At 35.0% G+C, this 59,681-nt stretch overlaps 2 protein-coding genes and 1 pseudogene across 2 annotated transcripts; 2 read left to right on the top strand and 1 right to left on the bottom strand.

Moving 5' to 3' along the window:
- Nucleotides 1-11,234: 11,234 nt before the first annotated feature.
- On the top strand, nt 11,235-20,853 carry LOC113773761. Its single transcript, XM_027318378.1, has 11 exons — nt 11,235-11,544; nt 12,721-13,245; nt 14,381-14,479; nt 15,733-15,833; nt 15,926-15,997; nt 16,219-16,309; nt 16,791-16,871; nt 19,516-19,575; nt 19,697-19,819; nt 19,995-20,033; nt 20,117-20,853. The coding sequence occupies exons 2-11, from the start codon at nt 12,862-12,864 to the stop codon at nt 20,243-20,245; spliced, it is 1,179 nt and encodes a 392-aa protein (XP_027174179.1). The 5' UTR covers nt 11,235-11,544; nt 12,721-12,861; the 3' UTR covers nt 20,246-20,853.
- A 6,001-nt stretch (nt 20,854-26,854) lies between these two features.
- On the top strand, nt 26,855-28,315 carry LOC113774265 (annotated as a pseudogene).
- Nucleotides 28,316-31,391: 3,076 nt separating this feature from the next.
- Nucleotides 31,392-48,014, bottom strand: LOC113773299 (pentatricopeptide repeat-containing protein At5g57250, mitochondrial). Its single transcript, XM_027317914.1, has 5 exons — nt 44,664-48,014; nt 41,063-41,128; nt 39,633-39,701; nt 36,550-36,685; nt 31,392-31,606 (listed from the first exon to the last, which is right to left on the bottom strand). The coding sequence occupies exon 1, from the start codon at nt 47,951-47,953 to the stop codon at nt 44,756-44,758; it is 3,198 nt and encodes a 1,065-aa protein (XP_027173715.1). The 5' UTR covers nt 47,954-48,014; the 3' UTR covers nt 31,392-31,606; nt 36,550-36,685; nt 39,633-39,701; nt 41,063-41,128; nt 44,664-44,755.
- Nucleotides 48,015-59,681: the final 11,667 nt, after the last annotated feature.

The raw sequence follows: 59,681 nt of genomic DNA, 5'->3' as shown, positions 1-59,681 counted from the left end.
TGATGAATAAGTCAACAAAAGCTATTTATGATTAAGACACAAGGAGGAAACAAATTTAAATGACGTTTTGAACGATGTCCTCTATGAATATTATATAAAAAATTTTGATACTCATTCATATCCTTCCTATCCAATTATAAAACATCAGCTTATATAATAATCTATTATGTACTTTTTAGTTATAAAAAGGAACACAAAAAAAAAAGACGACTTTCGAATTGGTATGTACGTTATGTACGACATGATAATGCAAACATCACCACTCATACGTACCAAATTGTTCCATGATTAAATTGGGTAATGGGAACTCCATTTAGTTTTTGGTTTGCTCCTAAATGTGCCTAATTCATCCCTTTAAATACTTTTTATATGACTAATTGTGGTCAGCAAAGTGTAACTAAAACTTGGAAGTAGTCAATACTTGCCCAAATGTGTTTGGTCTAAGTCAACAAAAAGATATATAGGACAAAGAGGAACAGTGCCTAGAGTACTTGGTTAATGAGAAAGGGCCTAGAGTTTCCCTAGTAGTAGGACAGCCGACAACTTTCATTGAAGGAAAAAATAATGTACAAACAGAAAAATGGGAAAAAAAACTAATTAATTAATTCCAGGCTAACTTGGCCTCCTATGTTTCCTTGGATTTATTATTTCAATAATACATTTTCTGATGCAACTAGTAACTCTCTTAGATTAATCATCTCATATTTGGTCTGCTGGCATTGATTAATAGGACACCTTGAAAAATAATCATGTCCAGTGTTTGGATGGAGATGATGAATAAGAGGAGGAAAAATCTTTAATGACTAATATAATATGGCCAATCCATTATTGACCTTACAATTTTTTTTTACAAAAAAAAAAATTTAGCGGGAATAGGGTGGAATTTAAAAAGAAAGCAAGTAGAAAGGGAGATTGAAATCTAGGACCTCTAAATCTTGAGGTTTCAACTTTAACGACTAGACCAAAGACTTACCGGCATTTTGCCCATACACTTGGCTCACTTCTAAGCAAAGTTACTTGTACACTAGTCCTTGAATTACGGGGTAAACAAAAGACAAATCTAAACAGCATTGAAAAAATATATATTGATCAGCAAAGATTATCTTAGTCATTGACTTCTTTTTTGAGTAAATCTTATATACACTAACGGTATATAAACTATCACGGTTGGATATACGATACATATGCAAACTTTGAGTTCCAAAATCAAATTCGAATTATGTGTCATGTATCTAATGATGAAAGTGAATATATTATTAGTGTATAGAAGATTAATCCTTTTTTTTTTACAGGTTACAATTGAAATCAATATTTTGGCAATAAAAAAATAAGTAACATAAAATAAAGATCATCTCCCAAAAGTTTAATTAAAAAAAGGTATTTTAATGCTACCCCTTTTAATGCTACCCCTTTTTTTTTTTTGGGTCGAAGATAGATGGGTGGTGATTCACGCGTCCTCTTTTAAGTTCTTGCACATCTCTATCATGTTTGGTGCCTACTATACTTCATACATGATACTCATTTGGTTTAAAAAACAAAATTTGGAATGCCATTTTCCATTAAAAAAAATTTTTACATTTTACATAAACACATTTTTCAATCATATTTTTATTTCACATATATTAAATCGCTACAATATATATTCTATAAGAACTCCAGAAAATTCCAATCCAAACAGTGAAAAGGGGTGTGGAACACGCTTTCTGTAATTTCATTTTTGATACACTAAGCCCCTTGCCTCCAAATTTTTCACCCTTTGCAGTTCTATAAAATTCATTCACGAAATCCAAAAAATAAAGATGAAGATGTACATATAATTAGAAGCGTCAAAATGGGTGATTTGGGCGGGTTTGGGTTGGATAAAATGGGTAATGGGTATAAGTGAGTCGACCCATTTATACCCATATAATTAGATGGGTATAAATGGGTAAGTCAAAAAATGAATTGGGTAACCCAATTATCCATTTATAACTCATTTATTTTAAATTTTTGTAAATTCATTTAAATTCATTTTTGCAAACTAAGTTATTAATTTATACCATCATTTGCACCCATCATTAGTTTTAAATATTTACTTATAATGCTCAATAAGCCTAATTATCAATTTTTCCCATCCGTACTCTATGTCGCAAAATTACATACTATTTAATAATTAAACAATAAGAATATATAAATTTGAACTAAATACTATAAAAATCAACATAAAAACTTAATCCAAAAATTTTGAATCTCTAGCATTTTTCCGTGTGTAAATTTAAAATTTAATTTTGGAAAAGTAAGAAAAGAGGCTAAAATTTGTCATAAATTGGTAATGTTGAAAAATGAACAAGTTAACAAACTAAGAGAAAATAAAATGATAAGATAAAACCAACAAATAATAATAATAATGAAACAAAAGTAGTTAACATCATGATAAAATGAAAATTTTGAAAAAAAAAATGGGTGGGGGAGAGAGAGGAGGTTTAGGGGAAGACAATTTTAAATGAATTAATTGGGTTAATAAATGGGTATTATTGGGTAACCCATTTATACCCATATGCAAAATTTAAGATACTCATATCCATCTATTCATGGGCGGATATGGATAAATTTATTTAAATGGATTTGTTTGACAGCTATACATATAATATAATATAAAACACCAAAGCTGGACGATTATTCTTTTTTCTTTTTGCATTAGGCTTTAACTCTTCTTATTCAGACCCAAAAAAAAAAGAAAAAAAGGTTTGGACTTCTATTTGTTAACCCACAATTTTGAGGACCAACATGCAATGTTCAAGGCCATGGAATGAAATTGTCTCATAGGTAACAAAACGTACTTATAGTAGTCGCCATTGGTGTGCTGGCTCTGCTTTAATTAGCTTCTGCAAATCTCTGCATTGGAGAGAATGTAGGTCCATATTTTATTGGGACTTGGGAAAGATGGGGTCTAAGGTTTAGAGAAAACAAACAGCTTCCTTGGCATTCCTTCCAAGTGAAGGTAAAAAAGATAAAGAAACACTTCAAGCACAATTTTCATGCATGCCTGCAGTAAATCTGTAATTTTATTTTAAAAAAAAAATTGTGAAGAACCTTAATTAGTGCACAAAATGAATGAACTCGTTTATAGTCGAAAATCTCTCTTGATTTGCACTTTTCTCAATGAAAACATTTGATTGTTCTCGAGATCTAGATGTGTGGAAATTAACTGACGAATTATGCATGAGATATCTGCTTCAAATCTCTTATTGCCCTACCTCTTTCTCATGTAAGAACTGTTGGGCTCTGAGAGAGTCAAACTCGGGGGTAATTTAACCATGAGTTAGAATAGGAACCACAACCATGGGTTTGACACCATATCCAACCCAAAGCCTTAAGGCATTGGGTCTATGGATCATTCCCACTTATATGTTCCTCATTCTACTCATCTTTTTCCGATGTGGGATATTGATTCACACTTGATATCCCAACAAGAACTAAAAATAAACATTTGTTACACAAATACAACAAAAAATTTCACACATTGGACAATGAAGTCGGACAAAAATATGGGAACAAATCTTTTTTTTTTTCTTTTTTTGGTACAAAGGGGGAGGCGGAAATAGGGATAGGGGAATTTGAGACTCGTCTATAATAGTCACGAAGGTCTGTATCGGTGACCAATGGACCAATCCTAATGATTAATGTTCTTCTAATGTTATTTGGTTTCTAAGATTTTTTTTTTCCTGTCCCTGTGCTCGTTGGCACCTATTAGAACGTATGATTTAATCGCTACAGACCAGACACAATGGCAAAAAAAAGAGAGAGAGAGAGTAGGTCTTACCTAAAACCCTGTTTATCCCCTTCTAATCACTTTCTTCCTTTTTTTTTTTTCAAAACAATAGATGATTTCTATTGATTTCAAAGACTGCACAATTATCAGGAAAGACTTGATAAAGCTATACAATCTTTTTTTTTTGTCAATTGTCATCTTTACTTCTACTCCTACTCTAACTAGGGGGAGGCTCAACTGAGCCTACGGGGGACCGATGGGGACAGAACCACCATCGGACCATACGGGTGCACAATGCACCCGTCTGGATTTGAAGAAGAGCCACAATAGTGGCATTTTGGTGAGAGGCAAGGGTTCACCAAAGTCTTAAGGACTTGGTGGTGGCCACCAGCCCAAGAGCTGGTGGTTGATAAAGCTATACAATCAGTGTATTTGGATACTGAGGAATCAAAAGTTCCTCATCTGTATCATCTTGTTTTTCTTACTAGCTAAACAAAATGAGCATATTTTATGCACACCTGTATTTTAACTTGTCATGGTTTGACGGTTCCTCCGTATTGGTTATTAAGCCATTAGTCATTCATGCCTAGTTGGATTGCATTTGGTTCTTGCTGATAGTTGAGATTTCACAAAAATATGTATAAATAAAAAAAAAGAAATTGTACTATCAAAGGCATTTTATTTTAAATTTCAAGTACTTTGTTTACATCACAATAAATTGTTGACAATTAAGCTTTTGTGGGACTACAAATAAGCGGTTGTAGACATAAGAATCAAATAAAGAAATTAAAAAATTTGATCCAAACTTCCTAGAGATATCAACTGTTCAAACCATTTTATGATTTTATCCTTTGTTGGCCTGTTTTTGTCAAAAGGTAATGAAGGGTGCATAAATTCATGGGATTGAAAAATCTTGCCCATATATGTATGTACCACACACAACATGCCATGAATATGCTCTTTGTCACGGTCATTTTCTTCTAATTCAATCTTTTGGAATTTCTTTGATTTATGAAAACAGTAACAAGGTGCCGTTTTCACATAAACTAATTGCCCATTATGTTTTTGTTTGTAGATTAAACATAACTTTTCATAATTGGTTAAGAAAAATAGTCAAATCAAAACCAGGCCTAATCCCAATACTTGTTAAATAATCTGACTTAGCCAAACCTTCAAGAATTGTCAAGAGTTTAGAAATGTCCGTGCCAATAAATAAAGTGTGCAATTTTCCATGCCATTCTAACTTTTCCATGGAGTTGGTGCCAATAAATTAAGGCCCTGATTGATAATTCAATTCAGCACTTAAATTTAATGGATTTAGATCTTAACATATTCAAACTGTTTAATAACAAAAAAGTTGAACATATGAATTAATCAAGTGACACTGAATTTTCTAGACAAAACTTGCTCCTAAAATTAAGTGATAAACTATTCACTTATCACTGAATGTGATATGCACTCCAATATATTATATTTAATATTTAATAATTCAATAATTTAATAAATTTAGATTTTAGATTTCAGATTTCAATTATTTTATCAAATGCAAACTAAGTTTGGAATTCTTTATTCTAATCTTGGCTTCCATTCAGTTGGTGGAAAATTCAAGAATGAGCCTAGTGGATATGAAGAAGTCGTTAGACCCATCATGACAGGAAGTTCTTAGCTGCAACTCTCTGGTGTGGAGCCCAAGGTGTAAACCATAGAATGTCCCTCCATTACTAAAGGGCCTATTTTGGAGGAGACACTTAACGTCCAGCCACAAGCTGTGGGGGTGCAGATTCGGAGTCTCACAAGTTCTATTCCGTTCCGTTGAAGGTAAAGGGGTAATTTTTATTTTATTACATTATTTTTCAACTTAGTTACGTCACACTTAAATCTTTATTGTACTATTTTGCAATTCAATCACACCAAACTACCAAAGGGTAATTTTGAGGCATTGATGGTGGATCTGTGGAAGAACTTTCTTGTCTTGCCACCATGATCTGGACTTTGAAGGTGATATGAGAAGACAGCAAATGAGGTGAAGGGCATGTGACCAGAGATACGCGTTACTATTGTATTTGTACGACCGATGTGGCTGGTACAAGTCGTGATCGTGGATTTGAACCCCATCAGGGACCTCCGCTATCACAATATAGACTGCAAACTGCAAAGAGCAATTTATGCGTAGAGATTAGCTACACTGAAATTGGTGGATTGGGATTGAAATTGATTACGTTATTACTCTAATATCTACATTTATTTTTTTTTACGGCAACGTTAACATTTCTATAATCTAATAGTTATAAAAACCTGATTAGATCAAAAAAGGTGTTCTGATACATTTTTTGAATTTTTTTTCACTATAGGTTGGATTCGAACCCCCAGTCTGCAGTTGTATCAGTACTTACATTTGTTGTATCAGTACTTACATTACACCATGCAATTACTACTAGTAACTGCAGAGGCTTTGATCCAGTTGGAGAGACATTCAACTGTTTTTCTGACTATAGGGTTTGATAAGGTTTAAATTGTATATGAATAATAGAAAGACAGGCCATCATTAAATTGGTCTCCGGCTTTAGGGTTCAAATTAGTAGGATAGAATTTTTCAGGTTGTTTGCAAAAACAGAAGTCACAGAAATTGTTAGTAAATTTAAGTTGTTAGTAAATTTGGCGATCATTGTTTGATCCATCTCTTATAAATCGGATGGCAGCCCTTACTGTATCCACCCCAAACCTTCGTCCCCATATGTTGGAGTCCATACATGGTGCTAATTTGTCTATGTCCTAATATTATTTTTAGTAAAAGAGAAAATGAAAAGAAAAATAGCTTACATCACATGTGCGCCTAATATTCCACACAAGAAAAAATCATACATTTTAAAATATCCTAATTTTTTTTCATAATAATAAAAGTAATAAATGGTAAAAATGATCATTGTCGTCACCAAACCTTTTTTTAATTAAAAATGTCACTGAATTTCTTAAAACAAGCTGTTTGGGTCATATCGTCCAATTTAGCCAGCAAACCAATCGAATATAAGTATATTTGACCTGCGATTGTAGATTTTCGAAGGGGGAAAATGTCCTAAATTGATTGGCATAAACTTTTTCAAGAATCACCCAAAACTTTAGGGGCTAATCCATATTTATGCCAAAACCTCAATGAAGGTAAATGTAATTAACCCCAAAAAAAAAAAACACACCATCATCCTCTTCCTCTTGCTCGACCACCACCCACCCAACCCCATTGTTGCACCTTCCAGGACATGAGTAACCCTTTCTATATGTTTCTTCTGTTTGGTCTGTGTTGATGAAGTCACTACTTACTATCTTGCCTCCTAAGAGAAGAAACACAAGACTAAATAAAATAAGAAAATTGCTATTGGTGCTCTTAATTAATTTAGAGTTCGGAAATATGGCCATTGGTGTTGTATATAGTCAATAATTAGTGCATGTTTAGCCAAACGGCCGTCCCATATTTGTTTTATTTTTCTAATTGAATGCAGCTTCTTCGAAACTACACTAAAATGTTATTCTAGCTAAAAGTAAAGTTTCTATTGTTGTTACTTGGTAGCATGATATTTACAAAGTTGAAAAGTACTAATTGTCCTTACGTTTACACGTTTATCGTCCAAAACAATCAGTATTGACATTTTTGCGCGCAAAAATCAGATGTAGAATTTTTTTTTTTTCATTTTTTGGGTACTTTTGGGTACTCTTGCTCGATCTTTGAGGCCTAACAACAAAAGACTCCAACAATATTAAGCTCATTTGGTGTGAGGTTATTCAGTCTAAATATGCGTTATTCCTCGAAAGTATAATAAGTTTCAAAGATTTTTATGGAACGGTTATTATCTATTTGTTTTAAAAAAAAGTGTCTTGTGGCAAATTTAATATACAGAAAAACCCTCCATAATTTCAAAACGTACAAAACGGCACCTCATACTTTGAAATAAATTGTAAATGTGACGGATACAGTTAAAATTAACAGAAATGACGTACTGGAATCTAAAAACAAATTTTTTATACCTAATTTTTAACAAATATATTTGTTTTACCCCTTAGCCCCCAATTATCTCTCTAGAAAATGAAACAAATGATTTTGTTAAACTGCCTTTTACTTAGTTATATCAGAGCATTTTTATCATTTTGTCCTTTCCCGTTAATTTTATTAGATTTCATCACCTTTATAATTTAGTTCAAAATATGAAATGTTATGTTTTGAAATCATGGGAGATTTCTATATATTAGATTTATCACATAGATTTTTTTTTATTTTTTACCCTTATTTTTGTGGCTAGAGTTTATAACAAGTATTATCGCTTATTGAAAACTGTATTTATAATCAATCATATCCTTTTAAATTCAAATCAAACCTACCTGGACCATAAATTATACTGTGCAATTTGCAAGAATCCACACTTCAAGAAACCACAGATGCTAACAGGTTTGAGTGCAATGGCAAAGGATGGTTGACACTTTCAATGGTCGAGATCGGCTCCGTTGATCTTGGATAGACCTCAGTCGTTGATTTCAATTTCATTTTTAAGTTAACGGTTGAGATCAGTTCGAAGTTGATTGAGTTCATCTCGGTGGTTAAAAGTCCTCAGCTGTGCAACTGCGCTGAGGATACGCATCCATGGTGACATTTGTGTCCTTCCTGGAAAATCCTAACGCTCAGTGGAATATTCTATTCTTTCTTGTGGATTTTTGGCGTCAACGGTCAACGTTCCAACAAGGCCAGTGGACCATGACAAAGTCTACAGACTAGAATAAGCAAAGGGCATAATAGTCATTCAGGTACGGAGCGGGTCAAACACTGTACCGGTGCAAACGTTGGACACGTTGAGCCACGCGCCAATGCAAACACCACGCGGGTATCAATTTTCGATTTCCTAGGTGTCCACAGCCAATCACAATCCATCAGCTGATATTTTATTCATCGTATTTTAGCTTTCTTTTTCTTTTTGAATCTTTTGTTACCCACAGACCAATACCTCCCGCACTCACGCGCCGCAGGTACACTTCGTTTTTACCGTCACTCTAGCCCTTTTCTTTCTTGTAGTATTTTTTTTTTCTTTTTAATAAAAATTAATATTTCATTTGAAATTTTGAGAAATTTATGAATGTAAAATTATGTAGATGTGTTGGTTTTTGGTAATTGTCTATAACTATGGATAGTTACTAACATGACTAAATTTCTAATAAAACTAAAATAAAAAATATTTTAAAAATGTGATGTATTAAATTTTCACTTCCAATATGATCGTTTTTTGACTACATCTTTACTTTCCTTACATAGTATATGGAAAGAGATATCAGTACTGTCATAGCAATCTTCCATAATACCTTTGGCTAAAAATAGTAATAAGATTTTTACCAAAGCCACGATTCAATGAGCAGGTAATAATACTCTACAATTGAATATAAAGTTGTTGCTATCTATTAAAAGCAAAGTTAATGTTACAAGGAAACACACACATCCTCTACTGAATATGGAAAAGGAAATGAAAATTCTTTTGGTTAATGCATAAATAATATTGTTTTAGCCAAGAAAAAAGTTGGGTGTAGTAGTAAGAAAAAAGTTTAATATGAATTATGAGAAAATACATTAATACTGTTGCATTTATTGAACTATTATCTTTTCTATATAAAATTTTAGCATTTTTAAGTAAATCAGTAATACAGAAAACTTCTAATAATCAGATCAATTTATCAAAAAAAATTGACAATGTTGTCACTTTCCTTATTGCTCTATGTGTTTGTGTGTGTGTGTGTATATATATATATATATATATATAATTCCTATAATCTTATAAGTGAAGAAGTTTAGGCTCCTTGTAATAATTGTGGTAATAATAAGATTTACTATAAGCAAAAATATGAACAATCAACAGTTGTACACCATTGTCAAGATAGTACTACAAGTGGGAACATGTGGAATTCTCATCAGTTGAATAGTCTATATTCCACATGATTCCACTCGTAGACCAACAACTCTGTTTGGATTGTAAATTATTTGAGATATTTTTACTGTAGCACTTTTTGTGATGTGATGTATGTGAGATAAAAAGGTAATTGGGAAAGTAAAAAGGTGTATTGGAAATTGTAATGATGATGTAAGCAAATATATTTGGCCAAATAAATTGCTGTCCAAACAAAAAAGTGTATCTCCTCATGCCCCTCCAACACCAAATACTCATAAAAACCAAAGAAAGCGAAAACTGAAATTGAAACTTCCATCAACAGGCCTTAACGACTCTCTTCACGCGCTTCCTTATGCACTTGGATCACGCTCCTCCCATTCGTCTAATTTCTATTCATTAATTATTTGAAGTAATCCCAGTGTTCAAGCCTTGTAACCAAAATAGAGAATAATCCAACAATTCGAATAAGGGTTGGGGTCTGAAGTAGGGCTAAGTCCTTTTTTTTGATAAAAAAAAAAATTTATTCGAAGTAATCGTAACTCATAAATAGTAGTAAATTCCTTTTTTTTTTTTACATGTTGGACAAGTGGAATTGCTAAAAAAAAAAAATTGTAGGATTGTAAAGGCATCGGTCCTCTAATAGTTATTTTTGGCCTCTAATAGTTAATCATATTTTAGAATAATGACACTTCCTTTTTATTGATAAACTCAACTTAGGTGAACGTTTTTCATTGATGAATTTAATTTAGGTGAATAAGTGTTACTTTTAAAAACATAATATATAACAGCAGTATATGCAATGCCAGAAAATATAACTAAAGACCTTTTGCACTTTACTAGTTGCTAAACTTATTGTCATTGTATCGTGTCTTTAAACCAAAACGGACAAAATGTTGAATAACATCCATAATCTTTTTTTTTTTCAGAAACGATAGAAATTCAATAACATCCATAATCAAAATTATGTTATTAGGAAAAATTTAGATAACTACATATTTTTAAATGATGTCATTAGGAAAAATTAGATGACTACGATAAGAAAAAAATAAATTCTATTTAGTAAATGCTGAATCAATTCTCCATCTAGTACCATATTAAGAAAGTGATTAAGAGAAAGTACTTTAATCTCTTTCCCGCAATCACATTGGGGGATCGAGCTCATGATCGGGGTAGATTAGGGATTGGAAGGGAATTAGGGCGGGGAAGGGAGCAAGAGAGGAATAATAGAAGTATTTTTAGAAAATAATACAACGTTAAAAAAGTATTCATTTTTGTAAAATTCAACTCAACTGATTGTAACATTAATCAACTAACTATAACACAATAACATTTCTCGCTATAATCAAATTTAAAATTAATTATTTTCTACTCGTACTATATAGAGTTTTTTGTTTCAACCAAAAAATAAAAAATTTCAAAATTTAATGCTTAAAAATAGTGCACCTAAAATAGATCGCCGGCTAATATGTTCCATTGTCCTTGGACTCGAACGACACCATCACCCATATAACGTTCAATTCCTGCTCCAAAATTTTCCCCATCCAAATACCTCATCTCTCCCCACACCTCCTTCCCACACTCTCTCTTTCTATTCTCTCCAAATTAAGACCCAAAAAAAAAAAAAAGAAAAAAACACGCAGAACACACACTGCCCAATTAACCAATCATCTCTCAGCAAATTATACATCATCCCCATCTTCAAATATTATACTGATATAAATACGTAAAAAAAGAAAAAAGGGTGCAAAAAATAAGCCAAATATATTCGTTAAATTGGCTCTAACTCGTCCCTTCATTTTGCCCTAGATCTCACACTCCCTCGTTGAGAGATCTAAACTTCTTCAGCTATTTGACGTTTTTTTTGTTCCCCTCGATCAGGTATTTTCTCCAATTCTCCTACTGTTTTTTTTTTCTTGATTTAATTTTACTTGAGTGGAAGTGTTGGATGTTTCCGAATTTTCCGTCAATTTTGAAGGGGAAAGTGTGGATGTGATTTGAATTTCATTTGGTTTTTGTGATTTTGTGGAAATTGGTGCTTGGTCGGAGTTTACATTGTGAGATCACGTATACGTGCGTATCGTATATGAGGGATACGTATACGTACTCGAGTATGAGTGGAAAAGTATGAGCAATTGAGCGTGTGTATCTAGGAATTGGGAGAGCAGGGATTGGGTGGATTTGATTTTGGATGGGGCAGGTTTGACTCTTTTTTTTCGTTTTTTTTTTTTTTAAATTCTTTTGGTTCTAGAATGTTGGGAATTGGTAAATCTGTTTATCTGAGAATGGGATTTAAATCATAAGTGGGGGAATTTCGGGGCAGCTTCAAAGGTTGAATCTGTTGAATTTTGTTTGGTTTGACTTTTCAGTTCTTAGTTTTTTCTTTTTCCCTTTCCTTTTTTTCTTTCTACCTGTCTTTCTCTCATTTCTTGTGAGGATTCTTGACTTTTCCTGAGCTCGAAGTTGGATGTGATTTGGATTTGATTTTGCCGGTTTGGTATCAAAATTAGTGGAAGCAGTCAGAATTGGTTGTTATGAAGTAAGAGATTGAATTCGAAGAGTAATTTTAGATTTGGTATGTTCCGCAATTTTAGATGAGGATGAGCATTTTCAAAGGTTTATGGCATAATTAGCCTGTGCTGTCTGTGTATCTCTGCAGTTAGATCCTAATCTTATCATTTTGTTCTTTAATTTTTTGTGAATTGGTGAGGGAGGGAGTGGTTTAACTCCTACACTGGAAAATTTTTTCGATTCCCCAAAATCTAAATGACAGATTTGAGAATTGGGTTTGCCTTTTGCGTACATGATGTTAACACCTTGAACTGGTAGTGTTGAATGTTAGAATTTCAAGTATATAAGTAAACCAAGTCAAAATTTGGATCATCCCTTTTCTGGTTTTGCTCCAGTGTTCAATTTTTGCAGATCTATAATTTTTTTTTATGTACAACCAATTATTATGGCATACTTAATCTTGGTGTAATCAATTTGAACTGAATTCTATTGCTGTAAGATTGCATAAAGTTTCTTGAGCTTTATTAGATTCTCTTCACTTTGCAGGTTCAGTCTTGTCCTGTATCACAGTTGTCAAAGGACCCCTTAGGTTGCTAGGTAGGTAATCAAAGGGTGCCGTAGATTGGACGCTGTTTTAGGATTAAAGAACTATTTTTGGAAGATAGACTTGTGATGCATTATTTCTAGATGAAGTCAGCTCAGGCGTGGCGTGGGGGCATGAAGGACATGCAGATATTGCCAGCGCCTCGCCACCGTGCCCACTTGAAGAAGCCAACATGGATAATAGTGTTGGTTTCTTTAGTCAGTATGTTCTTAGTTTGCGCTTATGTTTATCCACCTCACAACTCTGCAGCATGCTATGTATTTTCATCTCATGGTTGCAAGGGGATTTCAAATTGGCTTCCACCTGCTCCTGCTAGAGAACTGACAGATGACGAGATTGCTTCTCGTGTTGTAATTAAAGACATTCTTAATACACCTCGTACTGTATCCAAGAGCCCTAAAATTGCATTCTTGTTCCTGACCCCTGGTCCATTACCCTTTGAGAGACTGTGGGATAAATTTTTTCAGGTATCTGCATAACCTCTACAATTACTCATATTTTTCTGTAGAGTATTTACTGTTCTGTTTACCCATTCAAATTATTTCCTTTACTTTGCAATTATGTCTTTTTTGTCTTTCAGAAACTGACATCAAAGCTTATATTTTTCTCAAAATTTTACTTTGCTTTATGTTTATGTACATGATAGAGTCCCATCTACTTGAGGGGTTGTAATATTTTAGTTGGTCTTTAGTTGAAGGATTGTCCAAGTTTTAGTTTGTAAGCTTAATGCTTTCCTTAACTGTTAGCATAATGCAGTAGAACATGTTCAAAAGTGGTTCACTCTGTGTGAAGGATAGAGACGTTTCCCCAAGTTTTATGTTAACACCCCAAGAGTGGTAAAAATGAAAGCCAAAAGTTAGCCTACATCAGTTTATGCTTCGTAATTTTGGCTGGAAAAGTTGGCAAAAATCAGAAGTACCTATAGAATAAAGGCTTATGTGGCTTTGAGATATAGGGATTTTCTTTTGTGCAACATGTAAATGAATCTGAATATTCTTCGCAGTTTTGCTTCACATTTGGAAAGATAGAATACCACATGATTGTTTGATTGCGGTTTTTATTGACTTGTGTGTCTGGTCTGCTTCATACCTTTTTTGGTATTTTGTTGAGCATAGTGGCTTTGTGGTGTTGGGAGGTATGAACTCTTGAAGTTAGGATATAGAAATGGTTTTGTGTTTCTTATTTTTGACATTTATGGTATTTCTTTATACTTCAAACATGTTGATAGGTTATAAAATTAGGTCATTAATGCACCAATGTTGACTTTACAAAAGTACATAGCCTTTCTGAAAGGTTGAATGCACAGAAATTCAAGAATGAGGCATCTTTTGGTCAAAATGTAAAACTGAAGACTTGCTAAGTAACCAAAGCATTGCACAAAAACTTTGAGAACTAAAACTTTTAGCTTGGTTTAGACCAATTATTGTTGCTCTTTTGAAGCAAGATGAATTTGGTTCTTTGGTGGATACCAAGAAGTTTACTTCTTAGTTTTAATCCTTCATGTCATGAAGAATGTTTTGCAATGTTGAATCAAAAAATATATATATATATATATATATTCATACAAGGTATGTGATGAAATTCCTGTACTTCTTTTGCCAGGGCAATGAAGGTAGATTCTCTGTCTATGTGCATGCTTCCAAGGACAAACCACTACATTTCAGCCGTTACTTTATTAACCGTGAAATCCGAAGTGATAAGGTCATATATTCTGTGCCAAATCTTAATTTAGCAATATTCTTTTGCAGCATGGGTCAATCATTCCTGCTTTGAAGTTTATCTTCAATTCTTCACTAAATTACATTTCTTCAATGTACTTCTTCCAGTCAGCTAATTGTTATGAACATGATTGTTGACATCCATTTGTGGTTTTACATTCGTAAATGATGAGTACCTTCGTAAATGATGAGTTTGCTTAGGATGAATAGCAATTTTGTTTGTGGTGAATAACTGTTTAATGTGTTGCTAGCTAAATTGTGTATGAAACAATCCTTTTGACAGACCAAATAAGAAAGGAAAGCGGGGGCAGGGACAAATTTGTCAATTTTAGTTTCCTTCTGCTTGTAATAATTTTAATCATCTGTTGGGGCTGGCAGATGGATTACTATGTTAATCATAGTGTATTAATTCACCATGAAGCCTCTGGTTTTGTTCTTATATGTCAAGAAGAAAAAGGAAAATAAGGAAAGAGGAAGGAAGAAGACATGAATGATGGTGAGATGGTATGGACTATTTAATGGCTCAATGACATTGTAGGAAAAATTTCTTTCGGATTATGAAAAAGAGAGACTGACTAAGGGGAGCACTTTATTGTTGAAATATACATGCAGTCTGGAGGTTAAAACTGGAATATTGACAATAAGTCATTCATATTCTGACTCAAACAGTTTATTGAGTCTTTTTTTTAATTCTTTTTCTTTTTCTTTTGGCTGGGAGTGAGGTGGGAGAAGGGGGAATGATGGTGGACTCTGGAATCTAGGTTGAATGATGCACTATTTTATTTGTTTATACTTATACTTCCCGCTTTCTATTAGTGAAAGAAACACTGAAATGAGTTTATGAATCTTCAAATTAGTTGTAGTCAATTTAAGCATGTACATGCAGAATGAAGAATCTGATTGAATTGGTCATCATCCATGTAAATAAAATTTTAATTCTCCCATGACTTGAAAGGAATTGTTGTCCATGCCAGAAGCCAAAACTACCGAGTCTGTGGTTGGTCTTTCTTGTGCCTCTTGTATCTAACTTGCCAAAGAAAGTTCTGTTGTGCTGTTTTAAGCTAGCGTGCAGTATGCATTTCTAGTATCTTTTATTTTTCTGATACTATTATTATGAATTGTCATTTTATTCTTGTTGTGTGAAGAAGCAAATTTCAAGTATATTTATCATTATAGAAACCGTATCATGCCTTTTCTTGAGGAGCTAAGTTAGGGAATTGGTGGATTTTTCTGCAGGTTGTTTGGGGAAAAATCTCCATGGTGGATGCAGAGAGACGTCTTTTGTCAAATGCACTTCAAGATCCCGATAACCACCATTTTGTGTTGCTGTCAGAGAGGTGGCTTGATGATAAAATACTACTTTTCTTGCTGAATTTTGAGTACCAACCTCTTATTTTCATTTGCTGACCAAGACTTATCCTGAATGCAGTTGTATACCATTGCGGAATTTTGATTTTGTGTACAACTATCTGATGTACACAAATGTCAGTTTCGTTGACTGGTAAGCCTAAGTTCGTGCACAGTGGCATCCTATGAATTAGTATCTTGGTTATATGATTTCTTTTTGCATTTTTCTTCTCCTGGAGTGGAACTGAACTGTGCTTAAAGCTTTCTTTTCAATTGTCTTTGTTCTAAAGCAAAGGATATTAAGTTATCTAATACTGAGAGTAATTTCCATCTGTCTGTCTTCAGTTCTGAGAGTAAGTTATCATTTTTTTTCAGCTTTGAGGATCCTGGACCGCATGGAAGTGGCAGGTACTCTCAGCATATGTTACCAGAAGTTGAGAAAAAAGACTTCAGAAAGGGTGCACAGGTATAACAATTGAGTAAGAAGGTTCTTTGTTTTCTAAAAAAGTGTGCAAGGATGGAAGGACATTAAACTGTGTAGAATTTTGTCTTCACTGCTGGAAGAACTCTGTGAAGCAGAATGAACCAGTGCACTTTACGCTTGTATTTTGTTCCTTAAGCCTATATGCCAAATCCTTTGAATCCAAAGAATACCATAGAAGAAAGTAACACATCCCATCTTCCACATCTGAGAGTGTTATGGAATAAATCTTTACCACAAATTAGGAAAAATACATTAAGCTAAAAAAATATACTCCTGAATGTTCTGCTCTGCATGAACTAATTGTGTTGGAAAAGATGCTCTCTAGTCATGCTTTGAATCTGTATAGAGTCCTAGAGGTTTAATTTTGAGGAGTTGGTGATGTGACATTAGACGTACTGAGCTGTTTCTGTCTATTTGAAGCTATTCAATATCTTTTAATGTGTATCATTTCCGATATTTGCAGTGGTTCACAATGAAGCGACAGCATGCTGTGATAATTATGGCTGACAGTCTATACTACACAAAGTTCCGGGATTACTGTAAGGTAGTTTTATTTTTAATCCTGATCATTGGAGAATTGGAATTTATATGCTTTGTCATCAGATTTACAGTTTATTCTATGGCATTTGCTTCCAATTTTTTTGTTATTCTGAACAATTTCTTTAACTCTTTTTGGGGTAAAATCTTTTCTAGTTACCAATAGTTTTGTTGTCCGGTTACCGTGAATGCTTGTTGGCTATTTGATGTGATGTATTATAGTGTATTAGCTGCAATGTTTATGTAGCATGGTGCTATATTGATCATCATATGATTGCCCAAAAATGAATTATTAGTGGTATCAGCAGAGCCCAATAAATGCAGTGTTATATAAGACGTCTCACCTGAGATTTGAACCAGTACATATGCATCTGCTGAAATTTTCATACAGTTTTCTTTGCGTCTCCAATATCAAGCTTGATTTACTCTAAAAGTTAGGTGGTGTGATCAAAACTCCGCCAGTGTTATGGTAACATTGCCGGTCCCAAGCCCGGATAAAGGAGGAGGGGTTTAGGTTCCTTATCGGGTCCTAATGTTTTCTCTAATGTTTTATGTCATAATTGTATATCATCCACTGCCTTAAGAACATACTTGCATAGGATCTGCCAAGAGTGTAAAACTGCAGATTTATTTTTGATGCATGTTTGTGGACTGGTTGTTGATTTACTAGAATAACAAGAGGATAGAATTGCATGTGACATTTTATACTTAGTCCTTTGCCATTGAATTCTAAACTTTCTTCCTTAATTGCTTTCTGCTGGTTCATATTTTTGTGCAGCCACCGTGGTGGTGGTGGGTATTCTCATTTTGCTCTTTGAGTTTACAATAGAGTGGCAAAATAACACGTCTCCACTGTTGTTTAATTAATAGTAAACATAGTTGGGCAGCTTTTCTTTTTTTCCCCCCTTTGGATGTTAGTGATCCAAGTGACGCTTTGTCTAAATTCTCCCAAGTTTAAAGGAACTTTGATGTGGCTGAATGGTTACAACAGAAAATTTTAAAGTTCTCCAATGTCTCATTACTTATCATCTAAGAGAATATGTATTTTTAATGTTTTAAAATTGTTCACCACCCACTTCCCTCTTCTTGTGCATAGTGATCATGGATAAGATCAAAGTGAAATTTGGAACCACGGTTCATAATTTAGCATACGAATAGAGGATGCCAAGTGTGATTTGAAACCTTTGGATAGTGGGGCAAATGGCTATCATAAATGAAGTCAACAATTTGTAGCTTAAGTTTTGATGGTTGTATGGAAAAGCAAAAAATGAGTTTATTTTCCTAGTGGTACTTTTTGTTATCCTAATAGAACAGGGGTACAATCTTTATCCTTCCCCTTTTGTGGGTGGCTTTGGTGGGGTGTGGGGAAAAGAGTAGTGGGAATCTTACAAAGTTTAGAGGGTGCAAATGTGAGCCATATTCAAGAAGTTGGGAGGTTCATGAGCTAAGTCATAATTTCTTCGAAGTTGTTCACCTTCAACATAATGTGGCTCTGCCAGTTATGAAAATAGACATTGCTATTATCATGATGGGTTTTACCATTGATATATTCTTTTGCAGTGTTTTTGTTCTCTCATGTGTAGTATCTCTCGTGTCATTTGGTTGCTGAGAAGATGAATATCTCATTAATTTTCAACAAATTGAGCCCAAATTTGTGTTTGTCATGCCCTTGGCTGGTACTGGAATCCTGTTGGTGGACCTCGATTTAGCAACCAATGTAGTTAGGGCAATTGTCCAAAATTGACTTCATATTAAATTTGCATGTATAGAAGCTCACTCTCCCCCCATCTTGTATTATTCTGTTAAAACTAGGTTGTAGACATGAAATATCATATTCCTCACCGCTTTTCCATCTTGTATCATTCTGTTAGAACTAGGTTGTAGACATTAAATATCATATTCCTTGCCCCTTTTCCAATACCATACTAAACTGTTTCCTCCCCAAATTTTCCAATTTAGTATGTGCTTATATTTTTACCTACTACCACTACGTTATTTCTACCATATTTAGAGATTATTTGAAGAAGTTTAATGTGTAATATTTTCTATTAGGAAAACTTTAATGCCATAGAAATCTAACTGGGGAAAAGATGCATTTGACATTTTTTTGTTGTTGGGATTTGCAATTGTCTACGCCTTGCTAAGAATATTAGGTACATCTGGTGTATATGCATCTCGTAGCTAAAACTGATGCTTTAATTATCACTTCTAAATTTAAATGAGTTTAAATTCAGTTCTGACTTGAGGATGGGCTGCTAAAAGGAAGTAGTGTTGCATCCTCTCTACTGTATAGTACCACAGCATCCTCTGATGAGAAAATAATTTGTTATATGGTTAGTAAAACCTTGTACTAGACAGGTTTTCTATGTATTACACTAAATATAATCTGCTTCAACTAGACTTGAGAGATTATTGAAGTGTTGATGAAAATAAGTCACTGTCTTGCTTGTGGTCTTCTGGTCAGGCATTTGCACAAAGAAGTCTATGTTTCTTAAATTCTTCATATCCTGCCTTGGAGCTGGCCCATTTATAAAAACACAGTGATGATCAGAGTTGTTTTCAATGAGCTGAAATGTTCAGTGAAACTGGATTTTACTTTTGAACTTGGTTCACTGCACTGGGTTTTAACATTTGTTTTTCTGGTTTAACAGCCAGGCATGGATGGGAAGAACTGCTATTCGGATGAACACTATCTACCAACATTCTTCCATGTATGAATATTTATGTCGTCGTTTAACTGATTTTACCTTGTGTGATTTTTCTGCAATTCCAGCCTCCTCTTTTTGTGTAATAAGTTAATGTTCTCTTTTTTATCTTGTCTTGGAAATTCAGATGCTTGATCCAGCTGGAATAGCAAATTGGTCTGTAACACATGTTGACTGGTCTGAGGGGAAGTGGCATCCCAAGTCATACAGGGCTCGGGATGTTACATATGAGCTTATAAAAAATATCACGGTATTCTTGGATTCCTATTGCTTTGCACCATCTGGACATTTTTCTGTGAGGATACTTGTTTTGAAAATGTTTTCTTTGAAAGGGTGGCTATTATAAATTTTCATTGCTTGTTAGTAGCTAATTCATTTCAATGACTCATCAATGTGTAGTGACACAGCTTCTTATTCTGTTGCAGTCTATTACAGAAAGTATCCATGTCACAAGCGAAGAAAGGGTATGTATTTACTTGTCAATCTATGCTCTAATGCTTTCTGGTTTGGTTAGCTATTCATTCTTTCCTTTCTTTGATATTTGCAGAAGGCAATTCAGATTCAACAATGCTTGTGGAATGGAAATGAAAAACCGTGCTACTTATTTGCAAGGAAATTCTTACCAGATACGCTAGATAAATTGCTGCATCTTTTTCCAAACTATACAAGGATTTGAGAGGGTTGATACGGCTATCTTAATTCTTTGGTCGATCCAACAGTTGCATCCGACCCCCCTGTCTCCATTTATCCTGTGGCTTTCGGTGTTGTAAAGTGCATCTCATTGTACAAGAACTGAATGCTCCCCAACCTGGCTTCTTTTTGTGGGCAAGGGCGACTGGCACAGCAGTTAAAGACTGATCTCTAATCAGTACGTGGAAGGTAATGCCTTGCTGCTAGTGTTACTTTCTTGGGGATGGATGACCCACTGTTTATTCTTTTGTCAATTTTGGGCTATTTACAGTAGATTTGGGACGACAAATTTTGGGGATATATTGCAACACTTGTATGTTTTGACCTTTGTAGAAGTAGCAAATGTTAAAGTTGCAATTACGGTCCCAGTAGTAGTACATTTTGATAAATTTTCCTTGGTATCTGTTTTAGTTGTTTCCTACTTTCTCAACAAAGTTCCCAGAAGCAGGAATATGGTACTTCGAACAGAGTTGATGCATGTAACAGGATCTCTAAGTTCGTAAAATTTCTTTCTTTTTTTCTCTTTTTTGTTGTTACATATTACATTTTAGAAAATTGATCAAGTGTATCTCTAGTCCACTTGCTTTTTGTACATTATTTTCCTTTCTATTTAAGCATCTGCTGGTTCGATACTAATATCTATGCATTGATATTCTCTATTCATTTTTAATTTTCATCTTTTGGTCGGTTTTTAATAGTTTTTTTGCTGCTCGTAATTCTTGGCATTAGCTAGACGGTTTGCTTTCATACATGTATTCTCTATATTTTAGTATTATTTTTCGCACGTAATATGCTGCCAAATGGTTTCAAATTGTTCACAGCAGCAACTTAAAACACCACTATAAGCTCTCAATGCGGTAAGCGTCCAAGAAGATTTCATGCTCGTTTACTTAACAGTAAATCTTATATATATTGATAATATATACATTATCACTGAAATATATGTAAAAGTTATATTTTAAATTCAAAATTTGTATAGTTGTCATGTAAGCAAAGATGGTATTGATGAAAGAATTCCTATTGTACATGCATTACACTCAATAAAACTAAGCTTTAATTGCATTGGAATTGAAAGTTAATTACACCCTATATTTGTGAAAATTACAAGCTGTCCGATGACTAAGAAGTCAAATATGCATGAGTAGCTAAAAGACAATTATGACCCTCATTGTAGGAAAAAATGTACTATGTATAAAGATTTCTATGGTAATGTACTGTTTCTTCCGTCCCAGTTTTATGATGTTTGTGCTTTTCTTTTCAATCTTACTTTCACAAATTCAAAAATTGAATTTGAATGGTAGTAACATATATATGATTAAAAAGAGGGACTCTATTGGAAGAGGAGATTAAAATGTGCTTTAACGTTCTCAATATGACAAACATTTTGAAATATTTTAAAATAAAAATAATGATACTTTCAATGGGATGGAGAAAGTATCTTTTTATGATTATATATATATTCTTATGAAAAATATTTAATTATCCTAAATCATCACAAGAAGCTAAATGTAGTATACATTTATTAAAAATAATTTAAGTAATTTCAATTTTTCTTAACAATTGAACTTAAATATGGAACTTGCAGATTTAGTACACTTCACTTCTTTTTTGTCTTCTTTATCCTTGTCAACAAATTCTTTTGGTTCTTAAATAATAATAATTATTTTGTTATGTGATATATGTAATTATCATAAACTATAATCATTGTAAGATATGTTTAGTAAAAATGATCTATATAATTTTTGTTACTATTAACAATTGATGCATTGTAAATAAGAAATTCTTTGATATGAATAGAAGTTACTTTATATTTTTTTAATATATATGTGTTTTGATTTCTTAAGATAACTTATGATAATCCAATATTTTAGTAAGAAAACAATTGAATGTATTTAACCATTAATGAAATTCTTTTGCATATTATTGTCGAAATTTGTATCTAATAATAAGAATGGAGGAGGTGGAAAAAGAAATCTAAACTTATTAAAGAAAAGAAGAAGAGGAGGCGAATGCAGGATTCGATTGGGTAGCAAGGTGAGAGGGATTATAAATAGAAGATGCTAAATTCAAAACCTCTCACTTAAAGAAAAAACATAACAAAAAAAAGGAGAAGATCAAGAAAGAGAAAATGAAAAAGGGTATTCAGACAATTTGCCTATCACTTTGGCATTATTGTCTTTTTGTCGTCCGCATAAATTTGATTTTTAGTCATTAGGGGCAATTAGTAGGATTTATGAACACTTCATCCATTAAACTTAATTTGTGAAGGGCTGGGATGGTTCGATGCATTGACTTATTGTACTTTTTTTATATATTAATTATATGTTTCAGGTTCATTAAATTTATCATGATGCCATGAGTATTAAATAAATATTGAGTAATTAAAGCCCTTACTTGATTTAGAAATTCTTCCTCCTATAACTGTTGGAGTGACGAAAAGGATTCTTGTAAATATTCCTTCCTCCCTTTGTTGGCTAGATTATACCTTGTCCTTTTTGGCGTTTGGAATCAATAATTAGTGACAGAAATGTCACCAGTCTCGAATTATTGTGGGTTCTAATGCAATATACCACAAGTTTGGAGCCTCCAATTTTAATATCTAATTTAAAAAGAAACCCACAAAAAATGCTAAATCATATTCCTAGCAAGAAGTCAATGGTGTGGATGATTTAGAGAATGATGAACGCTCCGTCACATTAACGAGAAGTCAATGGTTTGGACGATTTAGAAGCATGAACATACCCATCACATTGAATAATTTAGCCAGAGGTCCTTGAACTATTGCTGCAGTCTCAGAACTTCATAGAATAATCTCTTTAGCCCCCCTTCAAGTCCGCATTTGAAAAACAAAGTTAATTATCTCGGACAACGTCAATTAGTACACACGTTGTAGGGAATATTTGAGGTACTACCTCTTTGTTTCTAAGATATATCTCAAAATGTTAAGAGACATTAGATATGTAATAGTGAGATTCTTGATTCGGCTTTTAATTACAGTTTATGTTCTTTTTTCATGTAATGCTCATATGTCTCGTGAATCGTAAAAAAAATAGAAAAGAACATAAATAAAAGAAAAAGTTATTATCTCTTTTTACATTGGATAGAACAAAAAGCATGTTTAAGCGTAACTAATATAGTGATTGAATGAAAATAGTTGAATAATAATTAATGTGAATTAATAGGCTTATGCAGATGATATGGTATAGTTGATGCCATAAGATAAATAGTTCCATTTTTTTTTCATTTTCACTCGATGTCCTTCTGATACACTTCTCACCCAATATGGTATACTATTTTTTTTTTATAACAAAACATATTTTATTAACGGATTGGTGGAAATCGTCTAGTACGATAGATATACATAGTTGTCCTAATGGCAGATAAAACATGCACTAAAATTGTAGATTTACAATTTAACAGATACAAAAGACTTGAGAAATTAAAAATAGATCTAAAAAGTACCATAAATTTTAAAATCATCTTCTCATAGAATAAATCGTTGCATCGCACTCTGTGCATGTTGCAATCGTCAGATTTGCTAATCAACAGTTGTAAGTTCCAATAAAGATGATGAGATTTGCTGACATAGACCCAAATCTAAAATAAATTCAGATTTGACAACTAGATCTGAAGTAAATTCAAATTTAAACAATAAAATAAGGAAAAATAACACAAAATCTCACTAGGAACTTCGAGAGGAACAAAAATTCTCACTAGGAACTCTAGGAGAAACAAAGATCTCCCACTAAGAAAATTTAGGAGAGACTTTATTAGGAAAATAACAAAAACAAAACCTATGGGAGAGAGACCAGTGAAACCATGGTGGTCTCCCTACCAAAGAGGAAGGGATTTAGAGAAAAGGAACAGCAGGGAGAAGTTGGACAAGAATAGCAGTAGAGAGAAGTTGTCTTAAAAAAAGAGATCTTTTTAGACCCCTAGTATACCATTTTGTAAAGTTCTAATTGGTCAAGAAGAAATAATTCTGCTATAATTTATTTAGGAAATTAGAAATAGACATATCAAGAACATGGGAACTGGGAACTTTATCATCAGAAAGATAGATGTTTTCATTAATCATACACTGCTATTTTGAAGTATGTTTTCAAATTAAACTTACTCTTTACAACCTGCTCTTAATGCTTGCTTTTTTCAATAGTAATTATAAAAAGAAAAGATGATAAAAATTTGCAGGAATTGCACTCTCTTTCAAGCTTTTATTTTTTATTTTAAAAAAAACTAACCACAGTTGACATGAGAGAATCATTCTCATTTTTCTAAATTGTTGAGACCTGCGAGCTTATGTCGACCTGCACGAAGACTTGTCTTTGCAAATGAGTATATATATATGATGCCATAGTTGGTTAGACCAATGTTTTTAAACTCAAACCGGCCAGGGAACCGGAGAGGGGGCCGGTTCGCGGTCAGACCAGTCCAACCGGCCGGTTCACCGGTTTTCTGCTCTCTTTTTTTTGCAACTTTAGTGTTGAGTACTTCACAGGTCTTCATTCTACACTTGAATTTGATGGTTAATGTACAATTTAAGATGGTTATTGATAACTTAAGTTTCTAAAATGCATTCACCAATATAACTAAATTTAAATTGAGATAATAACAAATTTCCTAAAAGTTATACATAAAACCTGGAATGATAAACATAATTAAAATATCATAATTCACCACAAGTTTTCATAAATTCATTACAAACATAAATAGATACAATCCAAATGTTCACCAATTATCACAAATAAAAACACAAAAATAAATAAACTAAATATTGAAATTCTTTTACAATCCTTGAAAAAGTCCATAAAAGAGTCCAACTCATATTCAAGACAAACCATTTGAATAACATACTTCCATCAGTGGCATGATAAGCAACAACACCACCTTCACAATTTCATCAACTTAACCTGAAAAAGTTAAAATTTTATAGCTCAATACTTGCTTGTAATATAACAATAAGAAAATAAAATTAACAAATTTTCAGTAATATAAGAAGATGTCACATTAATAGCTCAATACTTTTTTGTGCTGTTTATTAATTGCCATCAATTGACTTTTTGCATACCTAGTATTTTTTTTCCACAAGTTGTTGACTGGTTACATATTTTAAGTGCGCTCTTGTTACATAATGCAATGTGCTATATATACATTGTAAGGACGTTGACTTTGTAACGTGGTAGTAAAATAAGAAAAGCTGTGAGCTAAAAAAGAAAAAAAAATCTAATATACAGAATAAATGAAACTTTCGAGTAAGAATAACTCTAACCAGCTTTAAATGAAACAAACATCAATTGAGATACATTCAATTTTGTGCCAATAAATTTCATGGTTCTAACGACCCTATCGGCAAGTGTAAATAAATGGTCAATTGATGGGATCCTGAGGTTACCATTTACGGATTCACCAAGACATACAAACATGTGGTCCGATTTGGCACTGTTTTTTTTTTAAGCTTTTGTTTGACAACTTTCACAAATCACCTTTAACATGTCTTTAATTTTGTTGCTTCAGTGAAACCTATAAAATTCAAGATGAATGAGCATTCGGTAGACTAATTACTTCAGCATGGAATAAGCAATAAAAACACAATAAACAGCATAGAAAAAACAGAACAATCATTGATACAAATTTTATTAATTTGATACTTCATCCATGTCTAATTTTATTAATTTGATACTTCATCCAAAAAATAGCTTCTCCAAATATGATTGCAAAATAATTAATGATTCATAATTTCATCCTTAATTAATCAAATAAAAATAAAATAAAAATTAGGGGAAATGGATGAAAATTGGGGGGAAAAAGAAGAAAATGCAAAAAAATCGGCTAAAGATAATAATATAGAAAACAAAAACCTTGAAAAGGGAAAAATTAAACTTACCAAGATGATGGAAAAAAGGAAAAGCTCTTGAGTCTCAAATATCTTGTGAAAGTTGAAATTTCCAACTTGTTCTGCTAAAGATGATAGCCTGATGATAATGGTGAAGGCTTGAGAAAATCTTGTTGTGGATATTTGGGTTTGAAAGGGTTAAGAAGAAAAAATTGAAAAAAAAATTCAAGAGGAGAACTGGAGGAGCCATTGGCCGCCTGAAGCCGAGAAAGTGATGGATTGAAAGAAAAGTGTGTCTACTGTTTCTTTTTTTAATGTTAGGGTTTCATTTTTTTAATCTATTTTTTAGTCAAGTTAAGTAGAATTCTCAACAAATTGAACTTGTCCTATGACTGTGGTCTAGTGGTAAGATTATCTTACGTGAACATGGAGACCCAGTTCAAATTTGAGTAGCTTCATTCTTGACATTTTGTTTGAAAATTTAAAAATCGCTGGGTTACGATTTGCACGATTTTTAACGGTTCATATGGTTCGATCGATTTCTAGCAGTTTTTCATTAACTTCCGAGTTTGATACTAGACCGGACCGGTGGCATGTCCGATTCGCGATCCAACCGGCCGGTCCGGTCCAGTTCTAAAAAACATTGGGTTAGACAGGACCAATGTATTTTAAGGCACATAATATTAATTGGCAGTACACTAGTTTTAGCAATTAATTTGTGTTTCTCCATTTATTCTCTCTCCCGCTTATTCCAAGCAACATTGCTATATAACGCCAGCAAAGGCAAGAATATGAACACCAACAATTCTGAAGTCAAAATCATACAAGGCTTTCGCAATGATTTCTCCAAAATTTGAAATAATTTCTGAACAAAAATAAAACACTTTTCGGAAACCCCTTCTTTACTTCGATTCTTCAAGCTTTCGTCCATGGATCAGTGTACATATTGCAGTTTCTTTCCTTTTCTCCAGCCAGCAGAATACTAGCCTAAGTAGTGTCTCTGAAACTTAAAGATTCCTTATCAAAGACACAGTCTTATTACTTCCCATTTGCTGGAAAATTGACTGATAAGGATTTCATCGAATGCAATAATGAAGGATTTCTGTTTCTTGAAGTTCAATTGAATACCCGAATGAATAATATTGTGGATTATCCTGATGCTGAAGATCTTGTGTCTCCCCAAGGTTTACCTTGGGGTAAGTCCAGCAAAGGTCATCTAGCAGTTCTTCAGCTCAGCTATTTCAAGTAAAGTGGAATGGCGATAAGTGCTTGCATATCGCACAAGGTTGCGGATGCATCCACAGCAGCCACTTTCTTCGATGTTTGGGCTTTGATTGCTCATCAACCAGGCCATGTCCCATCCCCACATATCATTGGTAAAGAATTTTTTCCACCATTGGATTATCAACCTCTGAAGCTAGCAGGATTTTCCAAGGGTCCATAGCAGCAGATATGGGGAGGAGAAACTAGTCGTGGTTGTGCTTCTCTTAAACCCTGTAATGTCTACAGCAATGTCACGGCTCCACTCTTTTCAGCCTTCTTCACTGTTTCGGTTCACAAACTTGCACCCACTAATCATACCACCAATGCCAGAATACTCCATTGGAAACCTTGCTTTGAATTTCTTCATCCCTGTATCTGAGGAAAATGAGATGAAATTTTCAGGGTTGATTTGAAAGTTAAGAAATGAAAAGATAAAGATCAAGAATCAGTACAGAACAGAAATGGAAGCTAATGATTTTTCCTTAAACATGACTGCAATACTTAGAGATAGTGCAAAGCAATACAAGCATAACAATTCTGGTCTCTATCATTGCAGTAGCTGGTGTAGCTTTCCATTTTACCAGATTGATTTTGGAATGGCAAGACATTCACGGGTATCTGTTGCCAGTTGCCACTCATCCTGAGAAGAACACATTTATGTTGATGGACACTCCATCTGGGGATGGATTTGAAGCAATGGTAGCTCTGGAAGAACAAGTCATGTCCATGTTTGAATGTGATCCAGAGCTCCTTCAATTTGCTTCTTCAACTTCAAATGCTAAGAGGACTTTATAAAGACTCCTCGCAAGAATGTTACTATTCATTGCTAAATTGTGGTCTGTTGAGTTATCATCTGATTCCCTTTTCTCATGGAAAACCGTGTTGCTCTGTTTCTACTTCCTCTCAATAATTGGAGCTATGATTTCACGTTCATTATGCCTAGAAACTCCTGAGATGAACTCATTCCCCCTGTTCAAAAAAAAAAAAAATCCTCCATAGTTATGGTACTGAACTCGTCATTAAGAATAAAGTTAATTTAGGGATATATCAATTTATATATTCATTTCCCATTTTAGTTAGAAAAAAGAAGCACAATAATTGAACTTGTTTTCAGCACAATTTGCACCAAAAGTAGAACAATCCCAATCTGTTAATTTAGCTCTCCAAAGATGATGGTGAAGTTTTGCAGGTACCTTTATTTGATATTGCTAATACTTAGCAAGAGAAATACAGATGATTGTAATTGGAATCCCACAATATCCAGAAAATCACTAATAAGAATTGTAATTCCCAAGCATTTATAAATTTTCATCAATTCTTCTTGTTTAATTTTCTTCGAAGTTAAACGTTCTAAAGAATTGGAGACTCCCTACTAATAACATTCCAGATTGTATAAGAAAAATTTTACTTGACATTTCTGTTAGTACATGTCCCCAAGCAACTTTTGTTTTGTTTCATCCTCCTCCAATTGACTATTTTTGAAAATTCCATGTTTCAAGGAAGAAGTCCTATTTTCATTAATCTGTGCATTTTCCAATTTTTCGATAAGTATTAATTTTCTCTAAAAAGAAAGCAAGCATGATTCCAGGAATTTTACAAATCTTTTAAGATATGGATTAAATTCAAGCCAAAAACAGAACAAAACTTGCAAGATGCCATCTCCAGCAAAGATTAGCTAGAGGACAAATGCAGAAATGTCTGCTCCAAACCTCGACTGTTCTAAAGGTGACAAGGTATCAACTACTCAGTTTTCATGGTCTAATAGCGATAAATCTGACTTTTATTACTTCATAATCTGCACCAAAGATAAAAAAGGAAGAAAGAGAATTGATCCTTGCCCTCAGTTTCCTTTCTTCACCAATTCATGGTATAATACATGTAAACAGTAGCAACAACTTGAGATTAATGGTGAGTACCTTGATTTTGATTACTATATTATCATTGCAATCAACAAATTCTCAGTGAAAACTGCGACGATTATAGAAATAAGCTTCTTGCTTCTCGTTAATTTCTAACTCATCAGCTAAGTAATTTTTTTTAACTATTGAAAAAGAAATGGTATAGTTAACAGTCGACAAGTTAATTCTTCAGTTTCACCTTTAAACAAAGACTGCATTGTGCAGGTTTTTTAATGTTGCCTTGCTCTTACGTCATTTCTCTCTTTCTTCCTTTTTTTATTTTGTACTTCTAATTTTATTTCGTACAGAAAGTGCGCTTTTTATGTGGTACCGTTTTGCATTCATAAACATTTTTAGTGTGAAAACATTTCCTCCGCTTCATACTTGGTAGAAAATCAACAATATATACAAACGTAAATGTAAATAAATAAATACACCACACACACACACACACACACACATTTTTTTATTTATTTCTGTATGTTTGTGTGTGCGTACATTTTTAGGCTGATCTAATGAAGGATGAAAGCAGCAAAGAAGCAAAGAAGGGATGGAGAGACATCAAGATACAAATTGAAGATAGGGAGCTGCTAGACCAAATACGAGCTGGAAAAGCCAGGAGCTTAGAGACAGCCATGATAATAGAGGACATACAAAAAATGACCTCATGGTTTCGAATGTGCTCTTTTGATAGGTTGAATGTGGATATTGATAGCCTATGCTATATTTTGAGCAAAATTGCTCTTTTAAACTTTCGTGACATGGAGTGGAATTACTCCACCCCTGAGTGCTAAATGCACTGATGTAAAAATAGGAGCCCTTGCTCCAACATTGTACAGTTTGGTTATGATATAAAATTTCTAACGTTTCGGGAAAAAAAAATTAATGAAGGATGAAAATTTGAAGATTGTCTTAGATGATGTCATTGTTTTTTGAGAATTTAAAGTCAAAGGATTATGAATATAATGAATTCAAATATTAGAAAAAAGATCTTGTTATCTCAATGTATTTTACTGCAGAATGTGGGTAAGATTAAAAAATTTTCAAATTTTAAAGTATTTTTGAGTAATGCAAAATCAAGAAAGATAAATAGACATAACAAAGTTACAAAAACATATGTTAAAAAGTTCAAAAAACATGCTCTGTTTGGATAGGTTTTTTCTAGATTATCACTTTCAAAAATCATTTGGCACACAATTTTTGATCCAATAAGTATTAAGTTGACTTTTGTTAGAAAGTAATAATTTAAGTCATAACATAGAAGTGTGTTTGGATCAGGCAGAATAAGAAAAAGTTTCATTCATGAAACAACAATACAAGTGGGACACTTAATGTCGATCAATACATTTGCTCTCCAAATGTTGACCACACTAATTACACACACGACTTCAAGGTAATGGTTAGGAGACCTTATGTTTCATTTCTACATGCTAACTCATTAGCCATGATATCATCAACATGTTAAGGACTTAATTTTTTTTTGTTCGAGTCCTTCACACTTTTATTTATCAATTTCGCAATTACATTAAAGCCAAATAATTCCAAACATAGAAATCAAAGCAGCGGTTGTCAGAGAATAGAAGACGTGACAGATCTTTGTTTCCAATTATTGTCGTCGCTTATTTTTGTAGATTGTAAACATGTCATCCACCATTATTTTACGTATTGTGAACTATTAACCTTGGACAACTTGTAGATCTGTGTGTAGCGGCTGTATCTCCAGGTATGGCAAAATTACACCAATGATAACCAACTCCCCTTCTCCAGGGTGTGTAAAGTATCATCTGGATGCTCATCCCATATGAAATCATGAATTGCACAACATGTAATAACGGCATTAATTTGGTATCATCATGTAGTTGATCACGACATCTCTTAATATGGTGAACCTTTTCTTCAGAATATTGAAGAATTGCTCAATTACATTATGCATAGTTGAGAATCTGTAATTAAAAAGTTCTTCTATAATAGCAAATGCCCCCTATCATCGTTCACTAATATTTACCTGATGTCCTATAAAAGGTGATCAAAATCCAAGTAGATTGTGATAGCGAAATCAATTAAGTAGTACTTTCCTACAATATTATAAAAAAAAAACACTTAATGAATAGTATAGGTGTCATCAAGACATGACCCACAAGAATGTAGCCATATACTTGGGAGGCATAAGAAAGTGATTAGGACCCACCCAAAACCCATGCACATCCTTCCAATTGCGCGCGCACACACACGAGTCGCATGTTGTAATTGTACAACCTAATACATTTTAGAATTGCACCACATGCTTATTGTTATATGCCACCTGTTCGCTCTCAAGGATTGAAACAAGTATACGTGTCCCATCAATAGCATTCTACAAAAACATAATGGATGCTATCAAAATATGCATGTGATATTTGGTATGACACAGAAATTCAAAAGAAAAAAGAAAAATGTAAGTTTGTCAAATCGAACTATGTTAATTTGTACAAACATTTTGATTTACAATAGCTTACCTGGAACCATGAATAAAATCTCGAGTATTTCAAAATTTTTGGATGAATTTCGTCATAGTGCCTCAGTTTGATAATGAACTATGAGAATCTGCATAACTCTCTAGGTACGTCACAAATGTTCCTACGAATGGTTTATGTGGAATGATTGAATCTACCCGTTAATAGTCCACATACAATGGTTATGACCAAGCATAACTAAGGTCATTGCCAAAGTCTCCTCTATCATCACCCATTTATAATAACTTTGTCATACAAATTCATATTGCGTTGACAAAGAGTATAAGATCATAAATGAATACACGTTAGCCCTGCAAGCCTCTATAATTCATGTATAATTCATGTACTGTGTTAGGATATCAACTCAACCACTTAGTGTCAATCACTTAATGTCCAGGTCCTACAGGATTTACATGCATTTGAATTGGCAATTTTTTGTGTCTGCAAGAGACGGGCCAAACATGCCATTGGGGGTAGGACTTTTTAAATCTGAGGTTAGTAAAACTCTTATTTGCCCACTAATAGGAAATCTGACGGACCAGTTTCGCTATTTACCCACTACAGTATGTGGTCCAAGTGTTGATTTTCTCTCTTATAAATGCTTGCAACTAGTAGTAGGACAAATGTCGAACATCTTTTGACAACATCCTTTTCCCAAGTTATCAGGAGACCTTTTCAGTACTGGAGAGCTGTATGGATGACTACCATATGTCTATAACTTAGATGAGGACTAATCTTCGTTCGACAAAGACAACTTGCTCTTTGGTGCCGATGTTGTTCTTTTGTTCGGGCCATATGCTGAGGATTACGGGGGTCCTATAACAAGGTTTCTTAGAGGATCTCGTCGTCAAGTGACAGAGTCTGGATGGTTGAGTTGATGTCTGGACTCAGTACATGAATTTAGATGTTTGTAGGTTCAATGTGAACTCGTTTATGAGATTATGCTATTTGTTAATGGAATATGGGTTTGTACAACAAAGCCACCACAAACAAGTGACGATAGATGAGCATTTGACAATGACCTTAGTATAATCATTGCATATGGATAATAGAGGACAGATTTAACCACTTTGCAAAAATTGTCTATAGGAACATTCAAGAGATACTTAGAAGGTTATGTAGTTTTGCATAGTTCATTATCAAACCAAAACGTCAAGACGACGTCCATCCAAAAGTTCTGAACAACCACAAAGTTTATCTATGGTTCCAGGTAAGTTGCTATAAATTGAAAACGTCTATACAAAATGACATAGTTCGATTTGACACACATTTTTTTTAAATTTCTATGTCATACCAAATATCACATGCATATTTAAATGGTGATCATAGTGCTCATTGTAAAATGTTGTCGTACTATTGATAAGACACACATACTTGTTTCAGTTTTTGAGGGCGAGCAGCTGATGTATACCAATAGGCATGGGTACAATTCCAAAATGTGTTACATATGTTCGATCATGACATGGGATTCATGTATTTGTATGCAGGTTGGGAAGAAAGTGTGCATGTGCAGATATTGGATAGGGCCCTTATGAGTTCTAATTGCTTTCCAATGTCCCCCTAGGTATGCTGTTACACCCTTATGAGTTACGCCTTAATGACACATACTCTTGATTAAGCCTTTTTTTGATAATATTGCATGAAAGCCCTACTTGTTTGATTCTACCTATTGCATTCTACCTGAATTTTTATCTCCATTTATGACACAAGAAGCAAATATTAGCAGATGATGACGAGAGCATTTACTACTGCAAAGAAACTTTTTAATTATCTACTCTGCGTGATGTAATTGAACGATGCTTCATTGTTCTAAAGAAAAATTCACCATATTAAAGAACGCTGGGCTTAACTACATATTAAAGAATGCTGTGCTTAACTACATGATGACAATCCAAGTTAATGCTGTTATTGAATGTTGTGAACTTCATAACTGCATACAAAATGAGCATGCAGATGATACCTATTTTGCAACCTTGAACAGGTAGAGCTGGATGTCAATAGTGCAATTTCACCATACTAGGAGACAATCACTACCCACAAATTCACAAATTGTCCAGAATTGGTTCACAATGCGTGAAACAATGGAGGAAGACAAGTTTTGCAGCCTATAAAAATAGGCGATGATAGCGATTGAAAACGGAGATCCATCATGTCTTCTATTATCTCACAATGGCTAACAATTGCTACTTTGGTTCCTATGATAAAAATTATTTGATTCTAATATAATTGCGAAATTAATAAATAAAAAGCACGGAGGACACAAACCAAACAAAAAAAAAAAAAGTTCTTAGTATGCTGTTGATGTCATGGCTCATGATTCAGTGTGTAGAAATGAAACATGAGGCCTCCAAGTCCACTACATCCAAGAGACCAAGTGTGTTGACCAGTATTAAGGGTGTCATTTGTGTTGTTCTTTCATGAACGAAGTTTTTTCTTATTCTGTCTAATCTAAACCCGTTTCTGAAAAATGCCTTAAATTATAACTTTCCAACAAAAGTCCATGTAATATCTACCGTCAAAAGTTGCGTGCTAAATGATTTTTGGAATTAATAAACTAGAAATAATCTATCCAAACAAAGTGGATCCGAAGGCTCACACTTGATAGACTCGATTTTCAAAGATCCAATGGTCCAGAGACCGGATCTACCCAAGTTTTAGGCCGATCCGAATATATTGGTTTCAGACATAAAATTTCTTGCGAGTTGGAACAAAATGGCAACAAACATTTAAAATTCTCATTAATTTGTAAAACTCTTATTTTTAAATTGCAGCTCTTTAGAGCTTAGACAAACTAATTTATGGATCAAAGAAATCCAAAGAATCAAGTTCCAAAAAGCCAAAAAAGCAAAGTACAAAAAGGCAGAGTCCAAAGGCCCATATACAGATCCAGCCTTGCCAGAATGACTCATGACTTGGGGTGGGCCTCTAGTAGACACAGTGTGAACCATATTTGGCACAGCCCAATTAATTGGCTATTAGACGGGCTTTTTGGCCCTTTAGTAATCTTTAGCGGTCTTTTCTCAAACAAAAGTAATTATTTCATAAAATTTCTATCTTTTTTCAGCTTAAACATTTGCTAGCCTTATTGTTCACAGTGACAATTGACCTTGTTTGGATTGTGATTTTTTTAGAGAAATTTTTTTGCATTTTTCATGAATATTCCTTCTACCCATTTTTCAATTATCTTTTTTTTTTACCTTATATATATCACACCATAAAAAATTGCTACAGTAATTTTTTCGCAAAACTCCTCGGAAAATGCAATCCAAATGGGTGCAATGGGGAAAAGAGAAACAAAAACTCTATCTAAATCATGAGATACACAAAGAGTACAAAGACGCTTCTAGAAAACTTATCATTTACTTGAAGTGAAGGTGATAATTGTATGAAATTATATTATTCCTTCCATAATTCACTAGCATTTACGTCTTTAAATTTATTAAGTGACTCGAGGACGACAAAATTCAGTCTCATTCATTGAAATCATCAGATATTTAGATCTAAATTAGTTCAAAGTTCATGAAGATAACACCATCTTTATTGGCATGAGTAATAATTATCAAATGACGTGAATAAAACTTCAGAGTTGTCAAAATGAACAAGAACAAATACGTTTTATCCAAATCTGGTTGTTTTGGAGGAAGAATTTCTACAACCCAGAATAAAAAGATTCATAGGAAACAAATGTATTCCCGAGTTACATTTATCAAGCTTTTGAAGAATAGGAACATACTGAGAAACATCATCCTCCTTGTTATCAGCCAACTAGAAAAATGAGGGTAAATCTTATATGCACTATCAGTGTATACACTAACGGGTCTAGATGCATGCCATACATGCAAAGTTTGGTGCTCAAATTCAAGTTGAGGTGGTATGGCATGCAGCTAGTCCTGTCAGTGTAGACACTGACACACTAACAGTATAAGAAATATTAATCTTAAAAATAAACCAATGATGACGGCAAAGAAACGCCTTTTGTTGAAAACTTTGATATCAAGGGTAACATAAGGTTCAAGGGTTTCAACAAAAGAGAAGAGAAAAAGCGCTTGCTAAACTAGGTAGAAACAAAATGACATAAATGTGATTCACTTGACCTACCACCTAATACAGAGTACAGATAACAAAATTATGAAGTTACCCACAGAAACTTTTTTTTCCCCCTTTTAAGATCCCAAAGAAACTTAGGTGCTTTTCATTATAATTATCTAAAACTGACATTTCTTTTTCAAACTCAAAATTAAATAGAAGTGCCTTGGTTGGTTTAGTTGTCTGCACCCATACCTTTGGCATCAACTCTCACACCCCCTCTCTTCCTCCCTACACCGTAAGGCCATGAAGGGCGGCACGTTGAAAAGATAAATTGAGAACATGCCTAGCCAATTTTTGTCAATGGACTATTAAGTAGCCTAAATGCTCATCTCTTTTCAAATGAGAAAATTTATATGAAAATGTCTAAACATGTCTTTCGGGAAAATGAACAAAAATTGCCACTATTCATTTCCAAAAGTATCACTTTGGCAAATGAAGTATTCCAGGTAATGTATGATTGATCCAGATACATTACCCCACAAATCTCCAATGTAGGGATCCTTAAAATGCACCTCTTTTATGGTTTATTTGGGTGTTCCAAATCATGCCACATATAATCTAATTGAGTTGAAACTCTTCCATAATCAAGAAAGGTTATAAATCTCACTTCAGGCATTTATTCATGAATCAAAATCCTCAAACATTATGTGTTTGACGATTGCAGGCTTTCAAGGATTAGTCAAGTCATATTTCCTTTTCATAAAGCTGAGCTTACCTCAGCTCCCCGCACCTTCACAGCTCAAGTTTCAACGTCTAGAGTCAATCGAAGGCAGAGTTTAATTTTGGCACCTCACTTTTGAACACAAGAACATTCAAAACACTGAGCTTGCCTGCAGGTCAATCTGCAATACCTAATTATCAAACAGCCATTATTAACATCAAAAAGATATTAGCTTAGCAGCAATAACAATGTAGCAAATTCACAATCTTTATATCTAACAACTAAAAGGATTAAAATTGGGTTATATATGGCAGGTGTGAGCTGTAAGTTATGCACTGGGCAATAAATATCATCTGGATGCCTTCCGAGGAAGCATCCAGCTTAACAAATACCTTTGAAAGGTTTATCAAGATGGAAGTAGCTCAATAATGCATGTAACTGCTTAACATGTCAAATTGAAAACACCACGAAATATTAGAGATAAAACAGTCAACAACAATAGTGTAAAGAGCCAAAACCACAGTTAATAAGGGCATTATCACCTCAAGTGGTGCTGGTTGCTTTTTGATACTAATTTTGTCTCTAATTGCCTTAGTGTAAGTCAGCCATGCTGATATTAAATAATGTAGTCATTATGTTTAGACGGGACAGAGACTCTTAATGTATTACTAAACTAGAGAGAGATTAAACCAACACACTCTACTTTTGCTTTATTCAAGAAATTTCTTGACCAGATTTAATAGATAACTCAGCATTAACACTATTAATAAATCATAATGACTATGGCTGTAAAAACATCCAAGCCTACTGGAGCAGTATATTTTACTGGATCAGTATATTTCAACTTCATTAGTCTACTAAACAAGCAACTTGAGTTTTAAGTAAGAAAGTGTTCCAAATATGCAGATTTTCAAAAACAAGTTAGTTTTATCGGAATTTCCTATATGCTAAAGCAAGATCAAAATTATCATACATGAGCTAGTTCTAGATCATTTTCTAAAGGAGCCTAACAAACTTAGCTCATTCTATTAGCAAATTTATGAGCAGGGCTAAGCTTGAGCTTCTGCTATTATTAAGGAAAAAAGGCACAAAAATGAAAAATGTCTGTTTGAAAACACACAGCTCATTTTCTGAAAGCCATATTGGTGATACTAAACCAATAACTGACATATCCAGAGGAACGCTCAATACTTTTCAAGAGACATCATTTAGTGGAGTAGAACTTTTAGATCAAACACTAACTGAATCAAAATGCATTCTGATGTGCTACCTATTTATTAGTTTCAAGTTATGTGACTTATTGATTGAAGCATTTTTCAAGTTATTGAGAATTCTACAGTTTACCACTTTCTAGGCTTCAAGATTTCGATCCAAATAATCAACACATCAAAAGTCCTCCATGGTACCCAAATTGCTTAAAATTTGTTTCTTAGGGAGAGGGCTATAGTACCAAACCTTTATTTTAAGCATCGACACACTTGAAAACGTAAGATGAGGTGATGATTCCCTACATGGAAGACAGATCCCAGATCTTATGTTCTCATTTCAAGGGTGTACTTAAATGACATCATTATATAATAATTACTGTAACCATTTGTATCATCTATCTAACGAGGCACATAAAATCGTGGAACACATATTTGTCCTTGTATTCAAAATTTATTCTGCACGGGTTCTCTTAAATAGTTGATTCAGATATCTAAGGGCTTTTCTACACTTAAAAAATATTCCATAATAGAAATTAACTCTTTTACCAGGAAATGTTCACCCTACAGTTCTCCTTTTTCTACCCTCAAGTATTGCTCCTAAACATTGCTTTCAAAATACTCAATCCACTTAAAAAGGTAGATATCCACGTAGTTTAACCTCTTCCTTACTTGAAAAAATATCTATGTAATGATTGGATGAGATCTACTCTTCTTTTCTCAAGTAAATATCACAACTCATTTCCACTTAAGCATCTTCAGTAGTCAATGTGTTTCCAGCCATTTAACAGAGTTTTTATTAAGTCATGTCAAATAGTTTGTCTTTCAGATAAAAGAAACCCAAAACTGGTAGTCAGTATTTGAATTGATGGGGTGCTGAACACCTTCCCACAAAAACTTAAACCCAAAATTCAAACCCTTTTGGTGACCTTTTAATTAATATACACTAGTGGGAAAAGTGCACCCTTTGGCTGTGCAAATTAAGAAAAAAAATTTAAGTTATTTTTATTAAAACAAATGGAAGTTATTAGAAGTTTCTTTTCTTTTTTTTTTTTTTTTAGTTGCCGAGAAAAAGAGAAAGCAGTTTTTTTTTTTGGTTGCAAAAAAAAAAAAGTTATTGGAAGTTAAAATAGTGGAAGTTATTAGAAGTTCCTGAACTTTAGCAGTTACTTTAGTAAATCTTTACTTTTATGAGGGTAAAATTGGAAAGTAAAAGAAGACAAAAAATTTTGACACCAAATCAATCCATGCCTCATACTTTATACACAAAAGATATTTTTTAAAATGGAATATTGGTTTCTTCAAAAGTCGATACAATTTTTCCAACATAAAGTATCTTAAATTATGTCTTAAAAGTTCCAATTAATTTCCATTTGTCCTCGTTTAGGTTTAGCTTGCATTCTGCATTAAGTCTAATCCAATATTTTGATCCTAAAGTAGTAATTTTGTACATTGCTGTTTGACAAAAAAAAAAAGTAGCAATGTTGTCCCATATATGACTAAATAGATCTACCATATGGTTAATAAAGCAATCAAATAAAGGAACATAGAAATTAGTAGTCATCTTTCACTTCTATTTATTGTAGTTTTAATGACTAGTCCCAATCACTCAGTGGCATCAGGATTCTACTGTAGAAGTGAGGCTTAATAGCATTCCTGTAGCCTTGACATTTAATAGAGTTAGAAAAGCTAACTCTTTAAGTATTCCACAGATGCAAAATAGATAAAGAAACACATTGAATCTACAAAACATTGAGCTTAGCTACTATAATATCTAACTATTATTCATTGTTGCATCAGTCTAACAATCAGGAGCACAGATTGACAAATGCAGCACTGACTTCTCTTGAATTTTTCAGTTACAAGCTTGGTATCTTTAGCCATGAGATGAAGATAAATTTTTTTTTTTTTTAACTGTGGCATGAAACTCACCTTAGATTGGTAGAACTGCAATCTGAAGAAGACTTGTTCTGCTTCACTGTGGAAAGACCAGCAGAAAGTCTGAGACAGAAGAACAAGTTTTTGAAGAGAATTGCAAGAGCCATACGTACTGAAAATACTCAAATGCAACAAACATATAAGTACACAAAATAGATTACTAAAGAAAGATATGTCCTCAATAAACAGGATCAACAGAGCCTTCATTTTTTCTTTGTTTTTACCACTAAAATTATGAATAATATTAGGTGGAATATAAAAATTTTAACTGCATGATTAATTCAAATCAGAGTGTATACTTGTAATCATAGGAGATGGAGCTGAGCTTACGTAATTGTAGTAATGATGGAGCATGCTCGATCTTTAATTTGGTGCTGTTTAGTATGTTGTTAGTTATGCTTTGTTGCTAAGTCCTGCAGTAGTTTTAGGAACAGTTACATATAGCTGTTGCACATGCACTAGGCATGTGCCTCAACGGCATTGTGTGCTTTGGCCACTTTTAGGTTTAGAGCCCTATGAATACTCATTTTATGTACTGCAGCAGCAGCAGCAGCAGCTTTCAAATCAGTTTATTTGGCTAAAGTTGTATCAGTTCTCTTCGGGTCTCATATAGCCTAGAAGCTAACTCATTCAAATTTTTCTAATTTCTCTCCAATTCTGTAACTCAATGCTGCTAGCTAAAGTTCAGGCAGTTATCTGCACTGCATAGCAATTTTTTCAAGCAAGTAGGCATCACATTTGCTGCAAGTATACATGGGAAAAAAATTGCATAACAAGTTATGTAATAACTAAAAAATGACTAGTATGATCTTCAGAGAAAAATGTTGAATACCAGAAATGAAAACTGTTATAATTAATATCACCTACCCTCCTTCAGCCACAGCAGCATTATACAATGTATGAATCATGTAGAATTATTATCTTGATGCAGAAACTACTTGATACCCAAAAAATGAACCCGATACCATCACTCATTAAGAGATCAAACTAATAACATTCAAATGAGTATGGTTCTAAGTCTTCATAGCTTTCAATACGACTATATCTGACCTTCAGATACAAGCAGCCAATCATGGTACTTGTGATTAGATGGTAATGAAACTCAAAAAGGATGATGAGGCCACATCCATTTTAAGTGAAATAGCTTGGAATAGTCAAATGATATTTTGGTATTTAGGCAGTGCTAAGTCTACAAATTTTTGGAACAAAGACATTAAATAGAGTACAATTTAGAATGCAAAAGCTTACCCAAGTAAAAAGAAGAGTTCCATAATCTACGCAAAAAAGTGGCAAAAGAAACTTCCCCATCACATGGTTGGACTAATGTTATTTACTAAAGTAAAGACCTAATTACCAAAATACAGAAGGAAAGCAAAATAAAACTGAACAAAATAACGTAAATTATGTGGAAACATGGGGAATACCTGATTATCATTTAGATTCAAGCCTTCAACTGATATGCAAGCACTATTGCATGTAGACATGAAAATCTGAAAAAGAAACCGGCCAAGAATTAAAATAGAAAACTCTAAATGCATAAACTCAAAGAGAATGTGATCTGATCAGAAGATGATCAACTAAAAGGTTTACAGAATGAGATATCCAGCAGAAACAGTCTTTTGCAGGAGGGAACAAACAATGGAAACACTTTTCATAAGAGTTGCCGGCTAGAATAACCATCATCTACTAGAAGTTTGCTAAAGGGTAAAATACAAGGAACCCCCTTGTGGTTTCGCAAAAAAACATCTTACCCCCTATCGTTTAGAAACCTCCACATAAACACCCTAAACTTCATAACTAAAGCGGAAATTGACCTGTAACCGGGCGTGCGACCTAGTGACGATGGGTATGCGAGATTCCTTTGAAAAGATCTTGAGTTTCATTCTTAGGGAAAGAAAAAGCCGCTTCTCCCATAAATTATAACTTTTTTGCCTTTAGTTTTCTTTCATTTTCTCTGATACACTGGATATCGTCCATCAAAAACTAATAAAATTTGATATAGTTTGGAACAGGAGCTCAGCAATTCGTGGGAAATCAAAGCCACTCCTACGATTCTCTTCCTCAGAGATGGCAAAATGGTAGACAAACTCATAGGTGACAACAAACAAGATCTCCAAAAGAAGACAATGGCCATTGCTGAATCTTGTTCAGATCTGACAACCCCATGATTGAGTTGCCTGTCTTCCGAATGTCTAAGGCGTATATCAATTTTCTTCAGCAATTTTGATACTCGAAAATCGGACCTCAGAGAACAAGGTGATCAATTTTCTTCAGCAATTTGCTGAATCGGATCTCAGAGAACAAGGGATCAATTTTCTTCAGCAATTTTCTTCAGTAGTAGTAGTAGTAAACACAGAATTGAGTGCCCACTCAATTATTGATTGGGGATTTTTGGCGAAAAATTTGGGAATCCACTCATAAGGGGAGTGGTCATGCCGCTACAGATGAGGAGAAGAATATGGCCTTCTGCCTCGAGATTGAAGCTATAGCTGAGGAGATTGCCCAGAAACTTATTCGTTTCCATGAAGAAATGATGGTAAGAATTCCTAAACAAATTAGCCCTTGATTGTGCAACAAAAACCAAGCGCTTGATTGCTGAAGTTGAAGAAGCTCTTGACCATGTGTACTTGATGCAGTCAGAAGGGATCAGCAGCAGCAGTTCATTCCGATTCCAACTCCTCTCTCTCCCACTTCTTGATGTCTCCTTTTGCAATGATTTATTTGCATATGTACTATCAACTATGTCCGCAATCGAGACTATGGTTAATCATTATCATGTATGGGACCATTTCCGTTCCTTGATGATAGAGTATCTGACACCCGATGGTACCTTGTTTGATTGCTACAATATATTCATCATCATTATCATGCCAGTGGACTGCAGAGTTTTGATGCTTGCATTGGCATTTGATTCAAAGTTCCAAGGCAAAGCTTTCAAGCTTACGTTTCTGGATATGCATTGGATTGTCAATTCCTACTAATTTAGCAGGCCACGGGTTAGATGAGGGTATTTGACCTGCTGCCGGTAACTAAGCCGGTTCAAAAGGTAATTTCCACTTTAGTTATGAAAGTTAGGGTGTTTATGTGGAGGTTTTTAAACAATAGGGGGATAAGGTGTCTTTTCGGGAAACCACAAGGGGGTTCCTTGTATTTTACCCTTTGCTAAATGAAAACTCTTCCAAATGCAAGATAATGGTTGGTACTCTCCTCTTTCTATATGTTTTTAAAACCCAGTCTATGAACAAAACAACTCTTTGGACAAGTGATTTCTGAATGAGGCAATAAGTAGGCTGCACCCAAGTAACTTGAACAAGTTTCTTTTTTGTCCCCATCAGAAACTCTACAGTTTCTCCCCTTCCAGATGGACCAAGTGGTATTATTTACTCACCAAAAATATGTTTATATATGTGCGTCTGTGTGTGTGTGTGTGTGCATATACATGTATGTATGTGTGTGCGTGTGTATATAAAGAACATACAATTTTATCTAGATAGTTTTGAATTCATGAGCATGTGCATCCTGTATGTTTCTAAACTACTAAAAAATCTCCTCACTAAGAGTAACACTATAACATGGTTTAGTTAAACATGAAAAAAATAGTTAGAATTCTTCACAAGAGTTCATGGAGCAACAAAAGAGACCTAGTTAGTTTAGTAACAGATGAGAACATTTAGAAATAATGACAAAGAGAAAAAGAGGAAGTGTCTGGATGCTTCTACAGTCCTATTGATAGAGATAGGTGACAAAAATCCACTAAGGTTTATAGGAGACGTGCGAAGGATGTGTCGAATGCCCAAGCATTGATTTGGCATGCTTTTGATGACAAGGAACCAACTTGGGAGTTGGTTTGAATTCTATGGAGTTTATTTTCTGATTTTCGCCGGCAGGGGTATTTTAGTAATTTGAATTAGCTGCAGGAATTTTATGTTTATGGTAATTTTCTGTTTAGTAGTTATTTTTGGTAATTAGTATTTTAGTTGTTATAGGGAATAAGAAAGCTTAGCTTTCTAGCTTTCTTCTAAAATTCTATTCTAGTTAGGAGTCCTAATTAGGATTGGAATGAGCTTTGTTCTAAGGTCTATAAATAACCACTTCTCCACAAAGAGAAGTCGGTTTTTGGTCATTAATAAAATTTTCCTGCAAACTTAATGTCTTCCTTAGGGCTGTGTGATACATCCCAACTTTAGGTGTGAGGCCTAAAGATTCCTAGGAGTGATTCCTAGAATTACCAATCAGTTTTCACCTTCTTAATTCTGCCATCCTATTCCAAGTTGCTATTATAAGTTCGGTGACATTCAATACCTAAGCTTTTCTACAAAGCTGTTGTGCCTACCAAGTTTTCGTGCTGCGTCACCTATATTATGAGAAACAATTTAACTCTTCCAGAATATGCAGAAAACAAGAGTTTAAACTAAAATATTGAAATATTGTTGAGCTAACGTACAAATACTTTCTTGATTCTTGGGCACTCCAGAACATAGCAAAATTAGTACTCATTAGATGCCATTGTTACGAGTTAAGGCCAGAGACAATCACCAATGTTCTCTGAACGAAACAAACAATCATCAAGTCCAAAAGATTGCAGATGGAAACAGAATATTCAATTTCTAAAAATTATACACATATTCCTAATGATGGCAGAAATATAAAGGGAAACAGAAGGTTTTCCTACTTCCTTGAAAAATCACTCAGATGTTCTTGAACTCGATGTTCCACACATTAAGGATCAGAAAAGAGGAAAAATCATGAAAGGATGCCATCCACATCTAACAGGGAAGGATTAATCATATGATTGCAATCACCATAAGGTATAAGAATCTAAGTAGCAAGTACAGCTATTGACAATGTAACATTGCAATACACTCTGCAAGACAACTTGCGCAAAACCTTCACCAAAACCAAGGACAATAAAGATCCAAATCACAGCTTAGCAATTACATAATCAAGAAAAAAGATCAAAAGGAAAACTATCCAATATTTGAAAATAACGTTGGAAAACCAGAAAAAGGATATACATAGATATACCTCTGGCTGCACATTATTCTCAACCAGCATCTGAGGGAAAGAAGATACACCCACAGCTTAAATCACTTCACCAGAGTTTTTTCAAATAGTCTCTACAAGAAACCAGAGATCATTTCCACCAATTTATTTGCTTTTCTGATCTCCCCTTTTGAGCACAGTGAAGCAGTAAGCTCATAGGAAGAATCAAAGTCCAGGAATCCAGATATTTTCTCATCCTGACAACTGCAAGTCTCAGAAACGTTTTCCAGTTTCTCATCATTGGGTGCTCTATGGTCCAAATAATTCTCAGTAGTGCAGGTGAATGATTCAGATTTTGTTGTATTAGCCAATATCATATCACGTGGCTCACGTTTTGCAGATGCATCATTAGAAATAGATCTCTTTCCAACAGGAAAAAACATGGATCCAATTTCATCAAGGATGGCAACAGCCTCCTGTATACTTCCTCTTTCACACAAAATAACAAGAAAATTTTGCACATGCTCCATGTCAACTTCCGTGTCAATTGTATTCAGAAGATCAGTCACTGATTTTGCTTGAAGCATCTCCCTTAAAATGGTTCGAGATTCTTCCATCCTTCCTTTATCAACAAGGCCTCTTATTAAATACATGAAACCTAGGAAATCTGGTAATATCCCCTTTATCTTGAACTCCGAAAAGAACCACAGTGCTCCTTCACTGTCACCCTTTTGGCAATATGCATAAATAACTGCACTGACAGTAAACTCATCCGGCTTAAGGTCTACTACTTCCAGATCAGAAAACAGTTTTAGAGCTTCCTGTATTTGACCTAACTTGCAATAACCATTGATCAGAGAGTTATAAACACGAGTATTGGGCTTAATGTTCATACATGACATGCTATCAAATAGCCTTCTAGCATCCACTAAGAGTCCTTCTTTCGAGAGCGAGTTTATGAGTATAGCATATGTGGTTTCTGTAGGAATCAAATTAATGTCCTGCAACGAATCAAATAACCTTAGAGCTTCAACAAGACACCCTTGACGACACAGTCCATTAATAACTGCATTATAAGTTGCAATGCTGAGAGAAATTCCCTTATTCCTTGCAAAATCACAGAGATCTAAGGCCTCACCAAGATGTCCCTCTTTGCAGAGTCCACTAGTTATGCTAGTGTACCTAAACATATCCATATCAGGTAATTTGTCTTGTCCTCCCACAATCAGCTTGTATGCATCCAAAGCCCTACCATTTTTCCTCAGCGTCTCAAGAACACTTGCAGAAAGAGTGACACTTGACAAGTTCTCATTCATCTGTCTTAGAAACTTAAGAGCCTTGTTGACATCATTCATGCACATGTAATCTAATAGTATTCTGCCTACCCTAGGTTCATTCATGCCACATTGTTTAAGAAACATAGTCAATATGATTCGAGTTAAAAATTTTTTGCCATCTCTTAAAAAAGTTTTCAAGATTAGGTAGTAGGGCTTGCTCATCAGCACGAGTCCATTTGTCCTCGTCACCATGAAGACATCAAACATTATGTCAGAAGAACCCTTCCAATACAGGATACTAATGGCATTGTTACATAAAACTTCAACTAAATCACCACCAATATTTGTCATTCTTTGAACCAAATAGGAAGCTTCTCCTGCACCTTTAGTATCACAGGTCACATTCACCAACCTCATAAACAGCATCATATCTACTGACAAGTTTCTTTCAACCAGCTCCATGAACACCTCAATTGCCATATCAACCATACCATTCTTGCAGAGCCCATGAATAATACAATCATAACATGCAGTTGACGAAGAATATGGCGTCCTTCTAAATTCATCAAACATCTCAAGTGCCTGATCAATCCTTCCTGCTTTACAGTAGCCATCGATCATAGTGCAATAAGTAACAGAATTTGCAGTCAAGTCCATTTCTGGCATTCCTTTGTAAATGATAAGGGCATCCTCAAATAGGCCAATCATAAATAAGGCTTTGATAAGTATGTTGCACATAGCAACATCAGGAGATATTCCAGCTGCTTCAAATCTCTTTTTAGTTTGTAACATGCCTGCGGCATCGTTTTCTCCTACATAACCATGTAATAGAGTACTATATGTGAAAACATCTCCAACTATGCTCTTTGAGATATCATCTGCTTCAGAAGTCCTTCCAGCTTTGCACAATCCATTAATAATAGTGTTGTATGTGACAATACTAGGCTTTATACCCTTGTTGTCCATCTCATCAAGAAGCCTGAAAGCACAATCAAAATCGCCCTTCCTGCAAACCCCATCAATTAATATTGCATAGGTAAATTCATCCACCTCTATGGCAAAAAACTCAACCATCTTGAAGAAAGCAAATGCCTCCTTCAATTTCCCTCTCTTGCAGAATCCAAACATGATTGCAGTAAAAGTAATTAAATTCGGCTTCACTCCATTCTTTATCATCTTACTTAAGAACCCAACTGCCTTTTCTACATTTCCTTGCTTCGAAACCCCATCTATAAGCACAGTATAAGCTACCACATCCATTTTCACTTTCGCATTAACCATCTCTCTGTATTTTCGAAATGCTTCCTCAATTATTCCTTCTGTAAAATATTCATAAATCCAATTACTATAAAATACAACATCGAATGACAATCCATCATTTTCCATTCTAGCTACCATTTCAGAAGCCTCCTCAATCCTACCAAGCCTAAAATAAGCACTCAAAAGAGCTGTATAAGTAACAATATTAGCCTTCAAAGCACCTGAATTTACAGCATTCTCATAAAACCCGACTGCAAGTTCAGGCTTCCCAATCTTCACAAAACCATAAATTACAGAACTACATACAAAATTATCAAAAGGATAATTAACTTCCCCACTACTCATCAACTCTAACACTTCAATAACTCTATCCATCTTCCCCTGAGAACTAAAACTATGAATCAAACAACAAAAAGTAAAAGAAGAAGGCAAAATACCACCAATCTTCAAGAAATCTCGCAATACGTAAAGACCCTTTTCAGGATCATTCTCCTTTCTGCAGAAACCTTGAATTAAAGTCTCAAAGATTCGATTTTGATCAAGAATCTTGGTTTTCCCCATGTGGGTTCTCAAGAAATGTAGAGCTTCTTCATATTTCTGCTCTTTGAGTAAAGCTTTAGTGAAGATTGTCAGTGTTTGGGAGTTTCCTTTGATTTTGTTTGAGCTAATTTGGGAGAATAAATAAAGAATGAATTTTGATTTTTGGGTTCGGGAGAGGAAGAAAAGGAAGTTGTTGAAGTCCTTGAGTGTTGGAGTGAAACCACTTTTTAGAAGAGAAAGGAGTGATAGAGTCATGGAAGCCCCCCCCTTCAACGTGACTTGGTTGTGGTGGTGGTGGTGGGGGTGATGACGGAGAAAAGTGGGCTGCGGATGCAGTGGAGGGGCGGTGCAGCGGCGGGGAGCCGGGGCTTGGTGGGGCTACTTGGTGTTGTAAGTTTAGAGTTTAGACCATGTGTTAATTGCACTAAATTCCCTTCGACTTTTCAACAAGTTACACTTTCCCCCCTTGGTTTTTTTTTCCACCTTAAAGGCATCTTACACGTTATTTTAATTTGGAAAAATCGTCCAAAATGTCCCTCACATTTTGTAAAGTGACTTTTTTCGTCCCTCACTTTTAAAAGTGTAATTTTATGTCCCTTACATATTCACATCGATCAAATTTAGTCCCTAACTAGGTTTCCGATCATTTTTTGGCCGGAATCCATCACGTGCAAGGCACGTGATTATTTTTGAAGGGTAAATTTGTCAAATTATATTTTACATAATCTAATCTATAGTTCTCCACATTTTATAAAACAAATTTTTTCGTCCCTCACATTTTATAAAATAATTTTTTCATCCCTCACATTTCACAAAATGAATTTCTCCATCCCTCACATTTCAAAAAATGAATATTTCCATCTCTCACTAATTATGTGTGTGAGGGAAACCCTAACAAAAAAAAATATGTGTGTGAATACATTTTGTTTAAACACATGTATATGTCTATTTGATTTTACTTAATAATACGAATAGCATAAATATATGTATGTGTCTATTTGATTTCACTTAATAATACGAATACCATATATTATACATGATCATTTGATTTCATCTGGTATTAGCTAGTAAAAAATCTTGCATTCATTGTCAAGTTGGCCAAAAAAGCTATTTTCAGTCAAAATATAATAAGAATATGCAAATTAAGGTTCTATTGGTAAATACTAGTCATAATCATACAAAAAAAGAAGATAGCCCACAAGTTGGGCCCAATTACATACATGTGTTTATGCTATTATTATTAAGCAAAATCAAATAGACATATACATGTGTTTAAAAAAATGTATTCACACACATAATTAGTGAGAAATGAAAAATTCATTTTTTGAAATGTGAGGGATGGAGAAATTCATTTTGTGAAATGTGAGGGATGAAAAAAATTATTTTATAAAATGTGAGGGACGAAAAAATTTATTTTATAAAATGTGGAGGACTATAGATCAGATTATGTAAAATATAATTTGACAAGTTTACCCTTCAAAAATAATCACGTGCCTTGCACATGATGGATTCCGGCCAAAAAATGATCGGAAACCTAGTTAGGGACTAAATTTGACCGATGTGAATATGTAAGGGACATAAAATTACACTTTTAAAAGTGAGGGACAAAAAAAGTTATTTTACAAAATGTGAGGGACGTTTTGGACGATTTTCCCTTTTAATTTTTATACTAGTAACAACTTCTTTTACAACAAAATATGATGCAAAGGATCTATTAAATGAGTTGGTTATTAATTTGTGATTTACTTGTTTAACTTATTTTTATATAATTAATAGTAAAAACTAAAAATTTTGAAAAAATGACATTTGTGTATGTCACTCTCCTTTCTACATACATATATTAATCTCTAATTACGTACAAAAATGAGTACATATGGCATTCATACAAATAAACGAAAATTATACCTTCTTCCTTATATATATATATATATATATATATATATATATATTGCAAATTCTAATTGAGTTGAGATCGATTCAAGTATTGAATATTTTGATTAGTCTTTCATTACTACAACATAAAGGTCTACTGCAAAAACAAAATTCATATACTTTTTTCTTCTTATCAAAGGAGAGGAATAGATTTAAAGACTTAATTTCTAAAATTTCAACTTTAATCACTAGACCAAAACCTTAGAGACAACTATACACTGTTTGTACCTTAAAGACAACCATACACTGTTTATATTTGGGTTAGTTGTTTACTTTTACGTATCTTATTTTCATTCATTTCGATTCTAATTGTGCCAAAAGGATAAGTGATAGATTGCAATTTTATCATTTATTTTATTGTTAATTTTCCCTATTACCTGACCCGATCTGGATTGATTGCTGCATTCCCACTTTTCGTAATTTGTATTTATTTCAGGGAGTAGAATGAAAATATAATAACAGGTGCCAATTTAGCAGAAAAAGGGTCCAAATGATAGAACTTGTCCCAAGGGCATTTTTGGAAAAGAAGACGTTGTGGCTATTTTGGTAAAATTGCGGAAGAGGGCAGCGGACGGATGAGCTTGGATTAGGAGACCGCCGCACAAACGATGGAAAGAAAGCAAGGGATAGACTACTATATAAGAATAGAAATTGCAGAGGAGCGGGGGCCCGGGGGTGGAGCTTTTTGCTCTTTGACCTTTCCTTGGTTGGCTTCCCTGTAGCTTAAATTCTCGCATGTCAATTAGGCAGAGTTGAATGATTTCCCGTAGCCTTTCATTTTGACTTTTACTTTTCGTCCTTTGTGGTTACCGCAAGATGGCCACAGCTTTTGCTGCAATTTTGTATAGGTTTAGTTCATCAAACATGAACTAATTTCTCCATTCTAGTCAAGGGACAATAGATGCTTTGGATTGCCTAAATTTGTGAGATCGATTTAATTTTATCTTTTTCTTTTATTTATTGGTATTTGCATATTCTTTGATTGCAATGCTTATGATTATTTAATTAATTGATTGTCTTGGATCCGGATAATTAATCAATTTAATAATCTATTGTCAATTGAGGTATTGAATCCGTAATTGTTTAATTGCCTCAAAATAGTGACAACTGGCATAATTAGACTTGTGTCAGGGGAATACGCGGGCTAATCTAAAATAACCCTGGTAGTGCGTTATTTGATTAGAATAGGGCTCCTCTAATACGTAAGGCAATTGGGGAATTAAATTCTATGGGCGTACCTAGGATTATTTCTCAATTAGAGCAGTGATTAACGGGCGTACCTTAATCATCGACACAGTAAGGAGGGGTTGACTGTCATCGCTTGTTTGGCAGTTATAACCTATTTATTGATAAATAATTGGAATTGCCTTTGCTTGTCGATGATCAATTAGGTGAACCATTGCTGAAGTTATTTCTTGGCTAGATCCTTAATTATCACTCGTTTGATTTTAGTAATTTGTTATTTAATTTTTAGTAGTTTCTTAGATTTTATTTGGATTTCTTTGAGTGTCACCTTCTACACAAAAACACCCCCCTTTGTCACTGTGAATTTGAAAAGAAACAATTACTCCCAGTCCCTGTGGATTCGACCCTGCTTACCGCTATCTACAGAAATTACTTTTAGTTTGAGCAGGTTTTATTATTGCACAGGCTGACAACCTGTCAATTTTTGGCGCCGTTGCCGGGGACTGGTGCCTGATTAATTTGTTTCTTTTTGAGTTTATCTTGTTTTCAATTTTTTTAATTTATTTTCCTCTTATTTTTTTTTAATTTATTATTTTTTATGGCTGCTAACATTCCATATTTTGATGATAGACTGGACTTTGTTCCTGAATGGGGTTATGAGACTCATGTTTTTCCTAATGATCAATGGGCTGTTGCAAATTGTGGAACTTATTTTGATTCAGGTTATTCAACTGACACATGCCCCGCATTTCAAGATAATCTAAGTGCTCCAATTGATACTTTTGGAAATTTTCCACCCCAATATCAAACGCAGTATGACCCTTATTCAAACGGGTATGATCAAGGATGGTGGGATAATTCCAATTTTAATTATGCGACGGGGCCAATGGATTTTCAACAGCAAGAGTCTCAGCAATCATCCTCCGTGTCAGGTATGTCTCTTGAAGAAATGATGGAATTACTAATTGCTAATACAAATCGATTTCATCAGGAGACACAAGCGAGCCTAAATCGATTTCATCAGGAGACACAAGCGAGCCTTCGCGACCTGGCGGATCAAATGCGTCAAGTGACATCCAGGATAGAGCGATTAGCTTCTCACCTTGAAGAATTGCCCTCACAAACCAATATCAATCTTGAAGGAGATGAGAGTGCAATTATCCGGCCAAATGACATGGAACTGCAAGAGTTTCAAGGAAACGGATTTAAAGATGCAGTTGAAAAGGAAGTTGAAGTGCAAAAAATGAGACTCCAGGATCAACTCATTCAAGTGAATGAATCCAGTGAACAATCTCCAAATGCGGTGACATCCCCTCCACTCCTTCATCACTATTCTCCTGACTCTTACTCTTCAATTCCTGTTAATGAAATTGACTTTATTATACCAGACAATTTTGAATTTCATGACAGGAATAAATTAAGAGTGGCGATGGCAAGATATCTTGTACCAATAAATGCAAGTGAGGGAGGAGTGAATGGAGAATGCAAATTATCATCGACTCGTTTGGCGCCATTCACTAGTCCATGGAAGCCCGTAGCTCGTATGCTCAAGGATTATTCTATTTACGAGGGTTATCAGGACTATATAGAGGATGAAGCAGTAAGACGAGCCACAAGATTTTATCCTCCATGAGCAAAACATGATAATGTCTAGCCAAAGACATTAAAGAAAGGCGCTCCTTGGGAGGCAACCCAATTGTTCCTTTTAATTGTTTGTTCATTTTCGTGTGGTAGTTTAGATGTGCTCTCCTTGAATTCGACTGATTTTGGGTTTCAATTTTCGTTTTTGCTGATTTATAGGTGTCCTTCAGTCATGACGCGCCCGCGTGGTGACGTGCATGAAGCTCACGATCAGAAACTTCTGGAAGCTCTCTTGCTCTCATGACGCGCCCGCGTGGTGATGTGCAGGAAGCTCACGACCAGAAACTTCTGAGAGCTCTCTTGCTCTCTTGACGTGCCCGCGTCACGTTCGCGGGAAAGGTAAGTATTCAAAGAAACTCAAGAACGATTATTAATTTCCTGTTAATCACTACTTTTGAATTTCAAAAATAAATTTTGTCAATAATAAAAAAAAGAGATGATATATGAAAAAAAATTTTCCACCAAAAAAAAAAAAAAAGAGGGGGAGTCTTTCCCTGAAAAAAAAAAATGAAAAAGCAAAAAAAAAAAAAAGATTTTTTTCCCCTTTTTTCACCGTAGCTCAGTTTTCCCAAAAAAACAAAAAAAAAAAAAAATTTCTTTTTCCTTCTTTTTCTTTTTTTTCTTTTTCTTTCTTTTTTCTTTCTTCTTTCTTTCTTCCTTCTCCCCTGCTCTCTCTCTGTTGTCCGAAATCCCTTCGACCGCCACCAGCTCTCTCCGCCGTCGGATCTGCTCCACGGCCACGCACCCTCACCCATCGCGCAACAGCTCCTCTGTCCGCCGCCGCTGCTGAAGCTCCACCGTCGCATGCCAGCAGCTCTGCCATTAGCTCGCAGACGCCGCGGCCTCGCGCGTCTCCGGACAGCACGCCGCCGTCCCGCGCGCTCTACTCTTCCGCGCACACCAACCACCCACAGCCGCTGCCTCCACTCCAGCTTGCCCGCCACCACTACAGCTCCTCTGTCCGCCTATTGCCGAGGTCCTGGCGGAGGTATTTGGACTTTATTCCTCAATTTCTAACATTGATTGGTGCTGTTAAGGATTTTCCACAATTGGTATTTGTGGCTGTTGGAGTTTATTTCTTCACTTGTGTGGTATACCTATTGGGCGTCATTTCTTGTGGCTACTATAGACTCGTCCTCTCTTATTTGCTGCTTAATTGGGAGCTGGAAGCTTGGGGTTCCTTTCTTCACTGATTAATTCGTCCTTTCTTCACTGAAAGCTTGGGCTTGAATTGCTAACTTTTGGAACTATCACTGCAAATTCGGTTGATTGAGTTGTACATTTACTCTTTCATTCCAAAAAAAAAAAGGGGGGGGGAAGGCACTGGTTGGGGTATTTTCACTTGAATTTATTACTTCTTTTGGGTTGGGTGCAATTGTGCATTAACTGGCCACCTGGAGCGATTTGTTCCGATTGAGGTTTCATTGATTTTGGCCTACGTTTTTACCCCCAGTGGTACTGGAGGGAATATTTTCAATTGAATTTGTTTACCCCTAGTTGTTTGGCGGAGTTCTTATTGACAACTTTCTGGGCTGTTATCATTGAAATTGCTAATTTTTGGGTGAGCTGAAATACTGCAACTGTCTAGTGACATTTGGGCGATTTGATTCTGCTTTTGCATGTTGAATTGGAATATCTGGCCGCTTGTTTTACTTGTGAGATTGGTAGCATTTATTAATTATGGAAGACATCCTGGTGATTGGTTAATATTGCTATTTTGGGACCATTGTTTGTGACCTCAGTGGCCGGGGTTCCCAACTGGTGGATTAGTACATACTTGGGGCTATTGCTTTACTACTGCTTTGATCTGCTATAGCATTTGTTGAAATTTCTGGGGATATTTGTTGAAATTTTAGTTGGACCGAGTTTACTTTTGACTGTGAGTTGGAGTTCTCATTACTTTGGGCCAGCCGTTGGAATTGTTTCATCAACTCTATGGGTATTTTGACTCCACTGGATTAATTCTACTCTACTGGCTGACTGCTTGGAAGCTGGGGGTTTGAGATTCAGTTGTTAATGTCAGAGTTTTCCACTACTATTGCTTGACTTGTTCACTTCTTGAGGCCCACTGCTGGGGGCATTTGTTGAGTCTTTAAGTGCTATTATTGGAATATTTTATCTGGAACTTGTTAACTCTAGTTGGTTGGATATTTGATCAATTGCCAAGACTGTGTGACTGTGTTGCTATTGCTAATTTTCTACACTTCTATTGCTGAATTTAGCATATTATTGGGGCAGTTGTTATGGTTTGACTGGTGGAGGCATTTGTTGAAATTTTAGAATGCATTTGTTGAGAGTATGGATGGCCCGAGTTTGCTTGTTGACTGACTGATTTGGGTAGCCCCTGTGCTTATTGACGTGACCTTGCTAGTTTCTAGTTGTTGATAATAATTGCTGGTTGTTAGTTTTGGAGTGCACCTGTTGCTTTGTTGACCATATTTGGGCTTGGGTGGCCTGTGTTTGCTTTTAATTGTTGAGTTGGGGAACACCGGTGACTATGAATGTGCGTTGGTGATTGCTATCTTTGTTGGATATTCTGTCTTTTGTTGTTTGGGGTGATAATTGGCGTCAATGGTGAGTGGCGCCACTTACAAGCACAGGTTCACAACGTAGATGAACGAATGACGAACATCACCCGCCAAGTGGCAAGGATGTCTCAGAACTCGGCTTCCCTCCACTGTTCCCTCCTATACTTTCGCCACTCGTGAGGGAAGTTTCGTTGCCCTCTTCGCTTTAATTGCTTTAATCCCTCCATTGAGGACAATGTAGGATCTAGGTGTGGGGGGGACAGCTATACTAGTTCTTTATTTTTAGTTTGTTATTTGTCCACCTCTCGTTCATTTTTTTCTTCTTTTTAGTGATTGGCTCGTAAGTGCATGCCAAGGTTTGATGTTGGATTATTGCCTCTATTTCTACTTTTGCCAAGTTTTAATAATAAAAGGGTACCAAGTTAATGTGGTTGAATCCAAAAACATCTCTTTGGTGAATATCAATGATTGTTTTACTCTTATAATTTTTGGTTAACTTTCCTAGGCATAGGGAATGATTATTGGCATTTTCATGTGAATTGGTCCGGTTATTAACTTTAGTTCTCCATGTTTGAAAATGAGGTTAGCTGATGCAAGTTTTCTTTTGGTTCTTGTGTTATATTGAGTTTTTGTGATTTTTAGTTATGAATAAACTTGACTGTACTCCGCTATTAGTTACTACCGAGTAATCGGGGATCTTCACCAAAAGTGTTGATTCTCGCGTCAAAAAGTAGTAATTGTTATGAGTACGTGGTCACATGACGATAAAAGCTGAGTAATCGGGCTCCTTCATCTGGCCAATGTTGGAGTTCGCGTCAAAAGGCTCAAATGGCTAGCGACTAAGTCTTTTGTTACTATTGAATAAAAAAAAAAGAGAGAAAAGTAGAAAACAAATGTGAAAAAAAAGTGAAGGTTGTGTTAGTGTGTAATAAAAGTCAGCTTGCCGAATTATGAATTTAATGTTGAGATTTTGGTTAATAGTTGGACCATTTGCTGATAAATGTAATGCGTCATTCCTTTTTCTTAGATTAGTTAACCTGAAATTAGAGGAGTTTGTGGTTTAGAAACTAACCGGAGTGATGTTTCTTGGATCTTGATCACTGATGCTTGATATATATTTTTCTTGATATCTTGGCAATATGGTAGATAGAGCAATAGCCGTTATCAAATATGGGTGTTTGTTTGTTGCTCTTATGCTTGAGGACAAGCATGGTTTAGGTGTGGGGGGAATTGATAGGTTGCAATTTTATCATTTATTTTATTGTTAATTTTCCCTATTACCTGACCCGATCTGGATTGATTGCTGGATTCTACTCAATTTTCGTAATTTGTATTTATTTCAGGGAGTAGAATGAAAATATAATAACAGGTGCCAATTTAGCAGAAAAAGGGTCCAAATGATAGAACTTGTCCCAAGGGCATTTTTGGAAAAGAAGACGTTGTGGCTATTTTGGTAAAATTGCGGAAGAGGGCAGCGGACGGATGAGCTTGGATTAGGAGACCGCCGCACAAACGATGGAAAGAAAGCAAGGGATAGACTACTATATAAGAATAGAAATTGCAGAGGAGCGGGGGCCCGGGGGGTGGAGCTTTTTGCTCTTTGACCTTTCCTTGGTTGGCTTCCCTGTAGCTTAAATTCTCGCATGTCAATTAGGCAGAGTTGAATGATTTCCCGTAGCCTTTCATTTTGACTTTTACTTTTCGTCCTTTGTGGTTACCGCAAGATGGCCACAGCTTTTGCTGCAATTTTGTATGGGTTTAGTTCATCAAACATGAACTAATTTCTCCACTCTAGTCAAGGGACAATAGATGCTTTGGATTGCCTAAATTTGTGAGATCGATTTAATTTTATCTTTTTATTTATTTATTGGTATTTGCATATTCTTTGATTGCAGTGCTTATGATTATTTAATTAATTGATTGTCTTGGATCCGGATAATTAATCAATTTAATAATCTATTGTCAATTGAGGTATTGAATCCGTAATTGTTTAATTGCCTCAAAATAGTGACAACTGGCATAATTAGACTTGTGTCAGGGGAATACGCGGGCTAATCTAAAATAACCCTGGTAGTGCGTTATTTGATTAGAATAGGGCTCCTCTAATACGTAAGGCAATTGGGGAATTAAATTCTATGGGCGTACCTAGGATTATTTCTCAATTAGAGTAGTGATTAACGGGCGTACCTTAATCATCGACACAGTAAGGAGGGGTTGACTGTCATCAAGCGGTTGGGAGCCAAGTTGGGAGGCAACCCAAGACTATTTGTTTCAGTTTTCATGCATTTTTTAAGTTCTAGTTAAGTGTTAGTGTCAATTATTAGTTTGATGTTTGGTGACAGGGAATTAGCAGTTAGACGTGCCCACGCCAGGTGGTCACGCCTGAGGGAAAGAAATTTTCGTTCAGGATCTGCGGACTCTATAGCAGTTAGACGTGCCCACGCCTAAGCCAGAGGTTCCTTAAAAAAAAAAAAAAATTCAAAATTCAAAATAAAAACATTTTCCGTTTTACACCTTCAGTTTTGGTTCTCACAATTCGAGTTTTGAAATTTGAGTGAGCAAAAAAAAAAAATTTCAAAAAAAAAAACTATTTTTTTTCTTTTTTCCCTTCTTTCTTTTCTTCTTTCTTTCTTTCTTTCTTTTCTTTCTTCCTTCTTCCCCGCGGCCTCTGTTTCCCCAATTCTTCCTTTCACTCGCACGCCTCTGCCTCCAAGCCACCATCGTCCGCCGCCGCAAGCCCACGCCGCCAGCTCTGCCCAGCGCACTTCCAGCTCACCCACGCAGCTCCCTCTCCCTTCTCCACCCCAAGCTGGGCCCTCTCTCTCTCTCCGTCGCTGGTGCGCTCCACCCCTCGTTCAGCCGCACGCCGCCAGCGCTCCTTTTTCCTCTCCCCCAGCGGCGCTCGTCCAGCCCATGACGAGCTCACCTCCACTTCGCCGACCTCCACCAGCGGCCACAACCTCGTGCGCCACCAGCTCTCCCGTTCTCCCCCATTGTCGCACGCTGCTGACCAGCTTGCAGCTCCTCTCTCTGCCCACCGTGCGCTGCCCGCGCGTGACACCAGCGCCGCCACAGCTCGTCGACGAAGCCCAAGCTGATAGACCACGCCGCTCGTCCACCTCCACCACTCGCGACGCACAGATCAGCGCTGCCGTTGGTTGCCCAACCTCCCTGGTGCCAGGTTTTTCTTTATTAATTTTCTGGTCCCCGATTCCAAATTTCTTGATGTTGATGGGATTTTGATGATTGCGATTTCATTGAGTAAATTTGTTTGGATTGCATCTGTGTTACTGGAGCCAGTGGGTTGGGTTATGTCCTGCAGCTGATTTGCCTAGTCTGATATAACTGTCGGTTGTTTAGGCTCTTGGAGTATTGTCTGGTGCTGTTTGTATTTCTTAGTGGCTTTGGTTGGCCATCTGATTTACTTTTTCCTTGAGCATTTACCAGTGGTACTGGTAGCAGTAGTTTGCCTCAAATTTCTTAATCTTAAGTGCTTGACTGCCTAATTGACTACTGGGCTCTTGTGCTTAAAGTGTTGCCCGAATTCTGCACTGTGATTGCTGGAATTCCCCCTCTCTTGGATCATTTGCTATTTTTAGCAGGTTGAATCGGATATTTGACTGTCCAACTGGAGACAGTTGTTGGGATTTTGATTGGAATTGTGTCCAATTGTTGCGGTTTATTGTTTTGAGTAAACACTGGCATCACTTGTTTGAGTTGTTGTTTTGATGCATTATTGGAATTGTGTCCTAGTATTGTGGGTAATTTGCTGCGGCTGTTGGTTAAATTAAGAGGTGCCTGTTACGCTTAAATTTGCTTATTGAAGTGGTTACCTCTAATTGCCTTGCTTAGGAGCATTTTCTCCTTTTGGTTTCCTTTACTAAGCTCTTTGGAACACTTGTTGCATTTTGGACTGTCTTGATTCTGAATTTGACTACGTTTGGACCATAGGTGCTCATTGATTGCAATTGTATTAGTGTTGGGGTATTCGTATAACCTGTGGGTGATTGAATTGTGCATTTTATTCGTTGGGTTGGCTTTAAAATTGTTAATGCTTTGAATTTCCGGCTTCCATTATTTGTTGGCAATTGTAGTCTCTGGTTGCTTAGAGTGATATCTAGAGTCCATGGTGAAGCCACAAATGGCACTAGCTCCAGATGCGAGTTGATTCACAATTTCCACCTGAACCGCCCCTAATTTGATGATTTCAGGGAAGTACCGTTGCCCCTCTCCTTCCTTCTGCTTTTACATTATCACATTGAGGGCAATGTGTGATTTAGGTGTGGGGGGGTCAGTTTTGGGTGCTAATATTTCCAATTTTTGATTTTTTTTTAGGTGTTTTTCCTTTGTTTTAAGTCTGATATTTATCTCCTTTTCATTTATTTTCTTTTATTTTCTTTTCCTAGTGGTCAGTTTTTTATTTGAATACCAAGTTTGATGCTGGATTGTTGTCTCTAATTCTGCTATTGCCAAGTTTATTAATAAAAGGTATCGAGTTGATGTGATTGAGTTCAGGAACATCTCTTTGGTGAATATCAATAATTGCTTGACTTTTCCAATTTTTGGTTAACTTTTCTAGGCATAGGGAATGATTGTTGGCATTTTTCATGTGAATTGGTCCAATTATTAATTTTAGTTCTCCATGTTTGGAAATTTGAGGCTGGCTGCTGTTATTTTTGTGATATTTTCTAGTTATT

Source organism: Coffea eugenioides, chromosome 6 (genome assembly GCF_003713205.1).
Source record: "Coffea eugenioides isolate CCC68of chromosome 6, Ceug_1.0, whole genome shotgun sequence".
In the NCBI taxonomy this organism is placed as follows: Eukaryota; Viridiplantae; Streptophyta; class Magnoliopsida; order Gentianales; family Rubiaceae; genus Coffea; species Coffea eugenioides.
Note: the sequence above shows the minus strand (reverse complement) of the source record. Positions and strands in the feature narration are given on the sequence as shown.

What these genes read in the sequence shown, in the direction of transcription:
- LOC113773761 (XM_027318378.1), top strand. Translation starts at nt 12,862, where the DNA reads ATGAAGTCAGCTCAGGCGTGGCGTGGGGGCATGAAGGACATGCAGATA. An exon ending in TTTGTGTTGCTGTCAGAGAG is followed by an intron (nt 15,834 to 15,925) that starts GTGGCTTGATGA and finishes TCCTGAATGCAG; the next exon opens with TTGTATACCATTGCGGAATT. An exon ending in AGTTCCGGGATTACTGTAAG is followed by an intron (nt 16,872 to 19,515) that starts GTAGTTTTATTT and finishes CTGGTTTAACAG; the next exon opens with CCAGGCATGGATGGGAAGAA.
- LOC113773299 (XM_027317914.1), bottom strand. Translation starts at nt 47,953, where the DNA reads ATGACTCTATCACTCCTTTCTCTTCTAAAAAGTGGTTTCACTCCAACA.